The sequence below is a fragment of the Vigna unguiculata genome, chromosome 4, assembly GCF_004118075.2.
Source record: "Vigna unguiculata cultivar IT97K-499-35 chromosome 4, ASM411807v1, whole genome shotgun sequence".
NCBI classification, from domain to species: domain Eukaryota; kingdom Viridiplantae; phylum Streptophyta; class Magnoliopsida; order Fabales; family Fabaceae; genus Vigna; species Vigna unguiculata.
Window position 1 is genome coordinate 4,679,498 of NC_040282.1, and position 70,698 is coordinate 4,750,195.

A 70,698-nucleotide genomic window follows, 5' to 3' on the forward strand; every position below is an offset into this window, starting at 1 on the left:
AACTTTGTGATGTGATAGTTAGATTGCAGTAGCACTCCCATAAATGTTGCCACATAATATTTGTTACAAAAGATGATGATAACGAGATCTTTTTTCCAAATATTTACTGTATTTAATGAAAATAGTTTTTAAATTTAATTAAAATTATAAAATTATAAAATTATAAAATTAAAAATAAATAAATAATTACAAAAAATATAAAACATGCAACTCACAAATTATAAAAACAAATATTAAAAAATATAAATTACAAAAATTAACAAGTTACAAAATTATAAAAATATATAATTTCGTAGTTACAAAATTATAAAATATACAAATATAATTTTTATTTTATAATTTTATATTTTTATAATTTATAATTATAAAACTATATTTAAAAAAAATATATTTGTATATTTAATAATTTTGTAATTATATATTTTTATAATTTGTTAATTATTGTAATTTTATATTTTATATTTTAATTTTATAATTCTATAATTTTTTTTCATAATTTTACATTTATGGAGAGTAACAGTGTGAGTGTCACATCACAAAGTTAGTTAATAGCCACACGTACGATCTCATTTGAAAATTTAAAAATTTTTGAACACTCAATAAAACACGTAAATTTATATAATTAAGCCTACAACTACAATAAATATTGTTAAAATAAAATTTTATATCTCACAATAAATTCAATTGTTTTATCCAAACATGAAATTGAAAAATGTAAGGTATTTTAATTTCTTTATCCAAACAAGTTATTTAGAAAAAAAAAATTAATTGCAAGCAATTCAAATCTAATACTATATACAATTGAGAACTAACAAATAGAAAGTTTTTGAATAAACTAATATTTCTGAACAACATCCATTCAAAATTTTCTTTCTACAAGTAGTAAAAACACATATGTGTCATTCACTCAGAATTTTGCAGCTTCAAAAAATAAATCAAAAACAAAAAACTCTCTCACTCTTTTCTTCTCACCCTTCGTCTCCCACACACAACATCATCCTCTTTCAACAAAACCTCTTCAACTTTATCTCTCTCTTTCTCACTCACACATAACGCCATTCTTTGGCCAACACAACCTCTTCAGCTTCATCTCTCTCTTTCTCACTCACACATAACACCATTCTTTGGCCAACACAACCTCTTCAACTTCATCTCTCTTTGTCTCCTTCACACATTCATATCTCTTCTTATTTTTGCTTTTTTACGAGACTTCATCTCTCTCTTTCTCACTCAAACATTCAGATCACTTCTTATTTTTGCTTTTTGACGATTCTCCATCTCAATGTTTGTCACTAACACATTCAAATCTCTACTCATTTTTGGTTTCTTTCTGATTACAATTTTTGTTGAGATGAATGAAATGAGGAGAAGATGTGTCATACGTAAGACTCTGAAGCAAAAAACTTTGCACAAGATTTGATTTTTTTTTCGTTGCAGAATGACAATGGTATGTAAAGTTTTTATTTTTACCGAACTTTCAGTTATTTTCATATTTCTCAATGAAAAAAATCATCTTTTTATTCTTGCTTTTATCTAACTGATTTTTGCGTTGATCCAAACTTTGTTTTGGATCGAAATGCTTGAAATGAAAAGGCCGAAGAGAGGCAAAACTCTCAAACATCAGAAACTTTTAACAATATTTGATCTTTTTCGTTGCAAAATAAAAATGGTATGTAAAGTTTTTATTTTTACTCAGCTTTTAGTTATTTTCATCTTTCTCATTGGAAAAAAAAACATTTTCTTTTTTTTTTATTGCTTTTATCTATCTAATTTTTGCATTGATCCAAACTTTTTTTTGGTTGAAATGCTTGAAATGGAAAGGTCAAAGGGAGGCAAGACTCTCAAACAACAGAAACTTTGAACAATATTTGATCTTTTTCGTTGCAGAATGAAAATGGTATGTAAAGTTTTTATTTTTACTCAGCTTTCGGTTATTTTCATCTTTCTCAATGAAAAAAATAATTTTGCTTTCTATTTTTGCTTTTATCTAACTGATTTTTGCATTGATCCTAACTTTGTTTTGGTTGAAATGCTTGAAATGAAAAGATGGAAGAAAGGCAAAACTCTTAAACAACAAAAACTTTGAAGAAGATTTATTCTTTTTCAATCCAAAATGAAAATGGTATGCAAAGTTTCAATTTTTATTTAACTTGCTTTTGTTTTAATCTTTCTCGATCACCAAATTCATCTTCTTCTTTGTTTTGCTTTTATCTGCCTAAAGTTTACTTTGATCTTAAATTTGTTTTTGTTGAGATCAATGAAATGTTAGAGAAGATCAGTCAGAGGTAATGCTCTCAAGCACAAAACTATGAATAACATTTCGTCTTTTTCGGTCCAGACTCAAAAATCCAAGACAACTTCCTAAACAATATTGCCATTCATCATCCACTAACTATGTCAAAGTTAATTCATTTTCGAGTTAAACTATCGAGATATTACCTTCATCTGTTATTATTGCTGAAGAATGATTTGCTGTTGTTAAACCATTTCATTGTGTTGTTGTTTCATCATAAAGAATGAACATGTTTTGAAATGATTGTATGACTTCAAAAGTACAACATATAAACAACATATAAATCAATCTTTGATATAAGAAGAATTAACTTATAAACAGAAGACTTACTAAGCTCCAACTCAATTAATGGCTTCCTCTGTATAACATTTTGCAATAATTTATCAGATTGATTTCTTTTGTTTGTCACCACTAAACAAAACATATTTCATTATCCATGTTCATTGTGAAGTTCCAATCAAAATACAAAAAGTTTTAATAAACAGTAGTGAAAGAGAAAACATAAAGTTTCTCCTACAAATTATAGAAATGAAAGGAAAGAAGGTAAGAAACCTCACCAAAAAGCTTGATTTGCAATTATATTTAGAAAGCCTGAACTCAAAATGAATTAACTTGGACCTTGTTAGAGGAGCATTTGGTTGAATATGACTTAGAAATTTATGAATAGTTGAGTCTGAACATTATTTGTAAAACTAAATTTCCAAAGATCAATTTCCAGAATATCTTAAGAAACAAAGTTTGGGTGGTTGTAACTGATAAAAATTTCTTAAATCACACCAGCCTTCAGTAATCCTGGGATTATAAATATCCATGCTGAATGTAACATGGTGAAGATTACCCTTCTTATTAACAATAGTCCAACATGGACCCAATTCATTCCCTAATCTTATCACAAACAATCAGTTGATGAATCCAAAATCCTTGTCAAAGCACGAAGTTCATACAAAAAGAAACATCAGTTAAAGAAACACAATGAACAATAATGATAAATCATTTAATGTGTAAACTAATTGAAATATATCATACAAACATGGTCTTCAATAAAAATAGTAAAGAATCCACCCTTAAACTTTGCAGCAAGTATGGATTGTTCACCAAGTATGAATTGTGTAGTCGTCATCTGTTAAATTGGTAAGATAGAATTTTCTTTTTAAGAAAAAAGTGACGATCTCTCAATGAATGGTATTTAAAAGATGATAACCATTGAAAAAGAAATCGTGATTCATTGAGATCTCAAAATAATGGATATAACTTTTCAAACAGAGATTGAAGTAAATCGTAATGTAGTTGCAAAAATGGTGTTTAAAGGATTTAAACATGCATACCTTTCTACAAATGATAATTTCGAGAATGATTTACGAATGTAATGAAGAAGAACTCTGACTGTCGTTGGTGATGCAATGTAGAAGAACTATGAATGTTCGAACAAATGATGATCAAACAAAGAATAAAAGTTTTTAAATGAGAGACGTAAATGAAGTGTGAAATGTGAAGAGACGTAAATGTATTTTTGAATATTTTAATTTGAATCAGTTGAATCATGAAAGCATGTTGGAGATGAAACAATAAATGGAGTAATTGAAATATCTTGACCAGTGCAATGATGATTATCTTGATCAGTGCAAATAATAATGAAAAAGATTTAGACAAACGTGCAACATATTCAAATTTCGTATTGATTAATGGATTATTTTAAATATTTTAATCTGAATTAGTTGAATCATGAAAACGGGTTGGAGATGAAACAATAAATGGAGCAATTCAAATATCTAGATCAGTGGTGCAATGATGATTATCTAAAGCAATGCAAATAATAATAAAAATTTATACAAACGTTTATTCAGATTTCATATTGATTATTTTGACGTTGTGCAAATACATTAAAAAACCTTTTCATTTGAAGTTGTGTTCTAATGAATTGGAATACACAACGATTTTGTAATACGAAGAGGTTTCTAGTGTTTCTTGAGTAGTGATAAATTTTGATTTCCAATATACTGCGATCTTTCATATTTATTAAATATTTAATATTTAAACTTTACGTTAAATAATCTTGGAATGCGTTTATTTCCAAAACTTAATACTTAATGCTTACGTTATATAATTTTAATAAAAACTATATAATAGCTAATATTTATTGTATGAGAGTGACATTTTCATTTGTAATTTAGATGGAAACATGTTTCAAAGATTAAATCTAGTTTCTAAAATAAACATATTTTATAAAGTTCTTTAAACTTTTTTTTATAATTAATTACAATTATTTCAAAATGTTTAATATTTATTTATAGCTATTTAACTTTTGATTTTCAGTTATTTGATTCAAGAACTTAACAATTTAATTAATGACTTTGTGAAAAGTATATAACATGAAAAAAAAAGACATAACTTCATATGGAGATGAATAACTACAATATTATAAGAAGTTTAAATTAAAATTACATATAAAGTACTAATTTTTAAAAGCAATTTAATGGATAGAGAACTTTGACATGTATGCTTGTTTTTTCACTTTCAACTTCAAAAAAATCACGAAGTGACACGTGACAATCATTTTTCATCGTCCTTAATGATTTAAACGGTGTTAACCAAAAATGACCCAATTAAACAAAATTGACAAAAATTGAGACATATTTGAACACAAAACCCAAATTAGGACTTATTTGACAAAACTTGACAAAAATTGGGACAAAAAAGGTATTTTAACTTATATATAAAGGTATCATAAACTAACTCTAACTAACATTTAGACAGAAAATATTTTCCCCACACTTATTGAACATAGGCTAATGCATTTGAATCTATTGGACTTGGGTCATTGAATTTTTGCAAAAGTTAGTTGAAGTTAATATTAGTACACACGATAGTTAATTGAAATTGAAATTTGTATATATGAAAGTTAGCACATTATCTCATCCCAACCACTTTGATATTCCACTTGCATAATTATTGTCATCTATTGCATGATGTAATAACCACACTGATAACTCCTATTTTGTTTATTGCACTACACTCGTAGAAAAAATATTTAGATAAATTCCACAAAAAGTATATGAATGATACAATATAAATACCTGGAGGGAAATCCATGTGACCCTTTTAGTATTGGCAATCGATCTACCACTCAATATGCTATGTCCATTAAAAACACTAAAATTTAAACAATCAATGTTAAAAAACATGGCATTGCATATTTAATGTGAATGTAATAGAAGGTGTTTCTTAAAATATACTTAAGTATCTACTATGCTTTTCAAATAAGGAGGATGAGGTCTATGACAAGAGAAAAACCATAAGTGGTACGCTCTGGTACTAATAGAACTAGCAGTTGCTAATGATGACCGCATTGAAAATTAGTTGAAATATAATTAAAAAGCAAAAAGTATACGTTACGGATAGGGGTGTCAAAGTGAGCCAATTTGACTATCACAGGTTGAGCTAAAAATGGGTTAGCTCAACCTAACTCACCTTGGTGAGCCATAAATTTTGCAATCCGGTCCGACCCACAACAGGTTGGTGGGTTAGCTTACTTACGAATATGTATTTATTACAATTTATTTTATATATTTATTGCATTACAACAAAAATGAATTGACCTGATTTAATATTTTATAATAGTGGAATCAAAATTCTTGAAATATTATTATAAAGATAGTAGTTAAAAATTAAAGTATCAATGTATATAACTTGACAAACAAATAAATTAAACATTCAAACTATTCAAATATTATTGAACAACATTTTAGTATTTAAAAATATCAAATTGTGAACTTATATAATTAGAAGTAGAAACTAATTATGAAAAAAAATAAAATTGAAAAAAATTAATAGTATTGTTGGTGGTGGGTTAATCCACCTTCAACATAGCTCGAACCCATTTAACCAATGAATTAAGTGAGTTAGGTTTAGTTTAACCCACTTTTGAAAAAAATGAAAAATTTTCAACCCAACCCAGCTCGAACCCATGGTGGGTAGGTTGGCTCACGAGTTTGAACCTATTTTGATATCTCTAGTTATGAAATAAAAACAGAGATATACTTACTTATCTATTTATGAAGCAAGGTAAACTTGTTTCTTTCACTGCATTATGGAATTAGTGATTTACTTTTTTGTTTCTAGGTTCCTATTACCCATTGGAGTCATGAAATAAGGTGGTTTAAAAATCCACGTGTCATCCTTTCCTGCTTCCAAACACAAATCATGCATGTACCTAATTTTATAATGAAACATGGTGGAACCTTCGAAGCACTTCCTTTAGGCCACCAACTGGTGGAGAGATATGTAATCAACATATGTGTGCAACTCACATCAGCAACCAAAGCCAATGTGACCTCTTGTTTTAGTTGCAACTGAACAACTTCCTTTAGTGTTGAATTTGACACTGAGAGAAAGGTCAAGTTGTACTATAGTAGGGAGCTTTTGTGAGAGTAGTAAGCTCGCTGGCTTCTTGTCAAATGCTTCCATCATCATTTATCGCTCTAGTCTCATCTTCTAACGTTCTTATTTGATCTGCTCATGTTCTTCTCTCATCGCCTCCTGTAGCTGCTTTGTCAAGTCATCTTTCATTTTTTGCAAGGCTTCCTCCATAGGCACATTAAAGGAAGAATGAGATTGGTGTTGTGATGACCCTCCAAAGTAACCTCGAATCCCCACATTGTATCCAGCAATACGAACACGTTCAGAGTGTTCAGGTTGTCCAAGAGCAGTATTAAGAATATCTTTTCGACCATGAGGATTGAAACCACCCTATGTTTGTTGATCAACTAGAGAATTCTACAACATGGAAACATATATAATTAGAACACTTTATATGGAATAAAAAGTTTTTAATTAAAGTATTGAAACACATTTACTTATAATCCGCTCTGTAATCCATTGTGATTCTTCAAAAGTCCATGTTCTTGATTTTGTTAGATGAGCTTGCTTCCATTTCTCATGCCTAGATGATGGGAATGGAGGTTCAATTGAATCTGCACTACTATCATCATCACCAAAAACATAACATGTTTTAATCTTTTCTCTAACCATTTTCAGCTTTAGCTTTTGATAACCACTACAACAAAGTAAGTGATGAGACTCATTATGTGCTTCAATGTCTTGTGCTTTTTTTCGAACACACTGTAAACATTGAAGTAAAATTTATTTAGTATTTAACATTGTATGTAATAAAACAATAATAAAATAAATATAAGTGATGATATTAACCTCCCGTTTCTCGCTTTCTCGAGTTTGTACAAATCATTGTCAAGTTTCTTCAATAATGCAACTATACTTGGTGCAAGAACTTTCCCCTTTTGTAGCACCATATACATAAATTGTAGCTAACAATAGAGGCCATGAACTATTATTGGTACTTAAATTTTCATAAGGATTCATTCCATTTGTAGCTAGTCCAACCCTCAAATACCTTAGTTCCTTTTTGAATGTAGGAAATTCTTTATCAATGTTCTTCCATCACATTTTCGCTCATCAACATGTCATCTAAGGTTTTTAGCATCAGTTGGATTCACAAACATATGTTTGAACTTTTGGAATTATTGATAGATACCAATTTGCCTTTGAAGGAGGACCATGTTTGGAAACCTCATCAGTATTCTCCTGATCACCATACCTTGTAACATGACAAACCACATTTGGAACAACTTCTTAAGTCTACGAACTATTTTCTATATAAAATACAATCATTCTTACATGCATGAATCTTTTGATATTTCATACCCATCATACAAGGTATCTTCTTTGACTTATACATTCGGTCAAGGGTGTATTACTTTCATAAAGTCTTTCTGTCAACAACTGAAGCCATTTTGTGAAACTTTTACTAGTCCACCCATTCAATGCCATCAAATTCATCAACCTTAACATTGTTGATAATCGTGTGAAGTTAGTTGAACCATGATATAACGGGGTCTCTGCATGAATAGTCATATTTTCATACACAACTTTAGTAATGTTTGTACTCCAACATCACATATCATGTCCTTTTATCTATCATCCATTGTCCAATACACATGTTCATGTGTTCAGCCACACTTGGAGTGTCTACCAATATCAACGGGCCTTAATAGAGACTAAAGGGGGCCATGACCATTAGATAATCTATTTTGAACTTTTTTAGTGGTGTGATGTGATAATCTAAGAGTGATTAAAGTGATGGATTAAAAGTATGTAAAAAAAAGTTGGTCAAAATATCATTATCCTTAATTTAATTCAATTCCACTCATTCATTATATTTTAAAATTTCATAGCAAAATTTTCACACTTTTTTTAAATACTATTGTTAGAGCCAAATTTTAATTTGATAACATTTTTTCAATCCAAAACATCCATTCTTATACTCTTTTTGCACTAGTGACGTTACAATTGAAAATAAATGCAATGTCCACCTCCTAAACATTCATAAAATAAGGAATGTATTTGAATAAGACTCATTCAAGTAGAGATCCCTTTAATATACACATAACATCTCATACAACTTGTTGACCGGAGCGTCAGAGTGTCTTTATAGACACCGACACCTCACTTCGATGAAAGAAACATCTCGAGCAAGGAACCAAGGAAAGAACATCTCAAACAACAAGACAAAATATTTAAGGTCATGTGAGGACATCTTGGTCTCTAGGAACATCTCGATCTCACACAAAAACATTTGACAATCACATAACTACATTTTGGTGCTCAACATCAACTTTGAAACACAGTTATTCGATTATAATATTTTTTAATTCTTTGAAAATCCCTAAAAAAGGAAATCAAATACATTAATATCCTGTTTTTCATGTTTCTTTGTACTTTAAAATATAATTTATTTTATAATTTTATTGTTTATAACGTCGTCGTAATAATAATAATTTTTTTTTTGTGACTTAGTTTATAATGTTACTTGATTTTTCTATTAAATGATAAACGTTGTTTTTAATTATTATGATATGGCACTTTATTGATTTTTTTTAGTTCATGTAACCGTACTTTTTTTTCTTTCTATTTTTGTATTTTATTGTTTGGATGACTTTTTTATAATAATCATAATTGTGAAAATGAAGTTGACTTAAATAAATTAATATAAATTAAATGAGAGACTTTCTTTATTTCCTTCATTTACTCTCCGATTTAAATGAGTTTACTTTAAGCAAACTTTACATTTATATGTTTTGCAAAAAATAACTAAATTTAAAAGATAATAATATTATTTTAAAATGTATACAACTATTATAAATTAATAAGGGTCACAAATAAGTTGTGACTCACATATTAGTCTATCAATCGGTTAAAATGAGAATGTTATATTAGAATTTTTAATTTATTAGTTCGTTTTGGTCTGATTTGTTTGATGTGTCAAATTGACAAGTCATGGTTCTTGACTCGCCGACTCGTTTTATTTTTTTTATTATTTACATTTAAAATTAAATTAAAATAAAAGTAATTAAAACAACTTTTTATATTATATTTTCTGTTTTTTTCTTTCTATTTTTATTTGTTTACATTACAAATTAACATAAAAATAATTTAAAAAAATTATATTATATTTTTTGTAAAAACATAAATAAACAATATTATTATAATTTAAATTATTAACACTTACAAATTAAATTTTAATTATTAGTTATAATTTAATATGTAAATATAAGAATTATTTAATTTAATTTATCCAATTAAAATATTAATTAATTAATTAAAAACTTAAACAATATTTATATGATTAAATATGCTTTAAATATTTATTTATAGATACATATAAAATCAAATTTTAAGAAATAAAAAAAATGGTAAGTCAGCCTGCTTACCAATCCTGAGATATGTTATAATTTGTAACCATTTTTTGATAGTCGGTAACTCGACCTAATTTTGACAGATCAAGACAGATCAGACCAAAATAAGTTAGATCAATCCATTTTATCACCTCCTATAATTATAGTTTAAGACAACAATACTTTAATACTAGAAAATATTTTATATCAATCGGACATCACCTTAAATTATTTTTCATTCTCTTTGTTTTTATAAATATAAAAAAATATTTTTGTTAGATATTTTATCTTATAATGAGTTGTAATGGAGGTCAACAAATTTTGTTTCTATAATTTATATACCAAATTAAACCTTTTTTTTAGGTTTTTAAACGATAAACAAATTTCATAAAATTAAATTTAAAGATAAAGAAAGCTAAAAAAAAAATAAAGATTTATGAATGTTAACAAAATTGAAGGGCCAAGATTATTACAAACAGAAACAAGAATTAAAATTTCAGTGACAATAAAGATTTCATTAAGTGTCATACAATAATACAATGGTATTAATACAAAAGACCGGACAAGAACATAAAAACAAATATTTAACTAAAAACACTTAAAATTTTCAAAAGTGGTGAAAAAATTTATTATACTATATATGTGATTTGGTATTTGGGAAAGTCCTACCTTGTCAATCCCTCTTCTCAACTATGTAAGGTTACTTACTACTCACTCACTCCCATTCATTCTTTGCTTCCTTCAATCCCTTCTCTTCTCTCTCAAAAACCCTAATCCCCAATTTCCCCAATCGCTTCTTCCTTCGCGCCCCGTCGCAAGGTTTCGTCTTCTCTCCTCTCTTGATTTCTCCATTTCCCTCTTCTCCGTCTATTCTCTCTCTCTCTGAATTGAACTTTGCGCGTAGCGCTTTAGGGTTCCAATTCGCCGGGGAAGATGAGCACGCAGAAGAAGCGCGCGTTCCAGATAGAGGCGTTCAAGCACCGCGTGGTGGTCGATCCCAAGTATGCCGAGAAGACGTGGAAGGTTCTAGAACATGCTATCCACGAGATATACAACCACAACGCCAGTGGCCTTAGCTTTGAAGAGCTTTACAGGTTGATTCATTCGCTTAACTGTCAGTTAACACTTCTTCGATTTCAGTGCTCCAATTTTGGTGTGAATCGTGCGACATGCGATTTTGTTTTTTTTTTTTCAATACTGTTGTTTTGTTGTGTTTCATGTGGTTCTGTGTCGTGTTGTTTTGAGTAAATTACACTGGCTCCTTATGTTTTTGCACATGATGTCTCTTCTTTTTCAAGTGCTGCACTAATCCCCTTAATTGTTTGAAAAACATTATAGTATTCATCCGTAATTATTTGTAAAAAAATTGTATTATGACCTTATACAAAGGATGTTGTGGTTTCCTCAGGGCTTTCAACTTGCAAATATTGACAGAGGTTCTTATATGACACATTATATTGACCAGTTCCCTGTGATGCTGTTTGGCCATTGTAGATTATTATGCTTTTGTGTGATCAGTTCACCAGCTTGTACTTCTTATTCACATGGACGTTGCATGTAGTTTGCTCTCAGCCTACTTCATACCATTTATTTGGAAGAAAAAGCTCCGATCTATATGTAGTTATTTAATAATCAGATGCCACATACCTCCCTTAAATTTGTCGTTTTAAATAATTTCAATTGAACAAAATTAGTAGTTTTTTATAATTAGCGTTATGTTATTGCCTGTAGTTTATTTTTGTTTAAATTAATTAATCAGCTAAGCTTGCTTAATTAATTTGCCCATAGATACCCATCTTTGTGTATTTGTATGTGTTTGATTAATTTCTGATCATTGTGATCTACCCATTCAGGAATGCTTATAATATGGTGCTACACAAATTTGGGGAGAAACTTTACACAGGACTTGTGACGACCATGACTGCTCATTTAAAAGAAATTTCTCAATCAATTGAATCTGCTCAAGGAGAAATTTTCTTGGACGAGCTCAATAGGAAGTGGGTAGATCATAACAAGGCATTGCAAATGATCCGAGATATACTGATGTACATGGATCGAACATTTATACCTAGCAACCATAAAACTCCTGTTCATGAGCTTGGATTGAATCTTTGGAGAGATGTTGTGATCCATTCCAGCAAAACTCAGGCTAGGCTTCTAGATACACTTCTTGAGCTTGTGCTTAGGGAAAGGAACGGTGAGGTAATAAACAGAGGATTGATGAGAAATATAATAAAGATGCTTATGGATTTGGGTTTGCCTGTTTACCAGCATGACTTTGAGAAGCATTTTCTTGATGTATCTGCAAATTTTTACTGTTGTGAGTCCCAGAAATTCATTGAAACTTGTGATTGTGGTGATTATCTGAAAAAAGCTGAGAGACGTTTAAATGAAGAGTTGGAGAGAGTATCTCATTACTTGGATCCCAGAAGTGAGTCAAAGATAACTAATGTGGTGGAGAAGGAGATGATTGAAAGCCATATGCACACTCTAGTTCATATGGAGAACTCAGGTCTAGTTAGTATGCTTGTGGATGACAAATATGAAGACTTACAAAGAATGTATAATTTGTTTCGCAGGGTGACTGCTGGGCTCACAATTGTTAAAGAAGTCATGACTTCCTTTATACGGGATACAGGAAAGCAGCTAATTATGGATCCTGAAAGGTTGAGAGATCCTGTGGATTTTGTTCAACGCCTGTTAGATTTGAAGGATAAATATGACAAGGTTATTACAATGTCTTTTAATAATGACAAAACATTTCAGAATGCCTTGAATTCCTCTTTTGAATATTTCATCAATTTGAATGCTCGGTCTCCAGAGTTCATCTCTTTGTTTGTGGATGACAAACTTCGTCGAGGGTTGAAAGGGGTTGGTGAGGAGGATGTGGAGATTGTACTAGACAAAGTCATGATGCTCTTCCGGTACCTACAGGAGAAGGATGTGTTTGAGAAGTATTACAAGCAACACTTGGCAAAAAGGCTTCTTTCAGGGAAGACTATATCTGACGATGCAGAAAGGAGTTTGATTGTTAAGCTCAAAACAGAATGCGGATATCAATTCACTTCTAAGTTAGAGGGTATGTTTACTGACATGAAGACTTCTCATGACACAATGCAGGGTTTCTATGCCGGCCAAGGTACTGAGTTGGGGGATGGTCCTACACTATCTGTCCAGGTGCTTACGACAGGATCATGGCCTACTCAGCCTAGCCCACCGTGTAATCTTCCATCAGAAATATTGGGTGTATGTGACAGGTTTCGAACATATTATCTGGGCACACATAATGGTAGGAGATTGTCTTGGCAAACTAATATGGGGACTGCTGATCTGAAAGCAACATTTGGTAAAGGCCAAAAGCATGAATTGAATGTTTCCACATACCAAATGTGTGTACTAATGCTTTTCAACAACGTTGAGCAGTTGACTTGTAAGGAGATAGAGCAAGCCACAGCCATTCCCATGTCTGATTTGAGGAGGTGCCTTCAGTCTCTTGCCTGTGTCAAAGGAAAAAATGTTCTTCGAAAAGAGCCAATGAGCAAGGACATAGCAGAGGATGATGCATTCTTCTTTAATGATAAATTCACAAGCAAGTTCTTTAAGGTGAAGATAGGCACTGTCGTTGCACAGAGGGAGTCTGAACCAGAAAACCTAGAAACTCGGCAAAGAGTGGAGGAAGATAGAAAGCCACAGATCGAGGCAGCAATTGTGAGGATAATGAAATCAAGGCGAACTCTAGATCATAATAATATCGTTGCTGAGGTCACTAAGCAGCTGCAGTCACGGTTTTTGCCTAATCCTGTTGTTATTAAGAAAAGAATTGAATCCCTTATTGAGCGTGAGTTTTTGGAGAGGGATAAAGTGGACAGAAAACTGTATCGCTATCTTGCTTGAACTGTGTATTTGCTTCTGTTTTGGCATTCCAGCTTGTGATTCTGTCATGAGTTAGATGCTCATCATAAAATATTTCTGCCAAGTAGTTTAACTCTCCTTTGCATATCGACAAAACTTAGACTTGTTAGGTTCACTTCTTTCAGCCTGCAAAACTTACTAGATCATTTTTAGCTTTTTCTTTCCTCAATATCAATAAACTGAAACTTGTTTAGCTTATAGCCCTTGACTGTCGTATACTTTTCAATCATTTCGGATATGACATTATTTCCTTAACCACACTGCCTGAGAAGGAAGCTTCGTCATGAAATTCTTAACAGCAAAAAATTATGTTTTAACTGATACTCACTCCTTTGGACTAAAATAACCTTCGTAAAAGTTGTCCGCACAAACGTCTGGTAACATAATTTCGGGACATAAACAATACCCATTTGTAACACAAAATCTTACCAATTTTTTCATGTGTCATGCATGAATAGCGGGACACTCAATATGGAATAGATTTTATTCGTGTACTGTGTATTGGCAAGGTCATTTCAATCATGTTTATTAATGCATCACACATGTATTATGTAGGACCGAAATTATGTTGATCACCATTGCCCGAAACATCTCAACTACCACTAGGCATTGTGCTACATAGGATTGTGATGATCTTGATCAAGTTCGGTCAAGTTAATATCAACACTAGTGTAACCATGATAATTTTGGTCAAGGCAATATCAACACTAGGGGGACCAGGTTCATCCCAACTAAAATTGTAATAACTATATGAGAGTAAGGATTACGTCGATTTTAAGATTACTAATATCATGTCAACCTCGACAAAGTGGTAAAGAAGATATTTTCCGTTACGATAAAGTATTTTTTGACAATTATTAGAGGATTTAAACCTTCCTAAAATAGCTTAAGATAACCAAGTATATAAAGGTGATCTTATTATAGGTAAAATGTATCTAATTTCTCTATACATTTGTTCATTAGTTTAAATATATCGCTAACTTTAGTGTTAGAGTGCTTGCAAGTACTTGTCCCATTCGACCCCCTAGAAGCTACACAGAAGTACCTGGACGTCTCAATAAGTGTATATGAGATCTCTTAGGATAATTTGGTTCCATATGATAACATTTGATACCCACCATGAAATCTAGTGTACTTGGAGGAGATGGTGTCTACAAGGAACATGACTACTTAAGATCGTACACAAGTAATAGGAAAACCTAGTAATACAAATTGCAATGTGACATTTTTGTTAGATATGCAAAGACAACTAGATGAGATGAGATGAGAAAAGAAAATGAAGAGGATGTACATGCATTAAGAGAGGAAAATCAGAGGATGTAGAGACAACTGAAGGAAACATCTCAGAACTTTGATACTTTAGGATGACAAAGAACGAAAGGTGAACAAGATACTACCTAAAGGGGGGGGGTGACGAATCGTAACTAACTAAACTTCTGTTGGGATGGGAACGTCACAATGACATCCTTTCATAAATAGGATCATGGAGGCAGAACTTCTTCCAAGCTGGAAGGGCCTTACGATGGATCAATATAATGGTACTGCAAATTCAGATGAGCATGTCGACGTCTTTGTGACACAAGTAGGGTTTTGTACATCCGATGATGCCATCTTTTGTCGAGTGTTCCTGACATCTTTAAAAGGCCAATTCTAAGTTGGTTTACTCGTCTCCCTTCTAATTTTATTCCAATTTTATAGATTGTTTTGATACGTTGATTACTCATTTTGGTATACAATTTGTCACCACCATACCTCATCACCTTACCTCTTTAGCCTTAGTTAAAATCTGACAAGAGAAGGATAAATCGTTGCAGATGTTTACGAAACATTTTGGCAAGGTTGTGTTGAATATACTCAACCTTAATCCAAATGTAACATTGCATCATCTTATCACCACTTTGAGGCCAAGACCTTTTGTGGACAACTTATGCAATAAACTCATAACAACTCTTGTCGAATTAAGAACAAAAGTAACCAAGTTCATGCAGATGGAGGAGTTAAGGGAGTTTTGCAATACCGCCAAGGAAGAGACTTCATTTCCCGAGAAGAGACCTTTTGACAATGAGAGATCATCTCAATCGTACAACTAATTTAAAGAGTCAAAACACCCACATTTTAATCGTTACATACATTAAATGCGAATAGAGCTAATATTTTGGAATAAAATTTCAGTATATATTTAAGTATATATTGTCTTTAATTTAGTGGAAAATATGTTTGTAGTTCTTAACTTTTAATGTGAAATTGTAACTTGTCCTTATACTACACTTTAATACATTTTGGTCCCAAACTTAAAAAATGAATATAATAATTTAACTGTTCAAATATGAGTCTGAAATACCACATTTGATATGTTATAAAAATTTAACACAACTATTGTGACATCCCTTTTTAAATAGAATAAATTTACTGAAATTAAACATCACATAAAATAGAGCATCAGACAAAAATTATGGAGGATCCACCGATATAGTTATCCATAAGCATACTGAGAAGAAAGTTTAGGCAAACCACGATGCCATAAGAACAAAATTAAAATGGAACAGTTGTCCAAAAGGCTGCAGGGGGATTTACAAAATAAAGAAACACAATTGTTCCCAAAGAAAAGCATGAAAACATCAAGACCAAGCATAGACAAATGCATCTCCATCACCTAAACGACCACCGAGATATCCACATCTGCTCACACCAATTAATTGGTGATCATCGGAAAAAAGAAAAAACCAAACACAACACAGAACACAAATAGAAGGGTAAGCTAGAGTGAAATATTTTGACATGTTATTGAGCAAGCAAATAATGAAACATGTTATAAATAAGCAAGCAGTAGGCACCCAAATCATGCGAAAGCAAACAATTTCAAGACTCTTAGACTCAATATCCGGATCATACTCTTGATATAGAATTCTAAAGGAAGTATGTACCTGTGCTGGTTTCTAAACTCTGCAAAGTCTAGACGCAAGGGGTTATCACCCAACCACACACATGGTAAATCCTTTAATGCCTTGGGCCCAATACGTCCCAAGACTAGGACTTCTTGCTACTCTCACCACATATATTATTCTACTTTATATGAGCATGAATAATTATTAGAGTTCATGATACCTTCCTTTATCTAGACATCTCCTATATCAAGGTATGCACTAACCACCATCACCAAGAGTTTCCCTTGAAACTCTTTTACTAACAAAATCCACATGCCATATCAAGCATCCAATTCTCAGGCCAAACCACCACCAACCATACAATCATGTTTTCCAATTTATACACAAAATAAGAAGATCCCATTCAATCTCATACTTTATAAATGCATACCAATGTCCAACCCAACCAAATCATGGCTCATTACATAACAACACAATCATTTCAGTCCCATCCAGCATACATAACAAGCATGATCACCTATATCGAGCAAGGAACAGTAAAGAAAACAATCAGGGAACAATTAGCAGCCAACACAACACCTCCCGCCAAAGCCTTCGCCCAAGCTAAAGGTTCTCGCTCAAGCAAAAGGAGTCTGTTCGCTCAAGCGAGCCCTTCTCACCTAGGCGAGAGCTCGATAGTGAGTGTTGCAGGGTTCCAGTGAGTTCTCACTCAGGCGAAAGCATCTCGCCTAAGCGAGACCGCTTTTCGCTCCAAAACACACTTAGTCGCCTAAGCAACAACTTGTGTTGGAACCAGGGGTGAGTTCCTGCTACTCTCGCTTAGGCGAGGGTCACCCGCTTGGGCGAGATCAACAAGTTTCTCACCTGTTCGCACCTGCAACACCTCGCTCAACCATGCACTCACACACATCATACAATTTCATGCAACCACAAGCTCATTCAATCACCAAATCCATAAAAACAGACCAAACAAGTAGGGAACATATTTTGAAAATGTAAACCCTAGCTTCTCTTACCTGCTTAGATGCTAGCAAACGCAAATAGGTACAAAACCAAGGAGCACCACAACTCCAAGAATTAAACAGTGAGCTGAAAACAGGAATACCAGGACAAAACGAACGTAAAAGGTTAAACTCTAACCAGACCAATGTACCCACACGATAAAATGGAGGGAGAAAGGACCAAGGAGCTTCAAGATTCGACTTACTTGGAGGTAGAATGCTCTTAGCTAGCTCTCAGTTGGAAGGATCTTTGTATCCTAGCAGAGCTCTTTGCTGGAGAAAAGAGAGGGAAAAGAAAATTGTTTTCTGCAAAGTGAGACATAATGAAAGGGGTATTGGGGTCCCCAATAGACTGGCCTTGAATCCACGAAAAAGCCAAGTCCAAAATGCTTATAAAACTGAAAAAAATGAAACTTACAACTATCAAGAGAACTATATACATTTATCTTTAAAATTTAAGGACTAAATTCTATCTATGTTTAGAATATGGACAAATTCCAAAATTTATACATGAAAAAAATCATATTTAGTCTTTAATTTAAATATAAGTTAGAAAAAATCATGTCTTAACTTCTAGAAATTCATATTTTAAAAATTCAGATAAAATCTGAAGATCAATAAACAAAATGAAGTAGTTTTTAGAAATAATATACTAAATTAAATCATAAATAAAATAAAAGTAATAATAATTATAAAAAATAATTAAATATTCCAATTTTAGTTTGTATATGACAATGAGATAAAAAAAACATGTGAATAGATAAGATTAAATTTTAAGAATTATAAATTTATAAAAAAATTATAACTTTAAAACATGTATAATTTGATAATAAAACAGTTAGAATTATAATTTTAAAATAAGCATAATTTGAAGTGCTACAATGATTATTTTTTTTTATTTTTTTTACAAAATATAATTATAATTAATAATAAATAATTTAATTTTTTAAATTATAAAAATATCATATAAAATAAAAATAAAATTATATTGTTTTGATATCAATAAAATATAATAATGTAACAAGTTCTTAATTGGGCACATTAGTTGGGATAATGTGATCACTATAAAATAATGCCATTAGGTAACTACTAATTTACCACATTAGTTAATTTCATTCAAAATTTAATTTACCAATTCATGAAATATGGAAGACCAACAGTGTCACCTGGTGGTCATAGCAGAAAAGACTTCAAAATATAACTAATCCTAATTAAAAAAGAAAACCGTACCCTAGTGCGGCGCCTCCTCCTCCTCCCTCTCCTCCATACACCAAAACCCAGCGATCACTCTCCATTTGAGTGAGGCATTTCATCGAACATCATAGCGGCACCTCTTTCCTCTCTAAACACCCAAAACGGACACTCACACTCACACATTCACTGTCTGTGTGAGGCATTTCGTCGAACACCGACGCGTCGCCTCCTTCATTTCTCTTCGAAGACTATAAAGTAACACTGTGTGTGTCTTTGTGAGAGGCATTTATTTCATCGAACATGTCGTCGGCGAAGTGGCGCGCCTTGCAGCATCGCCACCGCTACACCTACACCGCCGTGGTTTTCCCTCCGTCGTTCCTCTCCTCCCTCTCCCTCCTCCTCTCCGACCCTCTTGTCTCCCCCTTCCACTCCTCCCTCCTCCACTTCACCACTCTTTCCTCCACCCTCTCCCAACTCTCCCACGCCAAAAACCTCGCCTCCACCTTCCTCCACCTCCTCCAATCCTATCCTCCCTCCGAACCTCAAACTTCTCTTAACCTTGCCTGCGAACTCTACCTCCACCTCCTCTTCCTCGAAAACTCCAACCCCCTTCACAAAACCTTCCTTTCTCCCCTCGCCAAAACCACGCCGTTTCGCTCCATCCTCGCCACCTCCTTCGGCACTCTCCTCCATAACAACCATGCCTTCCCGCGCTTCGCCGTCTCTCGCGCCGCGCTCTCCGTCCTCGGCATGCCCAAGCTAGACTACCTCGCCGCAGTAGTGGGAAATTGCGCGGTCCTTGTTGCCTCCGATGCCGTTAATGGCCTAACCGGCGTTGTTTCCGAGACGGAGAGGCCTTCGCCTGTTGTCATGGAACAGTGCCAGGAGGCTCTGTCTTGTTTGTATTACTTGCTGCAGAAGTTTCCTTCCGAGTTTCGCGAAAGCGAGGGTGGTGAGAGCTGTGTTGTCATGGAAGGGATTGTGAGTGCTGTGTTGAGTGTTTTGAGTTCAACTGCGTTTTCGAGGGACTGTCTCGTGGCGGCTGGTGTGGCTATGTGTGCTGCTTTTCAAGTTTGTGTGAGTAAACAAGAGCTTGGTTCGGTGTTGATTCGAGGGGTGTTTAATAATAGCTTGCAGGGTTTGGATTTGAGTGGTGGTGGTGGTGACATTGGTGAGGTCAGGGATGTGATTGGGAGGATTCCTTGTAAGGGGGATTTGTATTTAGGGATTTCTGGCCTTTCTGTATTGAGTAGGCTTTGTTTAATAAGAGGGGTTCTCACTGCGGTTTCTAGGGACTTGCTTAATGCTCATTTTAGTGGTGTGGGTGGTATAAAGACTGTGTTGTATGATGGGGTTTTGCCCGAGCTGTGTAGATTCTGTGAGAATCCTGTTGATAGTCACTTCAATTTCCATGCGCTGACGGTGATGCAGATTTGTTTGCAGCAGATCAAGGCGTCGTTGTTGGCGGGTTTAACTGATATTTCCGGGGAGTATGAGCCAATTCCGGAGGAAATGGGGGTGCGGGTGCTTAGGATTATTTGGAATAACTTGGAGGATCCTCTGAGTCAAACAGTGAAGCAGGTGCATCTCATTTTTGACCTGTTTCTCGACATTCAGTCTTCCCTTTGTGAGGGTGGGGAGAGAATAAAGGAGTTTTTGGTGAAGATTGGATCGGATCTTCTTTCTTTGGGGTCTCGTTGTAAGGGGAGATATATTCCATTGGCATTGCTGACGAAGAGATTGGGAGCGAGGAAAATGTTGGAAATGACTCCAGATCTGCTGTTTGAGACAGCACAGGCATATATTGATGATGATGTCTGCTGCGCTGCCACATCGTTTCTGAAGTGTTTCCTTGAGTGTTTACGTGACGAGTTCTGGGAGAGTGATGGTATTGAAGGAGGATACGCTCTCTATAGAGGGCATTGTCTTCCCCCAGTTCTGTATGGGCTAGGTTCTGGATCATCAAAACTTCGCACCAATATAAATACTTATGCCCTGCCAGTTTTACTGGAAGTGGATGTGGACAGTATATTTCCCATGCTTAGTTTCATCTCGGTTGGGCCGAATGGGGACGAAAACAGACTACAATATACAGAGCTTGTTTGCTTGGACATGGAGGTGAATCTCGAACAGAGAATTGCTATTCTAGTTTCATTGCTGAAGGTATCTCGGTCACTTGCTTTGGTTGAAGGAGACATTGATTGGGCAGAAGATCCTTCAGCGAATGAAAAGGAGCCTGGGCTGGGAATTGAAAGCCATGCTGTTGTTTGCATTAAGGGAATAAATGTTAGGATCCATGTTCAGTGGCTAGTAAATGCATTGACTCATGTGGACGAGTCACTGCGTGTTGATGCTGCTGAGTCTCTTTTCTTAAACCCCAAGACAGCTAGTTTGCCTTCTCATTTAGAGCTCACTCTAATGAAGGAAGCTGTGCCTCTGAACATGAGGTGTTGCTTCTCAGCTTTTCAGATGAAGTGGAGCAGCTTGTTTCGTAAGTTCTTCTCTAGGGTTCGAACAGCCCTGGAGAGACAATTCAAGCAAGGAAACTGGAGCCCTCTTGAGCATGCTAAAGGTAATGAAGTTTATCCTTCTAAAGGGAATGATAAGGAATCAACAATCAAAAGAGCCGATGATCTTTTTCACTTTATGAGGTGGTTGAGTGGCTTCTTATTTTTCTCGTGCTATCCTTCTGCTCCTTACAAGAGAAAAATAATGGCGATGGATCTCATCTTAGTTATGATAAATGTTTGGTCTATTAAGTCATCAATTTGTGATGAGTCTAATAGTTCATTGTCGGGAAGTCACCTTTATCCTTACAACAAGGGAATGACTTCATCTGATTCAACTCTATTGTTAGTTGGGTCAATTGTTGATAGTTGGGACAGGTTGAGAGAAAATTCATTTCACATATTACTCCATTTTCCTAGTCCACTACCTGGAATTTCTAATGAAGACACGCTGAAGAAGCTAATTGCTTCCTCAATGAAATTAGTTTGCAGTCCACGTGTAAGGGAAAGTGATGCTGGAGCTCTATCCTTACGACTTATATTTAAGAAGTACGTGCTGGAGCTAGGTTGGTTGATTGAAGATTCACTAAATGTTGTTCATTTAAGCTCAAAGTCTGAATTGGTAAATGAAGTTAGCCAGTCCAATAAATCCAGAAATCCTGTAATAACGTATTTGAAATCAATGATTGATTGGCTGGATGCTGCTGTAAGAGATGGGGAACAAGATCTTTCTAAAGCATGCAAAAACAGCTTTGTCCATGGTGTATTACTTGCTTTGCGCTATACTTTTGAGGAACTAGATTGGAATTCTGATGTCTTATCGTCTAGCATCTTGGAGCTGAGGTATTTGTTGGAAAGACTTCTAGATCTTGTAGTTAGGATAACTTCATTGGCACTATGGGTGGTTTCTGCAGATGCTTGGTATTTGCCTGAAGACATGGATGAGATGCTTGATGAGGATAATCTTGTGATGGAGGTACCATATGATGCGCATATGCATTCATCTGAATGTGAGAATAATAATTCAACACCTTCTCATGATGATGGCCGATCATCAGAACAGATAGTCATGGTTGGTTGCTGGCTTGCTATGAAAGAGGTACTTAACCTGAACAGTGTCTAAGAACTGTTAAAGCATTGAAATATAGTATGGTGTTTTCTCTTAAAAGGGGTAAAGATTTCAGTTTATCATTCATTATTCCTTCACTGTAAATTTGCACGCCTATAATTGTAGAAATTATACCAATAGAATATATTATGGCGTACTAGTTATTTCAATGTTGAATGGAGTCAGAGTGGTCCAGTATACGTAATGGTATTAGGTCTACATATTTCTTTCTTGTTCCTAATGTTTCACCATGTTTTCTTCCTCAGGTGAGCCTTCTTTTGGGGACTATTATACGAAAGGTGCCATTGCCGAGGAATACTTCTTCGGATTTATCTGATTTAGAGGGACATTCTGTTGACTTTTCATCTGATTCTGTGCTTGACTTGGAACAACTTAAAACAATAGGGAATCACTTTTTAGAAGTCCTCTTAAAGATGAAGCATAATGGTGCAATTGATAAGACGAGGGCTGGGTTCACAGCTCTTTGCAATCGATTACTCTGCTCTAATGACTCAAGGTATGGATTTTTGTTTTTCTGTTTTTTGTTTCTGTGAAATGAGTAATGGATAATGCATATTAACAAAGAATAGAGAAGGATAAAAGAGAAGAAATGACTAATCAATACGAAGGCTACAAATGTATCCTGTGTAAATTATGAGATACAATTTGTCAATTAAAAAATACAGAGAATTGACCCTATTTATACTGGAATTGCAGTCATCTATCCTTGATAGGATTATCAGTAGCTGATCCCATAAATGTTATCATAAGATAATAACAGATGGCAGATGACTGTTTTACTGAAGATTATAGATACAAGATAAATACTTTATTTACACATAATAAAGGCTTAAGAATAGCAAAAATACCCAAAATTAAGACATGTTCATATATCGGAAACTGTGAGATGTAAAGAACACACTACAGATGGCAATGAGATTCAGAACACGGGAATGGAATTATTTGTTGATGAAATCTGTTATTTATTTTACCTTTTGACAAAAAAATAACTTTTATTGGAGTGAAAATAGCAGAAGTCCAATTAGTGGGAGGATAGAATATCATTTGATAGACTTAGAAAGCATTTGACAAAGGACCATGATTAACTAAATAATGCATGACCGAAGTGAATCCATAAATATAATCCTTATCTCATGGAAGTTTACAGGCTATGGGATGCTCTTGATGAAAGTTTTTGTCTTTTTCTGTTAGAATAAATAGTCTTAAAGGAGATTCATTTTCCTAGGAGCATGCTTTAGTCCTAGTTCCTAGGAGCACGCTTTAGTTAGTTCTAGTTCCTAGGAGCACCTTCTAGAATTCTCCTCTTTCCTCTCATCCATTGTATCTCATGTACTATAAATATTGAAACCTAAGAGGAGAGAACATACACTCTCAAATTCACTCTAAAATCTTCTTCTCTTTAATTTTAAGTTTTCTTTTGTAATCTATTCCAAATAATGTAAAGTACTAAGCTTGAAATTGAATCTTGCAACTGGACTCGCAAGGCTACATATCATGTTTGGTATACCGGGCTTTCTAAAATTAAACTTTTAATTCTCATTGACAATAGTAAGCAACTGACAAATAATTAAATAAAGCATTCTTGAGTAACCTCTACATTTTCAAATATTTATTTTGGTATTCTTTTTAAAATTAGAATTATAATTCCGAATTAACAGTGACAATTGGAAGCAATTGAAAACTAATGAAATAAAGCATTCACTCTGCAATCAAGACCCATATAATTCTAACTCCAGACTTAATACGCATTATATATTTTCGAGGTATTGTGCAATCTGTGTTATATATCAATGTTTTGCTTATAAATGTTAAAAGCAATTTGGTATTTAAATTCCTATTTTCTTCACATATACTGGCATAAGATAACTATGACGTGTGATAAATGAGTTGTAAAATTTTAGTTACGATCTGGTCACATGCTCACATACAATGTACTTTATGAAACTAAGATTCTTGGCTATGTTATGTTCTCTCGTATACATAATACAAAGAGAAATATGTTTGTTCGATTTAAATAAGGAAGTTTTTGTCGTTATATCGGAAATCATATGTTTTTGCTATTTCTTAGTTGTGTATCTTCCTTTTCAGACTTCATAGAATGACAGAGTCTTGGATGGAACAACTTATGCAAAGAACTGTGGCCAAAGGACAAGTAGTGGATGACTTGCTGAGAAGAAGTGCTGGAATACCTGCTGCATTTATTGCTCTATTCCTTTCAGAGCCAGAAGGCACCCCAAAGAAGCTTCTGCCACGGGCCTTAAGGTGGCTTATAGATGTAGGTAATGGGTCCATGCTGAATCAGATTGAAAACAATAGCTTCAATGGTGACCCATGCAAGTCAGAGGATTCGGCAAATGGAAATAATTCTACACGGGCAGCTGAAAGAAATGTCAATCTGACATCGTCAAAGATCAGAGATGAAGGTGTCATTCCTACAGTACATGCATTTAATGTTCTAAGAGCTGCATTCAATGACTCCAACTTGTCTACTGATACATCTGGTTTCTCTGCCGAGGCATTGATTCTGTCCATTCGTTCTTTCTCTTCACCGTATTGGGAGATTAGAAACAGTGCTTGTCTGGCTTACACTGCCCTGGTTCGTCGCATGATCGGATTCCTCAATGTTCATAAACGGGAATCAGCACGACGGGCAATAACTGGGCTTGAATTTTTTCATAGGTATGAATGTTGGATCTACTTACTTTTAGCTATCATAACATGTCATTTGAGAAGAACACGTTCATATATCAATCCAAGAAATTTTTTGCTAAAATTTGATTTATTGCTTAATGCATGTATCCTGGAAGTTTTTATGGTCTTCTAATATTGGTGCTGCTTGCAATACCCATGAACATTGAGATGCCTTGCAATTATAGTTTTTAATCGTGTGCTGTATTGGTATGGCCTGTAGCCCCTATTCAGATTCTGGTGAAACATTTTTTATGTAGTGGCAGTCGTGATTGCTATCCCATAATTCACAGCCATCAGGGCCGCTCTGTTGACATAGGGAAAATCCCCGTTACTTGTTTTACGAGACACTGGTCCTTTTTTTTGGTATTTCAGTCTTCGACAGATAGGGTTTCTATTACGAGACCCACTCTGTGCCATGTGAAGTTAAGAATGAACATGAGATCAAACAGCTGTTCTAGTGAAGCACACCTCGGTTTCCAGCAAACATGTCCATTTCTGTCAAATGACTAAAGGCTGTTCTTTCTATTCTCCAACTCCAAGTTTTTTTTTTACCTTTACAACACACAAAGATGAGCTTGCATTGACCTCGACACCTAGTGCTGCTTAAAGTTTCATTTAAGTGATTATTATTATTCCTTATACATATTTCTGAGAACAGGCCAACTTTAAAGGAAACCCTTTTAAGCTTTAAGTTCTAGTAATTCAAGTGACTTCAATTTCAGGGTACTACTTGGTTAGATTATCCGTATGATAAGCTTTTTATCATACATAATAATTCATGTTAGGTCTGCAGTTATGCTACCATAGTTGAAATGACACTGATTTTTTCATATATATGTAAACTTATTTTTACTTTGTTAAGCGCGTAAGGAAGTTTGTTTATTCATATTATATACATGCATAGAAAAAGTATATTCAATTAAGAAGGTATTGAGATTGAAGCTTCGAAGGAAGAGTAAAAGGTAGACAAGTGGATGAAATGGAATCACTTTTTATACCTTCAAAGTCTTATGATCAAACATGTATTGTAAGTAAATTCTCCTTTTTACATCAGGATGGAATTAATGAATTTGCTAAAGAGCTGTAGGTTAAAATACTTCCCGGTCCTGATAATTTTGATGACAATTCAGGCATTGATCTGAATTGTGGAGGTAAGTGATCTGATCTGAGAATAAACTCCAAGGAAGTATAAGAACTTTCTATAGAAAGGCGGTGATTACTATTTAAGACTAGTAAGCTGGATCTTAATCTTTTTATGATAAATGCTAGATTATAAAACTATTCTCGGGCTTTCACTTTGTAGCCGAAGATTTTGATAGAGTTGATCTTTGGCTATAATCATCACATTGATAATAACATGCTTACTGATAAAGTGGGCACAGTCTTAATGAATTTCTAAGATTGGAACATCTCCCACGTTGGAGGTATATATGTATATATCTGCATAATCATAAATTTGTTATTATATTACCTTTTTCTGAATGTTGATACGTTCGCTGGTTTCTGGCATTGCTTTAATCTTTATATTGTATGTTGATAAGTATTGGTATGATCGGATGATTTTTGGAAATGGTTCACTTGGCATTTGTCCATTTTTGTACTGTAGATGGAATGTGATAGCAGTTTGTGGCTTTCCTTTCTGTGCTCATAATCACTTCACACTGTCCACTAATGATGTTTGCATAATTTCAAAGTTGTTAACTGGAGACATTTTCAATTTTTCATGTTATGATATGTTATATGCAGCCCATGGGCTCACTGTCCAAATCTTAACTTCATATGTATCATTACTAGTTCTGGATAGCACTGTCTGTTATGAGTGAGTATATTCAGAGGTGGTGTGAACAGTTACTGATGACTTTTAAACCATTTTTTGGACCTAGGTATCCGTCATTGCATTCATTTCTGTTTAATGAACTGGAAGTTGCGACAGAGTTTTTGGGTTGTGCATCTTCAGGAGATTTAGAGTCCATCCGTGGAAATAATTTGCATCCGAGCTTATATCCAATTCTGATTCTCTTATCTAGACTCAAGCCTTCATCAATTGCTGGTGAGACAGGAGACGAGCTAGACCCTTTCCTTTTCATGCCTTGGATTAGAAGGTGCTCAACCCAAAGCAATTTACGAGTTCGTGTTCTTGCATCCAGAGCTCTAACCAGTATAGTATCAAATGAGAAATTGCCTGCAGTCCTTCACAATATTATATCCGAGTTGCCCTGTGTAGATAAACTGATCAAATCAACTAGTTTTCCAGTTTCCTTCAACTTCATTCATGGAATTCTGTTGCAATTGAGCGCTTTACTAGATATAAATTTTAGGAATCTCGCTGATAACTCAAGGAAAGATCATATCATTGGTGAGTTGATCCAAGATCTTCTACTGCGGTCATGGATTGCAAGGCCCACTCATTGCCCATGCCCTATCCTTAATGAAACATTCTTAAGAGTTCTGGATCAAATGCTCAATATGGCAAGAACATGCCAGATCTCAAAACATTTCCGTTCCATTTCCAAGCTGCTATTGGAGCTGTCAACAGAATGCTTAGATTTAGAATCACATAGCCTGTCATATTATGATCCTACCATTGCCAAACTTCGTGAGCAAGCAGCCATTTCATATTTTGGATGTTTTTTTCATGCTCCTATGGATGAGGAAGAGACAATCAATATGAGACTAAGGCATTCTCTTCCCAGTTCAGAGTCCTTTCCTGAAGATGAAATGGAAAACACATCCTTTGGTCTTTTGGATAGGTTGATTTGCTGCTTGTCAGATTCATTATATGAAGTTCGACTTGCAACTCTGAAGTGGTTGCTGAAGTTCCTTAAAGCATCGGAGCCTTCTGGTAAGGTCCATGATCTATTCCGTAATGACATCATGGCTGTTCAACTCTGGGCAAAAACTAACCTTCATGGAACCTTGGTGAACATTTTGGCATCAGAGAAGCACCACAGATGTACAAATTACATTCTGAAGATCCTTGTAGCTTGGAATTTGCTGCAGTTTGGAAAGGCGGGTCAAGACAAGTGCACCAGTACAAGTTATGTTGGTGAAATGGACTTTGACTCCGTATTGCAATTTTGGAATGAATTAGTTTTCTTGTACAAGCAAGCAAGACATGCGAAGACCCAAGAGACCCTTGTTCGTTGTCTGGGGGTATGCATCAAGAGAATTACAATGTTGTTTGCAAGTTCTATTATACCAAATGACGGAATAGATTTTTCAGTATGTGGTGAAATTCATCAGGAGGAAATGATAGTTTGTTTGTTTGATTGCATTGTTTTTTTCTGTAACATGATTAAACAATGCAGTTCATCATCTGAGCCGGCGAGTATGCGCTATGCAGCAGCTGAATCTTTGATAGCATCTGGTTTGCTTGAGCAGGCTGGGTTCCTTGGCTCATTTGTTTCGAATAACCAGATTCCTTTGGACACTTCATCTTGTTTTGTGAAAAATGAAGCTATAAACTCGTATGCTCATCAGGTACTAGAGGTGTGGCTCACATGCATTAAGCTTTTGGAAGATGAAGATGACTCTGTTAGACTGAGGCTTTCCTCAGATGTTCAGAAGTGTTTTACTAAAGAAAAAGCTAGGAGCAACCATACTCCTGGATTGGGTCCAATCCAAGTAGATAGAGTGATAAGACTCTGTTTTGACCATCTCTTTTCCATTTTTGGCCACTGGATTGATTATTTCGATTATCTTTGTCAGTGGGTATTACGTGTTGAAAACTGTGTAGCACCCGAAGGAGATCTTGTGAGACGGGTTTTCGACAAGGAGATTGACAATCATTATGAAGAGAAACTGTTGATCAGTCAAATTTGTTGCTCCAATATGGAAAAGCTACCTATTTTGAAGTCCTGGGCTGACAGAGATGAATTCAGGAGCTATTTACGTGAATGGAAAGCTAGATTTTCCCATCAACTAGTGTCATATGCTCAAGACCATATTGTGAAACAGGAAGGGAATGATTGGATAGGAGGCGTGGGTAACCATAAAGATGCATTTTTACCCTTATATGCAAATTTACTCGGTTTCTATGCTCTTTCTAACTGCATTTTCCTTGTATGTAGCAATAATGATGCCAAACTACTACTATCTGATGTAGTTGTTCTTGGAAGAGCCATCAATCCATTTCTTAGAAACCCTTTGATTTCTAACCTATTTAAGTTAGTTGTAGAATCACATGAGAAAATGGCCGGTGATGTTGCTAATGGCTTGCTTCCTGAGATGCGAAATTGCTCTATCTGGGATAGTTTTAACCCTTATTTTCTTCTTTATTAGGATTTGTATACTAGGTGTAGTTTCACATAAAAGTCGTTTATGGGAGCTTTTAGCAAATTTTGAAACTTCAATAGAATTTCCTCAGCAATGATTGTGTATACAATTTTGTAATTGGAATGTAATCTGTTAACAGATTTTGCTTGACAGTCTCTTTTTCTCCCTGGCCGTTAACTATTTTCCATAGCTTACACTTTTGGCCAAAATATATAAATGAAAGATATTTGTTTTTCTATAATGTCCGTTACATCAATTATCTTTCTTTTAGTACAAAATGTTGTTAGTTAAAATAGAGAGATTGTAGTAGAAAATTATTAGAAATCAGAGAAGTCTTAATGACAGATATTTATGAAAAATTATATAACTTTAGAACAATATTAAGTCAATCAGTTACTTTAATTATAATAAGTTGAGTAATGAAATCTAAGATTTAGTAAATACTCGAGATCAATTATAACCACATTAAAACTAACACAACAGGATTTCTTCTCGGTCATTACACAAAAATGTCTTGAAGCATTTGCCTAATACTTGTATGCCACAAAAAGGATAAAATCATAACATGCAGCATAACGAAATTAGTCAAGAATTCATGTATTTGTTTTCAAAAACACCATTGAACGGGAATTATGATTGACCTATTTATCCATAGTATAGTAAAGATGCACAAATCAAAATTTCTCGACTACATTTTCACACACATCATTTGGTGAACTTGAAAATCCGTAAATCTTTGTATATATAATCTCTTCTATTACAACTCCATCTCAGCAGAATTAACTTTAATGTTCTCATACTCTGGTAAAATGGATTGTCACCGAAATGAAGTGTGACCATTTTAAAATTAAATGTTAAAATAAATGAGTTTAAAATTTTTAAAATGCGAAAATAAGTACAAGTGAGTAACTATTTTGCATTATAAAATTACAATTCTTATTTGGATCAAACGGCTAACTTTTCATATTCATTTCAGAAAATTCCTATATTATCCCGCAGAAAATAAACCTCGAAGATCCATCCCCAACAGAAGAGAGAATGTTAGAACTACCTTAGGGTCATGACAATTTAGCTAGCTACTTTCTTTGACTTATCAAGCTGTAAAGAATTTTCATGACGATTCCTGAAAAAAAAAAAACCTTGTAGTCAGGTAACACCGATCATGGGATAGATAAGTAGATGACAGAAAAAAGGGAACGATAGAGCATATAAAAAGCATTGGATTTTGAACGCATTCAATACATTCATAACTACTTTCTGATAAATCAGAAGCTTCAGACTTCAACAGTAAATTATTTCTCAATCCATGGATCCTTCTGATTTCCTATCATAGAAATAAAAGTTCAGCCAAAGGTAAAAAATTTAGAAAACATAGCACCAGAAAATAACTTTGAACTTACAAGTTTTTCATCCTCGAAATGAAGTTGTACTTTGCTTTTGGAATCTAAAAATTGTTGTATGACTTTTGATCCTTAAAATAATTTTTCTTTTGCTTTTCGTCCTTGCTATTTTGTTTTAATCCTTCTAATATATTTACTTTTCGTCCCAGTCCATATAATATAATATTTGTTCATTTGGAATTAGACCCTTTTTATCATTAACCGTAGCATGTTACCCCCTCTAATAATGTTTTCAACAACAACCATTATTTGTATGCCACAATGATGAGCCACCAAAATCACACAAGATAATCATCATAGCCAGCCTTTCACTTAGATAAAGAAACCATATGCTTAGATAGTAAAAACAGAAGAAGTTTTGCGGCAAAAGAGATCTTTGCATTCACATCTGGTGAAATTAAACAAACACTTGGATAAAGATGGTAGACAGATAGATCCAGGGATACTTACTTCTTGTACAATTTTATCAGTGATTGTTGCCTTGAATAGTCCATTCCCCGTTTTACAGTTTGTAATTGAACTGCACTCCCTGTTTCTAGTTGCTTTTCATTTTTTCCAGTTTTCTGTTTCTCTTTATTCCTTGATTCAGGTTTCCAGTTAGCTTTGACAAGAGATTCACCCAGTAAGTGAGCAACTTCTGAAGCCATTGCCTCTACTTTCTTCACATAAGGAAATGTCTCCTCATCAAATTGGTTGGACAACCACAAATACATAGATAATACTTGATGCCTAGTCTCAAGGTCTAGGAGTTCAGCATCATTTCGAGCAGAACTTCTTGGCATGCCCATAGCTACATTTACAGGGAGCTTCTGACCAAGAGATGTTGCATATCTAAGTAAATGGTGCATAGCTTTTGGTTCTCTAACATTGACAGGAGCAAAACAGAAATGAAAACGGTCTTCTAGAGATAATCCCTGGACCCTCTCTAACATATTAGCAATCTTCTTGACGTGACCATGTTGACACAAGAAGTATGACCCGTCCAAACGGCAACTTTCACCAAATTTTTCTAATATCTGGCTGAATGTCAAATCCGGAAGTTGCCCAGCAAACAATTCAATCTGTTCATAGTATGGAAACAGGCCTACCTTTTTCACATTATCAAAAGGTTGTTTCAAACACTCAACTAAGTAGTCCAAATCATCTAAATGCAAGGTTGTGGCAAGTCCATCAGGATATAGGCATCCTCTCCGGCCAGCTCTTCCTGCAATTTGCTTAACCTGCGATGCCGGAACAGGAACCATTTTGTCACCATTGTACTTTGTAAGGCTATTAAAAATCACCCTTCTGATGTTAAGGTTCAGGCCCATTCCCACTGCATCACTGGCCACCAGAACATCATATTCATTGCTTTGGTCGTTGAACAAACTAGCCTGCTGTCTACGAGTTTCAGGTGGAAGAGCACCATATATCACACAACAACGGTGTTTAGTCTGCTTCTCAATTGCCAACTTAGCCTCAAATATCTCTCTTCTAGAGAATGCAACTACACAATCCCCAGACCGAATATTTTCAAGATTTCCTAGCAGCGTCTTAGCTTCAACCACCAACGGTTTGAACCTCTCATAATTCTGTTCATACAACTCATCTCCAGTGTCTTGACAGATCTTCTTGACAATATCCATAACACTAGGATCACCACACAAATGTATCTCATCAGCCTTCAACCCAAGGAGAGCCCTTGTCCATGCATACCCCCTATTAGGATCTGCCATCATCTGAATCTCATCAATAACTGCCACATCATACAATTCCTGTGTCGATGCCATTTCCACAGTACATGCAACATGATTTGAAAACGGTACACGCTTATTTTCCTGCCCGGTCAACAAGCTGCAATAGATCCCCTTTGCATTAACCTTGTCAAAAACTTCCATAGCCAACAACCTAAGTGGACTACAATAAATCCCTTTTTTCGCCTCCATAAACCGCTGCAATGCATTATACGTCTTGCCGCTATTCGTCGGCCCACAATGATAAATAATCTTCCGTTTCATCGCTCTTGCAAATGGAAACCAAGTGTGTGGCTTGGTGAGGTCAGCCGACTCAACCATACCCCTGAACCTCTTTATCTCATCAGGAAATTTCTCCAAACAAAACTCCACAAATATTGGAAACAAAAAACTCACTGCCTCTTGGCTCGGCCCAAGATACTCCAAGTACTTGGCAACATCAACAGGGCATTTCTTCATGAGAAAGCTCTGGAACTTGTGTGCTGCTGTGGGAAAAAATGACAAACCAATATAAATAGCAAGGGCCTGATTGGATGCCCAACCTGATTTGGCAAACCAAACGCACACTTCTCGCAGCACCTCTACCTCTGACCTATCCAGACTTGCACCCCGTTTCCCACTGCACATTTCGCCGTACAACTCGACAGGGTCACGTGATGCCACGTGGTCAAATTCCTCACTCTTCTTCCCTAACTCATCGCCATTATCACTACCACTACTAATACTACTACATTCTTGCAAAGAATCAACAATTTCTAAATTGCATTCTTCACTACCATCGTTTGCAACAACCCCATGTTCACAAAAACCATTAATACTACTACTATCTTCATTTTCAAGCTCAAAATCAATGTTCTTACCACAATCTGCGTCGAACTCAGCTATCGGCGTCTCGCCGCCGCCGCCGCCGCCCTCATCTCCGGCGGCGGAAAAAGGTCTTGCGGGGAGGAATCTTTCGCCGGGAAGTCTCGAACTTTGGGAGAATCTCGGCCGAAGGAGCGGGTTTGAGAAACGGGTCGAAATTGGGGAAACCGGGTTCTGAAAAGTGTGGAATTGGGAGTGGTTGAAGAGAAGAGCTTGAAGCTTTGAGAGGGTTCTCTTGCGTGTGCACAAGTGGAAGAGGCCTCTAGCCATTGGAATAGGTTCAACAGAGAGAATGAAAGAGGACACAGAAGTGGGGCATTCAGATTAGGGTTTTTTTATTTTGTTCTGTTCAATGGCGGAAATTAGAGGGAAAGAGAAGGGGTTGGATAAATTTAATATTTGATAATTAGGGCGTGGAAGTGTGTTTTGAGAGAATGAATGAGAGGAATTTTAGGGAAGGGTCTGGTTAGGGATTTAGACGTCGAAGAAAATCTAGGGCTTCATCAATGTAATCTTTTGATGGCTTTTATTTATTTCTTGCACAATTTTAAGCAAAGTAAATATTTTCATAGCACATAATTTAGTTTCTCTAAGCGTACATGTAATACATTCTCAAATGTCTATTTACATAGAAAATTGATTCAATTGCTTATAAATTGTTTTCTGTAATAGAACTTTTGAATAATAAAAAAGTTTTCTCAATTAAACAATACTTTTAAAAATTTAATTTACAAGCATTAAAAAGTTTTATTAAATGATCCAATTGTACACTAGTTTGTATAATGAAATTGTAAGATTTATAATAATTGATTTAAAATTCAATACAAGTATTTTTCTTTTTATTAACTAGCAATATAAGATCTTTAATCCGAGAATAATGTGAATGACTAAAATTAATCTCTAAATTAATTTAATTTAATTCAATTCCACTCATTCATTGTATTTTTAAATTTCAGAGCAAAATTTTGACACTTTTTTTAAATACTATTGTTGGAGCAAAATTTTAATTTGATAATTCACTTCTTCCAGTCCATTTTTTCAATCCAAAAAATCCATGCTTATACTGTTTTTCAATAAAAAATAAAGGATAATTTTTTAGTATAAGTCTATAAATATCTTTTGTACCTTTTTTTTCCATAAAAAAAAAAAATTACTTCTATAATATACAAAAGAAGTATTTGTATTAACCGATCATATATTTTATGAGATAAAACTTCAATTTCATCGGAGAAAATCACAAACAGAACACAAGATTTTTTTCTTTGTTTTAAATATTGAACCATAGATTCTGCTGTCAGAAAACATGACATTAATATCTCAAATTCCATAATCATAGAGCCACCCTTGACCCCTTATCCCTCTTCCTTCCACTCCCGAAAATTCAGCTTCCAAATTTACCTTCTTTCACTCCAATTTTCACCTCAAATCAGAAATGCTAGTTCTGTCAGCATGCAATTTGTGGTCAGTGAGAGTGCCAACCCACAGAAGAAGAAGAAGCTGTGTCCTCAGCCGCCGTGAGATTTGCTTCGATGGAATGTCCTCTGTCTGCTCTCACTCCCGACACTCCCCAAACGACGCCGTTTCATCCAACAGGTTCGCCCCCATTACGCTATGTATCCCCATTGGTTTTGCAAATTGAGATTTCCGTAAAAGACTGCACTGGGTGTGGTCCTTTTGTGGTTGCATTTCAAAAGTTTGAGTCTTTGTGCATGCTAGAGTCCATTTTCATCTTCAAACTAAGGGGGTGTTTGGTTTGGAAAAGCATTTTCTGTTTTCTGTTTTCAAAAAGTTTGCATAAGAAGCAGTGGGAAAAAAGTGTTATTAAAAACTGACATGAGTGTTAAGGTAGTTACAACAAAAGTCGTTAAATTTATCATACATGATAATTTGTGATTGAATGACAATATAGGTTTACATTAGGAGTGCGTAATTTTTTTTCTCCTTCGTAATTGACTGTGAAAAAACATAAGTTTTTCATGACAAACTGCAATTGGGTGTGTGTCTTTTGTGTTTGCATTTGCAAAGTTTGAGTCTTTGTGCATCAAGAGTGCGTTTTCGTTGTTGGTGTTGCTTCTTTATTTTTTATTTTTTTTGTGGGGTTGAAACTTTGATTGACGTGTGCATGTTTGATTGAATACACATGTAGCGGCAGCACAATTCAAGTTCAAGATAAAACTTTGGATTTTGATGCAATGGTGAAGAAGCTTGTTCTATCTCCAACACGACGTGTGTTAGTGGCGAGTTTAACTGTGTTTTCCTGTTTATGTTCTTCAAGGTACATGTCAGGTCCGCACGGTTCTGCTTTTGTGTTCAGCTTGTTTGATTGACTATATCTTCGTAAGTTCATAACTATTGCTATGTATGTATGGCATGGTAAAATTGTTAGACTTTCATAATGATTACTTCGGAAAACATATCTAAAGCGATTTCTAAGAATAGTTCTAATACTTCCTATATTCTCTTCCTACTGATTCTCCTACTTACTAGATAATGAAATAATAGAATTTTTTTATATTTTCTGGACATTAAGCGCATTTTCTAATACTTTCTTTATAAAGTGTTATGAGGATTTGTAGGAAGATACAATATTACCCAATTCTAATTATTTGACCATGTAAAAATCTTTACGCCCATAGTGCATGACAATTAAACTATCATCAACAGGGTATTGCTAATTTGCTAAAATATTTATATTTATATCTTTGTAAATGCTAGTGAGATGGACCACCTTTGATTTGGTGTATTTCACTAGTAGTTTATAATATGGACATGGAACTGTGAGTTGCCAATGGTGGGAGGAAGATATTCTGTAGTCAGATAGAAAGAACTTTGAATCTTAACCTTTAATTATGTTTTTTTATCCTTCATAAAATTCATATAATATTAGAAGAAAAAAGAAAGCCATTAGATCGTGATTATACCCTGGACTGTCTGAAATGTGTGTGCAGTGATTCTAGGTCCTTGATGGTGTCATGAGTTCATAGTTGTTACATGTCACCAATTGTAATAAATACATAACAAGTGAAGTGCAGTCAGCGAATTGTAGCAGCGTGTTCTATTTTTCTATTTTCTTTCATTATAAACATGTTATTATATTCTCTTATGCAAGTCTCTTTTAGTATTTACCAGAAAAGTTTATCTTCATGTCATAACTTGTAAATGTACAGCCCTGGCATTGGGGGATCCATCAGTAACACTTGAAGAAGTAACCCCTCCTGTGTTTTCTTCTGGGCCACTCTTTCCCATAGAGGTCAGCTTTCAACTATAGCCCCTATTTTGTCTGTAGTGTCTGCATGACATATTTCTTATACTGTTGCAGCAATAGTTAATTCCAATTCATTGTGATTGGCAGGATCGAATTGTCCAACTATTTGAAAAAAACACATATTCTGTTGTTAACATTTTTGATGTGACATTACGTCCTCAGCTTAATATAACTGGTGTGGTTGAGGTAACTCAGTACTTAATCTATAATATCTCATGTTAAATCTATAATAACTCAGTACTCTATCTAATAAGCATGATAGGTTTTTTTATTGTCCTACACTAGAATATCAAACAGTTTAATTTGTTTTTTGTATCTATACTACCAGATTCCTGAAGGAAACGGTTCGGGAGTAGTGTGGGATGAGGAGGGCCACATTGTGACAAATTATCATGGTGAGAATCAGTGGGGGAACAGTTTCTATGCTATGTTTGGCTTCAATCTCTAAAATAACACAAACACATTTAGCTTTTGATCTCTTCAGTAAGATTTTGTTGACCTCTCCGTGTGAATGGATAAGGTTTCTCGTATGTGGATCTTTTGATTTATCTCCTTTTTGCTCTTTCTTTGAAATCTTTAGCTCCATTTTTCTGCTTGCCTAATGTATTTGCTGTGCTCTGATGGAAAGCTCTGTACTATGCGCTTGTTAATTTGTATGCATATTTTCCCAATCTCAGTGTATTCAGTAGGCTTGCAAGACCAGGTGCTGACATGTGATTGTTACATTCTTGTATTATTCAGTAGTTGGCAATGCCCTTTCAAAAAACCCGAAGGCTGGTGAGGTGGTTGCCAGAGTTAATATTCTAGCATCAGAAGGGTGAGGCTCATGTAGACTGTTTTTTCTTTGCATATAATGTCAAATTTCAGTTTCAACATATGTAATTCTGATTTCTACTCTTTCAATTATAAAGGTTACAAAAGAATTTCGAAGGTAGACTCATCGGAGCTGACCGTTTAAAGGATCTTGCTGTCTTGAAGGCATGATTTCTATTTTACTTTCTGAACTTATTTCTTCTGTAAATCAATTGTCTGATTTCCATAACATCTCTGTTGCACTCTATATCATTTTTTCTTCCAAGTTGGATATTCTTTTGTTGTTACTAAGGTTCCTATTAACATATGAGGTCTTCTGTTTTACTTTTATAATAATCTGTTCCATCAAATGATTGATTCATCATTGAAATTCTAAAGGTTTGTCTTTTTCTTTAGTTCATTACATGTTACTAAAAGTTGCTTTCTTGTTAATAAAATTGTGCATACACATGACAAGTATTAACAAATCCACAAATACAGGTAGATGCCCCTAAAGATATTTTAAGGCCTATCAAGGTGGGGCAATCATCGTCTCTAAAAGTTGGGCAACAATGTTTGGCAATTGGAAATCCATTTGGTTTTGATCACACCCTCACAGTTGGTGTTATAAGTGGACTTAACCGAGATATCTTTAGTCAAACTGGGGTAACAATTGGTGGTGGTGTTCAAACTGATGCAGCAATAAATCCTGGGAACAGGTTACAATGTTTTCTTGGTCAAAATGTTTTCTTTTTATTTTTTCATGATGCTATCGAGTGTTAACTGGTTGTTATATAAAATGCTGCATTTCTTACTTTTCCTGTGATGCTTACAGTGGAGGCCCTCTTCTCAATTCCAAAGGAAGCTTAATTGGGATTAATACTGCAATATTTACTCAGACAGGCAAGTTATTTTACCATCACAATCAGAAGGAATTGATGTATATATGAAAATTGTAGCTGAGAAAATCTTTTGGGTTCACTTGTAAACACAATTCTACCACTTTTTCCTTCATTACATTGTTGATTCATTCACTTTACTTTGCATGGAGAAATGACTGTTTAAGCTGCAAGTTCTAGTTTTGCATGCTTCATGTTTTTGTTTCTTTTCTTGCTATTGCAGGAACATCAGCTGGTGTAGGATTTGCAATCCCATCTTCAACTGTATTAAGAATTGTTCCTCAACTCATTCAGTTTGGAAAAGTAAGTGTTTCATGGAACCAAAATATGCAAAAAGAATGTAGCAAGTCTTCAACTTTCCTGTGGTATCCTTATTAACATTACAAGGTTTATAATTTGTGATTGAAGGTTGTTAGAGCTGGTTTAGATGTGGATATTGCACCGGACTTAATTGCAAACCAACTTAATGTTCGAAATGGAGCTCTTGTTCTTCTGGTAAATCCACAAGATTCTCTCTTGTTACACTTATAAATCATTGTTTAACTCTGTTGAACTTGTGTTCCTCAGGTTCCTGCAAATAGTGTTGCTGCCAAAGCTGGGTTAAATCCCACCACAAGGGGATTTGCTGGAAATATAGTCCTTGGAGATATCATTGTTGCAGTTGACAATAAGCCTGTGAGTTCTCTTCTGAAGAATTTTTTTTGTTAACTTTCCTTAGGTAATGCATATAATAAACTTGTGTTAATTAATTTGATTATAAGTTTGGTGCATCTTTGGCAGGTGAAGAGCAAAGCAGAGTTGTTGAAAGCATTGGATGAGTATAATGTAGGAGATAAAGTGGTGTTGATGGTTCAGAGGGGTAATGAAAAGTTGGAGCTGCCTGTGGTACTTGAGGAACAAAGTTCTTGAAATGGTTTTTGGTTTATGTGCATTGATGTGTTGTTATACACCCACAAATGTATTATATTTGCAGACAATATTTTGTTGTACAATTAGCAAAATAGAAAAGAAAGTAATTCATATGTGTAATCAGGATCTTATAATAGCAGTATGATGTGATTCAATTGAGTCTCTATTTTTGTAAAAAAAACTCGATTTGGTCTCTTCTGTTGAATGGACTTTAACATTATCTGAAAGTATTATGTATCAAAATTTAGGTCTGTCATATGTTAAAATTTAAATCATTTTCTATATTTCACGTCTTAAAATAAAAGGAATTTTAAGATAGACCGATCTTATACACGTCTTGGCATGGATTTTGTTGGCATATTGGTCTTTAATACCCTAATATACAATACCTAATGAAAAGTTGGAACGGTTTGTATAATTTCACAATACCTAAAAAGGTGAGTATAGGTTATTTTTTAAGTCAAAATATGATTCCTTGTGTGCAAAACATTGTTAATTATTTTAGCATTCATATAAAACATTGTTAATTTTTTTTTTTTCATTTCAATCTATTTCGACATAAAAAGTTCAAAATATTCGATACGTTATTTCTTAAGTCAAAATATGATTCCTTGCGTGCAAAACTTGGTTGGATTAGTAACAAATATAATACTCCAAATGAAAAGAGTGGTAAGATAAAAAACAAAGTCAAACGTTGCTAGTTTCATATATTTCTGCTCAAGAAATAATGGAAACAACATAAGAAAGTGATGTGTTTGGCTTTTTTTTCAACTAGTTCACATACTCAGAAACCAACATAAAAAATAAATTATGCTTTATTGATTGGTTTAACAATAATATATTAACATTGTAACAGATATTCCCTGTTGATTAAAGAAAATAACACTGCATTACACAGATTTTGAGAGCTACCAATCAATTTCGTGTGGAAGATGTTTAAAGTATTTGAAACCATGAATATTCCAAATTCTAATCCATGTTTTTCTGGCATGGAAAATTACATCAAGTAATTCTTTATTATCATTAACACATATTAAAAAATTGGTTTTAATTTTTATTAATTGGCAAACATCTATCTATTTCTTAATTTAGGATTAAATATGTTTAGTCCCTTAACTTTTAATGAATTTTGGAATTAGTCTCTTTTGAAACTTAAATCAATTTAGTCCTTCATCTTCCGAAATACGTGGATTTAGTCATTTTAATCAAATTTTGTTATATTTATTTGATGTTTCGTACACATTTCAGGGTTGTATTTGAGTTGTTTATAGTGTTTGACACATTTTCTCTTCAATGTTAAGTCAAATACTATTATGAAATGAATTTAAAATGTCAAATAAATTCAAGAAAATTTGATTAAAAGGACTAAATCCATGTATTTCGAAAGATGAACTAAATTGGTCTAAAGTTTCAAAATGGACTAATTCTAAAATTCACTTTTAAAATTAAGGGACTAAAAACATATTTAACCCTTTAATTTATATGAGACATTCCATCATTTACTAAGAATTAGGATTAAAATAAAAACATTACAAAAGCTAAATAAAACTATATGGTATATGAGAATTAAAAAGACATTTAAATAATTTTATAATTCACCATTGGAAATTTGGAAGTTGTTTCCATGCTGTTGCTTCCTAAATCCATTGAGAGGGAATATTTTTATTTATTTTTTATTTTACAGTTAAAAGACTAAGTAAATTATTTGAATAGAAGCAATATTCTAACTCCGATTTTACGCAGTAATTAACGTTGTTAAATTTGATTTAGAGCGATTCTTCTTTATAATGGATAAGGTTGAATTTGCGGCACTAACTTTTTCACTTTTTAATTGAACAAAAATAGAAATACACAAAGTGATATTTGAGAAAACAATGGAAGGAAGAGAACGGATTTGAATATATACTTTTTTTAAAGTAAAATTCATAATCTGTAATCATGATATTACTGTCATCATCCTATTTTTAATAAATAAAAAAGTTTAATGCGTATATTTGCGTACACGTTTATTAAATATTTCTTTTAGGCTTAAATACCTTGTTGGTCTTCATTTTCGTAGTGTTTGTTGCAAATGGTCCTCATTTTCACAGAATGTTTAAAATGGTCCTCATTTTTGCAATTCGTGTTTTATTTGGTCCTTTTCTGTAACGCCGTTTAAATCATTAATGGAACATTGTACATGTGGCACGATTTTGTATTAGGGTGTGTTACGTGTACTGTACATGTGGCTTAATTAGATATTTGGGGATAAATAAGTGAGCTAGGGTTTTGGTAGGGAATGTTTGGGCAGTTGATGAGTTTTGGCAATCTTGTTCCTCCATTCTCAATTGGTATTGGTATTGCTGCAATGTTCTTCTTTCTGCAATCCCATTATATAGGTATGTTACGGTCTCAATCTTCTTCCTTTACCTCTGGTTGTAATCGTTGGAGGCAACCGTGTTGTATCACTTCGTGCACTATTGGTGGTTCAACGAGAAACGAATTAACCCCGATTTGTAGTTGCAGAGAGATGGTTGCTTTGAGGATGGTAAGAACTCCAAAGAATATTGGTAGAAAATTTTGGGTACAATCTATTTTTACTTTTGTGTTAATAATAAAGTAGTTTTAATTTTTGGTTTATTGATTTACAGAGTGGTGGTTCCAATAATGTGGGCTGCAACTTTTTCAAATGATGGTGTTGATGAAAAGGATGTCATCATCATGACACAAATGAGGCAGATTAATGATTTGGAGAAGTCATTGAAGGTTGCTGAGAAGAGGCTGCAATTAGTAATAGGGAGTTCTTATTGTATTATTCGTACTGTTATTGTGTGTAATCTTTTAAAGTCCAATCTGTTTTGTACTATTGTTAAATGAAAAAATGAATTAGTTTGATTATGTTGATATTAGTCCCAACATGTTTAAAATGACATCTTAATCTGAGCATTGAAGTAAGTGAAATTGATTTAAGTTTGGGAAAAATTAAATTGATATAAGTCTGGAAGAAGTTAAATTCATAACATTAATTCATCCTCATCAAAATGCACTACATCAATGTTTGGCAAAAGTGAAACTGAATGAAGTTTAAGGAAAGTCAAAATGCAGTACATCAATAATGAATTCTACATCAGAAATTCTAAAAAATAACTAAGAGGTTTGTAGCTGCTATCATGGCCTCCTCCTAATCTGTAATTTCATCCTAAGCTGCTGAGATGGTTCTTCTAGTGTTGGTAGTGGTGTTGCTTGACTCTCCATTTCATTCCTTGGTGGTTGAGTTGTTTGAGTTTCAGCAGTTGGTGCATTCTCAGCAGGTTGGGCATCTGGTGCAGTCTCAGCAGGTGTTGCAGTCTGCTTATCCACATATGGGCAATTGTTCCTGTTATGTCCAATATGACGACATATGCTACATTTTTTTTTCTATGACCTCCTTTGCTGATTTGTGTGTTATCCTTTCTCAACTCCCACTCTTCCAACCTTCTTTTTTTCTTGGGTCTTCCTGGTAAGATTCTCTTATATGGTGGATCGACGTCAGGGTAGGGAGTTCTTTCCCATAAGACTTCACCACTAACTGGAAAGATGATGAATTGATATATTTCTTCATAGGTGGATCTCCTGAAACAGATTGGTATGAAATCCTCAGCATTGACATTGATGAAATTCATTGTTGCAATAGCATGGCAGCAAGAGATAGCAGTCAGAAGCCATTTCCTACAGCTGCAATGTTGAGCATCCACATTCACTGTGTACTTGTCTCCAACCATGGATATGTGCCTCACTTCAAATATCTTTTCTCCTGACCAGCTGCAAATATCATTACACATATCAGTACACGAATAAGTTGATTGTGTTAAAAAAAGACAAAAACCTAACCTTGGGATCCAATATTTGGTTAACTCCTTTTCCTTATGTAGAGTCTGTCAAGGACCTTTGGGCAAATGTTTCCTTCAAAAGTTGTAACCTTTTTTCTCTTGGTGACCCACCTTTCCATTAAATAAACTCTGATTTCCTCGAGCATGGTGATTATGGGTTTGCCTCTTGCATCTACTATGACACTATTAAAAGCTTCACTCATATTGTTGACAATTGTGTCGCATATGGCTCGACCACTAAATCTAGACTTGGACCAGAACCTGCATAAATAATAGCGTCAGTATTGATATCAGGTATTTGTACAGAAATCAGGTATTTGTATAGAAATCAGGTATTTGTACAGTAGATATGCCTTGGAGGTATAACAATAAGGTATCTGTAAGCATCAATATTTAACTCTTTAATTGTTAACATCACTCTTTCCCAAACTGCTGGGTGTGTGCTCCTAGCAGCCTTCCACATGAGTATCTTTAATTTTTGGCCAGAGAATCTTTTTCTGAAATTTGCATACAGATGCCTCATGCAAAACCTGTGCTCAGCAGTGGGTAATAGGTCCTGAATGGCAGGCACTAATCCTTGTGCAATGATAAGATTATTAGTACTTACAACATTAAACAAAAATTAATAAATTGAACATATATTAAACATACCTTTTGTTGGTCAGACATAAAGGTCATTGTCCTACACACGTCAATACCTCCAAGATCATCAATAAGCAATTCCAAGAACCATGTCCAAGTTTCTTTATTTTCAACTTCCACAACAGCATACGCTAAGGGCAGTAACTGATCATTAGCATCTCTACCCACAACACTCAACAACTCACCTCCATATTTTCCTTTTAAAAAACAACCATCCAAACCTATGATGGGTCTACAGAAGACAAAGAAATTTCTCTAATTGCAAAATTTCCCCTAAATTAAAAAATTAACGTTAATTAGCCACCTGTACAGTACACGTAACACACCCTAATACAAACCGTGCCACCTGCACAATGTTCCGTTAATGATTTAAACGACGTTACAGAAAAGGACCAAATAAAACACGAATTGCGAAAATGAGGACCATTCTAAACATTCGGTAAAAATGAGGATCATTTTAAACATTATGTGAAAATGAGGACCATTCGCAACAAACACTAAGAAAATGAGGATCAAAAAGGTATTTAAGCCTTTCTTTTATAAAAGTAAAAATTATATTATCAAGAATTTAATATTGGATATTTTTTAATTTCAAACAATAATAAAGACATGTTAATTATACAAATTTAAAAATAAAATGTTAAATAAGTTAAAAGTATTTTATTAATTAAAAAAGTTGTACTTATCCATCGTAATGATATCCGATTTAAAAGTTAAATATTATTTATAAGATTAAACGTATTTTTATCCTTTAACTTTTAATAAAAATTAGAATCAGTCTTTTTTAGAAATTTTGAATCAATTTAATCCCTTAATTTTGTAGATGTGTGAATTTAGTTTTTTAACTAAATTTTATTAAATTTATTTGATTATTTGACGTTTCAAATATATATCAGTGTAATATTTTAGTTTGTTTACATCGTCTAACTTTAACCCATGTTTGTTTCAATGTTAACTAAGAAACATGCTTGAAACGTCAACTAACCTTCAAAAATCTGATTTAAAGGACTAAATTTTAGTATTTCTAAAAATAAAAGACGATTCAAATTTTTTAAATTAAAAAAAAAACTAATTTCAATTTTCATGAAAAATTAATGATAAAAACATATTTAAATCTTATTTCTATTCATGCTTAACTTCATGAAGTTGACAAAGTGAATAAAAACTTATAAGTTGATCAAATTCACCTCATATTTTATCTGGACGGATAAAAAAATAAAAATAAAAATTAATAACGATAAAACAAAATCCGAACCATTCAAATTAAATCTACAATAAACTAAGTTGATTCGTATAATCCACTAAACTAAATAAAAAAAATAATCCAAATTTAAATAAAAAAATTCTTTAGTAAAAAGTTTTTCATTTATCATGACAATATTAAATTACTTATTTTAACCTAAAATTGATGATTTGATTCTGAAAAATCGGATACTTTTCTTTAGTTTACCATTACTATTTGCTAATTTTCTCAATACAGAAATTCATTATAGTAACATTTTAGAGAAATTTGGATTTTGATTTTTTATTGTCTTTTCTGTAGTGTCTTAAAATTATCATGACGATCACTATTTTAAAATTTTAAAACATATTAAAAATATATTTAAAGTGTCAAAATAGTATATTTTTAATACTCGTTATAATCTGATTCACTTGATAATGAACGTTTCAGAGCAGAGTTTCTAATATATATATATATATATATGTACTCTCTCAAAACAAAGTAATATATAAATGTGAGGCTATATTTTAATACATGATTTTTTATTAGGTGAAGTGAATTTTAAAATTAGTCCATTTCGAAATTTTGAATCAATTTAGTCATTTATTGTTCGAAATACGTGAATTTAGTTATTTTAATCAAATTTGATTAGGTTGATATGATGTTTCGTACGCATTTCAGGATTATAGTTGAGTTGTTTATACTGCGAGACACATTTTTTATTTTATCTTTAATGTTAAATCATATACTATTATGAAACATATTTAAAATGTCAAATAAATTTAACAAAATTTGATTAAAATGACTAAATTTATATATTTTAAAAAATAAAAGACTAAATTGGTTTAAAATTTCAAAATGAACTGATTCCAAAATTTATTAAGAGATCTAAAACATTTTCGACCTTTTTATTATGGGAACCTAAAAATTGGAAAAATGGTAAAGCATAGTTTAAAGTGTTAATTATGTTTGGGGTGGTGTCCACACAGAGACAGGGACTTAGGTTGCTGGATTTTGACCAGTTTTCCAACATGGGTTGTAAACCCTAAGACACACGAAAGAGACAACAATGGCATCAAACGAGGTCTAAGTTCTTGTAAATTCACTATCTTTGGATTTTTATCTTTACCAATTTAGTAGACTCCTATGTTGCTACATACCTGCCTACCCTTAAGGGGCATGGTTAGCAATTTTATGCAATGTCATTTCACCATCTCTTCAACTCTTCAAATTTTATATATCTTTTATCATCACCATCATCATTTCCCATTAATAAAAAATAGGTTAAATTTAATTTATTTGAAGAGAAATTCATTTGCGTGTGCTTTTTTCAGAATTTGTGACAGGTCACATGTTCATATCGGAATATAAGATGTGAAAAGTTTGGCATAGAAAAGGGAATGTTGCAATCCAAGAATGAGCACAAATGTGACAAAAATTGTCTCAGAAGAGTCTGAGAAGAATGATGCAGAGAATTTCTCACACAGAAAGCAACATTAACAGTATTATATTGAACAATGGGGTCCTTCCCACATACTTCACAAAGGAACAATTCAAAATAGAATTGTTTACATGTAGAAAACGAAAAACAACTACGTTGGAAGGTTGCCTTGTCATGTTGTGCTTGTCTTTGATTTGTTGAAGATAAAAGGAAATGTTTGTGAGCATCAGCAGTGAAAGTGAAACAATCACAGCACAGATTCACAATATAAAAACACCTCATAATGCTTCTAATTCTGCAGTCTCTTCTGATCCTTAATTTTTTGTCATTCATTCACACAAATAACACTGAAAGGGGTTTTACTTTTTCTTGACTTGGTTGGTGACATATTCCTTTGGAAAGAGCTTAAATAGCATACAAACACACCCTCTTCTCAACACCAAAGTCATCATCATTTTCATTGGAGCCATATCCTAAAAGGGAGGCAGAAGTTTTGGGAACAGAAACCTTATTGGGAGGCACATAACTTGAAATTTGCAAACACTGTGAGTTATCACAACTTGAAACTTCTTTTGTGTCATTATACATATTTCAGAACACCAAATAAATAATGGGTTTTGTTTTCCCAAACTTGCATTATCTTATATCATACATAGCCATGAGAAAAGTTATAATATAATAAATATCTTATATTTCACTGTCACTTACTGAGTTGAAGCTTCTTACAGATATTTGAAAAAGTAGTGACATCTTGAGAAGCCTCTCTCTATATATATTTGCATTTGGCTTTTGGAGAAGTGATCCAAAAGAACATGGAGGAGAGGAATGAGATGGAAAAGATTGATGATGTTATGCCAGGATTTCGTTTTCACCCCACTGATGAAGAGCTTGTTGATTTCTATCTCAAGAGAAAAATTCAGCAGAAGTCTCTCCCTATTGAACTGATTAAGCAAGTGGATATTTACAAACATGATCCATGGGACCTTCCAAGTAAGAACTCTCATGCCTCACACACCCTCATTTTTTTTTTCCATCTTTCTCTTCTTCTGCTGTTTGGCTTTATGCCAGATACACAAATGTTACATATACATTTATACTAATCTGCAACAAAGTTTTCCTAGTTTTGTTTGGCCTTTGTATTTCTAATGTAAATTTTAAAGTCAAACTGAAGTATAGGTTTTGTCATAAAAGAAATTAACAGTTTAGAATGTAGAGACTAAACTAAAACTAATTTTGACTAAATCTTGAGGCACCTAAAACACATTACACTCTTCTTAAGTTGTAGAGAAATCATCAAAGGTTTAACTGTTTAAAACTACACAACTTTTTTCTATATTTAACTTGCTCATTAATATCTTAGCTATGCTGATACTTCTATGTATTACTATGAACTTTGACATCTGAGCTATGCTGATACTTCAGAGTATATTTAACTTGGTTTCCTTTTGTTGTTTTTATGCACAAAAGAGCTTGCAGGCACAGGGGAGAAAGAGTGGTACTTCTATTGTCCAAGGGACAGAAAATACAGGAATAGTGCACGGCCAAATAGGGTGACAAGAGCTGGGTTTTGGAAGGCCACTGGAACTGACAGACCTATATATTCCTCTGAAGGAAAGTGCATTGGTCTGAAGAAGTCTCTTGTGTTCTACCGAGGAAGAGCTGCCAAAGGAATGAAAACTGATTGGATGATGCATGAGTTTAGGCTTCCTTGCATCTCTGACTCTTCCCCTTCCAAAAAACTCTCAGACAAAACCCTCCCTCCAACTGTATGTATTCAACCAATTCTTTATACATGAAATTTCAAGTCATAATATAGGTTAAAGAGACTAATCTTGTCATCTTCATACTCATAAACTATACAGAGGAGTGTTAATGCCATACATACACATTCTCTGACAACATTTATTTAGTATATTCTTCTTACACATTCTATATCTTGATACAGATTTGTTGAAAATATTGTGTGTGCTTTCAGGATTCATGGGCAATCTGTAGGATATTCAAGAAAACCAACTCCATTTCCATGGCACAGAAAGCTTTATCACACCCTTGGATCTCTCAGTTATCTGGAAGCATGGTATCAGACATGTTCACACAGGGTGCAGCAACAAACCATCATCTAGGATCACCAGCCATTCAATTTTGTGAAGATAAGCAAGAGTTAAACCAAGTCTCCAACAATGAAATCAACACCAACTTCACAGCTTCAGATATTCCCAGTTACAAACCCATCGACAGCATCACAGTTCCCAAGCCTTCACCACAAATTCCTGTTTCAGATGATTTCATATTCTACACAGAACATACCAAGTGCACACTTGATGCCAGTTCCATGCTTTCTCCCAACCCTGACTACATAACATTTGAAGAGCCAAACCAGCAACAGTATAGTGGCTTCTCGACCAATCTACCTCACTTCATCCAACAACAAAACATGAGCACAGAAACAGTAACAAAGGAACAACAAGATTGGGAAACAATTGGGAGAACCACTGGTTTTCCCTTTACTTTGCTTCCCCCATATGATTCATGGAAGTCTTCTTCTGTGGTTTGGGAGTCACCTTCTTGCCCCAGTGACATCTCCACTACCTATTCCACCAGTAAATGCTACACTTGATTCATCAACCAAATTGGGTGCATTCATGGTGTGTGTGATCAGGTTTACCACTTCTACAATTTTGGTATATTTACCACTAAAATCAATACCACTAGGTGCTGATTTTACTTGTAAATATACAAGGGTTACCATTGCTTCCTTGTTCGTAGTTAAATGTACCTGAAGGTAACCTCCACCAAGAAACACAGAAAAGAGTCCAAATTTTACAAGTCATGCATGTGCTGGGAAAATAGATCTTCCATGTTAGTTTTTCATATGACAGGATCATGTGAAGGGAAAAAAAATACACAAAAATTCTAGTTCTTATGTGTGTCTATGTTTCTAATTCATGTGATTCTCTCACATTTGCTAAACTCTCTAGGAATGATTCATTTTGGGTGCAGCAATCACTTGTTTCAAGGAGGTTTGCTTATATGCTTATATATTTCATGTGCTTGGTATTATATTTACCAAGATGTACATATAGTTCCATTTTCTGCATATAGCTTTAATTTTTTGTACTGGTTTATTATCCATTTCCCTTCTGTTATGTTTCTCTGTTTTCTATATTTCAATATTAGTGTCTAACAAAAATAAATAATAAATAGCTTTCACTGTTTTATACAAGAAATGAGTAATACTGACAAATTGATTCATATCATGAGAGGATAGTGCAGGAACGTGGCGTGCAAGAATGAATATGAGAAGTGAAATGAATAAATATATAGTAAAAAAGGTTATGTCTTAATTTAACATATAAAATAATATACAGGAATGGATAATTAGATATACACACTATAAAGATATAATACTTTCATTGTGCAGAGAAGCCAATTTTCTGGTCACCGCATACAGAGATAGCACAGAATTACAAGTTTCTTTATTTCAGGATTATCCATCAACTAGTTGCTTCTATGGATTAACTGATTTTGAGATCAAACATTTTTAATTCAATTTGTTAAAAGTCTTTATCTAAAATAATAACTTAGTAAAAATGCAAAAAGGTATTTTACACTGTAAATCTAATCATAATGAGTTATTGCTTCATCAAAAAGAAATTGTTTGTTCAAGTTATCAAACAAGGTGTAGGTTTCTTTAAATAAAGTGTTTGGGTTTGATTCTTGTGGATTGATGAAGAACATGATTATTAGAAAATATGGACATGGATGAAGATGAGGGTAAAGTTGTCATTTCTCAGATTATGGGATGCAAGAAGAAAAAAGAGAGGTACCGGAAGAAACAGCCTTGTAACTTTCTTTTCCAAACATTTGAATGGGTTCGTTAACGCAATTCTTTTTGTAAATTTTCATTTTGCACCTTCTTACTTTCTTATCCTACACTCATAATACAAGAAATGATTACATTTACATGTCATAATACCTCATAATTGAAACTATATTCTAAAATATTCTGAAATCCTAAAGAAATTCTAAATTATATATGAAACAATCTAAAATTATTCAATATATATTATAAATTATATAATGTGAAATCATACTTGATTATATAATTCTATTTCAGATTATACAATATAAAATTACTTTCCAAATTATTTGAATGTTCAATGTATATAATCTGAAATATACTATATATTATAACAACATTAATATTTTTTGTATTACAAGGTAAAAAAAGAAAGCATACCATAAAATAATAATCCTTTTTAATTTTGTTTTTTAATCATCTCAACCCGTTCTTTAATAATAAAATAAAATGAATCAATGAAAATACACAAGTTTCTTACAAAATATGCTAAAGTATAATAATAATTTTTTAGACTAGTTATTGAGTTTGAATCTTATAATGTAATTTTTATTTTCATTAATCACAACTTAATTTTCATTGCTATATATTATAAGTAATATATATATATATATATATATATATATATATATATATATATATATATATATATATATATATATATCTTTCAAGGTGAAGAAATTATCAAAACACTAGTCAATTTTAATGTATATAAAGCATTAGCTATAAACAAAAAGCTAAAAAGTCATAGTTGATGTCACATTTTTTCTTATAATCACTTTATTGGTGAAAGTGTCCATCTTCATTGGAAGATCTAACTTGTAATTCTTAGTGTGATACCTCTATTTCATTCTCTATTTACAAAACACCAACAATTTAGTTGTGGAAAGAATAAAAATTTCCTTGGCTACATCCAAATTATGTACAAAACTAGCAAATGCTAGGAAAAAGTGAGAAAGATGGTGGTTCTATATGTATCCTTCTGTTTACAATATTGATATTGTTTAGTTTATTATGACACCATACTAGTTGATCCTTTGTTATTTTTGACATGTTTAACACTCTCCAAACCAACTTTATCTCCACTTGAGGAAAAATGTAAAGAAAATTATCTCTACTATTTTCCTCATGCTTTTGGAACATCCTGAGTATGCTACTTCTGCTCTTCAAAAATTCACCAAGTCTTCTTTCCTTCTGCATAAATGAAAAGAAATAGTTAACAAAAGAAGAAACATCACAAATCCCATATTATATATGTTAGAAGTCTCACATCGACCAGAGATAAGGAGATTTCGTAGTATATAAATAGGTGCAAATCTCACTTTATAAACCAATTTTATAAGATTGAGTTAGGCTTAAAGTCCACTTCTTAACATGGTATGGTACGATCAAAGGAAACTTTGTTTCAGAAGTCTCAATTACCTTCTGAAGTTCTACTTGAATCTCCCTTAGAAATTCTGAATCTGCAGGATTTTGGAGTTTTACTTGAGTTTCTCTTGAACCTCTATGAGCTGAGCTAGATGCATCTTTATCAGCTTTAGTGAAATGCCAAAATATCCTTATTGATTCTTCCAAAATCTCAACCAGCATTTCACTTGTGATTTCATTTTTTTCTGCATATTTCTCTTCATCCTTCGTGTTATCCTCTGCACCCAGTTAATGTTTTCTACACATTAGATACTAGTTTTCTTGCTAATGGATTTTTATATTGTTCTGCATGTAGTTCATAACAAGGTTTAAAGATAGATGTGAAAAAATTCACAGTATATTGAAAGTTTTCTCACCTCTTATAACTGGAACATGAAGAAGGTTTTGCATGGCACAACGATTCCTGGCATAGTATTCAACTCTTGGACCTTGGAAACGTTCATTCTCCAAGAATCTTAATAGAAGCACTTGAAATTGTTGGAACTCTTCAGCCACTTCACTGTAACTTTGAAACCTGTGTTGATCAGATTCCCATAACTGCAAGGCCTTGTCATACTCCCAACTAAGAAATTCCCAAGAAAGACACAACTGTCCCACATAAACCATTTCCAAGTCACTGTAAATTTCTCTTCTGAACTTCTTCAATGGATCAGATTCAAACTTCTTACGTTTACAATGGTGAAAGAGATGTGAAATCGAGGATGTGATGGCTGGAGAAGAGTTCTCATGACTTGAAAATGATAGCATAAGGTCTGTGGTCTTAAGGGCACCTATAACACCATCACAGTTAGAAAAACAATATTATGATTGGATTCTTAACCACTAAACTAAGCACAGTGTAAAATCTAAATCATAAATTATGAATCATTGAGTGAAAACAGGTGAAAGGTTAGAACTACTGACCAATGGCAAACAGTTTCTGGTAATTTAAGATATCAAATTTTCTCATTCTTTCTGTGTAACTCTTGTAGAGTTTTGTGAGATCATTTCTGGTACTGCCATGCTTGAAATTTTCATCAATTTCCCATGGCTTCAAGTCTTTCATTATTGTTTGTGTCTCAAAGGTTGTAGGCAAACCAGTGGCTTTGACCTTGTTCAGCTCCATCTTGAGCTGTTCTATCAATTCTTGGTGTTCCCATTGTGCATCAAATCTGTAGGAATCCTCAAGATCTGAACCTGTCGAACCATGCAACTTCATGCCATGCCTATCTTCAAAACAATGGCCTTTCAAATTTTTGATCTCAATAATATCTGAATCTTTCTGCACTCTCATCTCTTCCTTCAAGTTTCTTATCTCAACCATTGTCTCTCTATGTTCAACATGAAAACCTTCTGATCTTGTTTCTCCCTCAAAGTCCACATTTTCCTTTGCTAGCACTCCATTTTCTTCATCATGGTTTTCCAAAGTGTCAAGCTTAACAGTGGTTCCAAAATCTGTGTCTAACAAAAACCCACCTCCTACAGAACTAGTCATAGAATCTAATTCAAAGCTCACACAAATGAAATCATCTTCAGAATAGACACTATCCACAACTGAAATTTCTTCAATAAACTCATTGGCATTCAGATTCTCCACTTGATGTTCATTCGGCTGTTCTACTGAAGGCTCAGTATGGGGCCTCACTGCTTGATCAACATAACTTTCTGGTTCAAGGCTCCCTTTAGATTCAACTGCAAAATCATTTTCCCAAGGAAAATATTTTGAATGAACACATGGTTCATCGAAGAAGGTGCTGAAATTGTTACCTGAGATGAACTCATGCTTGTTGGTGATTCCAGGAGCCTTATCCTTGTCAGTGTTCACAAAATCAGAAGTTTCACTAGAGTTCCAAGTTTGATATTGGAATTTGAAAACCAACATCATTTTCTCCTTTTCTTCAACGCCAAAGTTTCCAATATAGTTAGTAATAGTAACTGTTTCAGAACAATCCCCATTGGACTTCGCTTCTGGTTCAGAACCATTTGCATCATTACCTTCCTGAAATCTTTCACTTTTGAACTCTGCAACTTTGGAATGTTCAGAGCAATCTTCTTCAACCTCAGTTTTAATATCAGAGTTGTGAAGATCAGTGTGATAGTTTTCATGGAAAAGGCTTGAAGAACAATCTGAATTGATTGCTTCATGACTGAAGTATCTGCAATAAAAATAATAAAGTTAAGAAAATTACCACAAGTGGCTAGTAGCTTAATTTATGATGTGATGAAAACTTCAATTTCAGTACCTCATGAGGATTCTGGTGAAAACCCAGAACAGAGTGTCCACAAGCTGTACGAGGAAAATCCAAGCATACCACGAGAAAAGATCCATCCTTTGGTGCAAAATCTCTTTAAATATGATGTATTTTCTTTGGAAAATAAGTGGGTTTTTCATGGAAATCTCATTTATCCATTTCTTCCTACATAATTTCTCAATTTCCTAATAAACCAAAACAGATCAATTGAAACAGTGAAGGTCATGCAAACTTTCGATTTGTAATTTCTGATGACCTTGTAACTATAAAGACTAAGATATGTACGTAAAAATCAAGATTTAATCATTGAGAAAAACAAACTAGGTTTACACCATATTGGAAGCAAGGATTAAGGGAAGAAAAGAGCATGTGAGCAACTTGATTTTGACTTTATGAGCCTCTCTTGGGTTGCTTTAGAGCCATGAAATCCCCATGAATTGAGGGGATTTTGTTCTATACATCATCATTCTCTTTTATACGCTCCATTGATACCAGACACACAAAAGGGGGAATTGTGTTGAACCGAAAGTTTTGTCAATTTTTGAATTTGTTATTGACCCTAAATTTCTGCAGATACAAACAAATGTTGCAGGTTTCATGCATTTGTAAGGAACTGAAAATTCACACACTGTGACAGTGAAAACTTAACCATGCATAGATTGAGAAAGGACTAAACAAATGGTATCAACAACAATGTGTTGCTACCTTATCATTGCTTTAACAAAGTTCTAACCATTATTATTGTAAAAAATCTACATTTAAACCAATTTAAATTACTATCAAATCTCATGAAAATATGCAACAAGTCTCTTTTTTCGATTTTACGATCAAATCTCTCGAAAATACTTGTTAAAGAATCTATAAAGTTTTTATTGGAATTTACTTCAGAAAAGTTATAAAATTTTTAACCAACATGGGATACTAGTTAGTGTTTGTCCTTTTTCTTTTCTTTTATTCATGCATTAAAGTTAAACTACTTTAATATAAAAGTGAACACAGAACAATGTTTTTCTGAGTGGATTTTATTAGTTGTTGGAAACATTATTCCAGTTTTGTTTGCTGAGAAAAGGACAACATGGATTGACCTGGCCAAACAAAGATCACTCTTTTACTCTTTATTCTGTGGAATTTATGCATTTGGTTCTACTTTGGCCTGCATGCTACAACCATGAGAAGTTTCCTTCCAAACCCTAAAAGTAGAAAAAACCCTAATTAAAGTGAGAAGGGAATTATGGGATTTACTTTTATGTGGTGGTTTCATTTTTAAGCTATGAAAATAATACAAATTAATTGGGAAAGGGTATACTAATTTAGTTTTAGAGGTGTTCATAGTTTTTTATTCAATCCAACCAATTCTGAAAAAATTAAATGAGTTAATTTTTTCAATTGATTCAACTCGAACCAAATGAATCAAATTCGACAGTGATAGATTCAAGTCCTGGAGTTGTGATTTATAAAATCAAATGAACATGAACTAAGATCCATGATTTTTTTTTTCTCATTGTTAACTATTATCTACAAAAATTTATGATGTAATTATATGTTTTTTTTTATGTAAGTCAATTACAATAAAAAAATGTTGTTTATCTCTCTTTTCATCATATAACAGTGCTCTATTTTTTAATAAAATTGTGTGTTCTTCTTTTTTTATTATTATAATATAATATTATATATAATTAGATCGATTCATTTTGTAACATGTTTCGTGTCTTGGATTCAACATAAATAAATTTGAAATGAACACACAATAATAGTTTATCACAATAATAATTATAAAGCTATGAATTATAAAACATGTTTTCAAATGGAGCTCGAATTACACAATGCAAATAAATAGTTTTTAAAGAATCGGGGAACAACAATAAATCAAACCCCTTTGGTAACTAAAAAGGTTTTGCACTATTAAAAGTGGATTAATTGGTACTTTAAAAAGATGATTTTTCTATTAATATTTTTTTTTTGTGTGTGTGAAACAATAAAGTTTGAAAATTGAGTTTTTTTTTTCAACTACAACTATATTTAAGAAATATGTAAGAAACAAGAGAAATTATATGCAATAATTTTTGACCGGTTGGAATTAATTTAATTATACTTCCTACATAGATTTTCTCAATATTAGAGAGTTTGTTTTTAACATTTTGAAATATATAGACTACAATCCAATTTAATATGCAAAATATATGTAATCATACTAGATATTAACTAAATTATTTTAATAATGTTCAAGGAATAAATCTATGATATACTTATAGCGATGACTATCTAAATATTTATATCAAGAAAGGGTTAAATATATTTTTTATCCCTTAACTTTCAGTGAATTTTGAAATTAGTCCATTTTAAAATTTTGGACCAATTTAGTCTTTCATCTTTCAAAATGCGTGGATTTAGTCATTTTAATCAAATTTTGTTAAGTTTATTTGACATTTCAAGCGCATTTCATAATAGTATTTGACTTAACATTAAAGCAAAAATGTGTCAAACAACATAAACAACTCAAATACAATCCTGAAATGTGTACGAAACATCAAATAAACCTATCAAAATTTGATTAAAAAGACTAAATCCACGTATTTCAAAAAATGAAGGACTAAATTGGTCTAAAATTTCAAAATGGACTCATTCTAAAATTCACTTAAAGTTAAAAAATAAAAACATATTTAACCCTTAAATTAAATATGTCCCCTTACCTAAATACGTAAGGTTTCTTCCATCTTTCTACGGGAGATTATTTTTATAAAAGATTATGAAAGAACAAATATTAAAGTTATTTTACTGCAAAAAAAAACTATTAAATAATAACTAATTTTAGTGACAAAAAATTATTAATCATTATAATAATGTATAAAATAAAAAATTATTAGTTATTAAAATAATTATTATTATAAATAAAAAATTATAATTGATTACTAAATTAATCACTAATTAATTAGAAACTAATTTATAAACTAATTCTTTTGGTAGTTAATATTTAGTGACAAATTTATAAATTAATTTTTTTTTGGTAAGATCTTGATAATTAAATTCTAGAGACCAATATTATAATTTTTTATTTAGGACACCATTTGACACTACCCTTCACTACTATTTACTTTCTCTTTCTTTTAAAAATATAAAAGTGAACTTTTGTTAAGACTATTTAACCTTATACAAGTTGTCAAATGGTCGTTAAGTGGTGTCAAACAACTTTTTTCTTTTTATTTATAATAGTGATTATTTTAACAATAAATAATTTTTTATTTTATAAATTAATATCTACATTAATCATTATAGTGATTAACAACATTTTATCACTAAAATTTGTTGTTAATAGAAAATTTTCTTACAATTTTTGTATGGTTTGATATTATTTATGTGTGATGTCACAACGCACCCAATTAATATAATAAGTTAATTGGAGTAATTAATGTTTATTTTTTAACAAAAATCAAATTAGTCGTGTCAACTTTGTATTCTCTCATATTTAAATGTGATATATTGTATGACAGTTTCCATAATGTAGGTACCATCGATTTAATTAATTTATTTTGATGGGAAATTTAAAAAAAGAAAATAAATACCATTAGAGAGAAAAAAAGTTAAGTATATCAAAAGTATTGGTAATATTTCATCCTTTAAGACTTAACAAAGAGGATAAGTATTTTTTATATAATTATAATATATGCATGATGAGTTAGGATATTGTACATGATTACTTTGTTAGCTCTACAAAAACTTCAAACATGTTCATTATTAGCCTTTGTTTGTCCTTCTGGATAAAGTTCCCTCTCAAATTATATTAACATTTTTTTTTTTTGAACTTTCTATAAATTTGTTGAAGCATATTCGGATAAACATCATAGGAGAAAGATTCAGTTATGATTAATAAAATCATTCCAACCACTCATAATAACTTTAATGATGGTTTTGTTTTTTCTTTTTTTTTTTCTCTCCTTTTTCCCTTAAAACAACAATATTTTCCAAAGATATATTATATATTAGAGTGCATAAACTTGACAAATTGATTATTTTTGTAGCGAAAAGAGGGTCATTAAACAATTTAAAATTAGAGTAAAAGGAAGTCTTATTAACATATTTTCTGTAAAGTAATAATGATACATGCATACTTTTAGAAAGTGCAAATTAATTCTTAATTAACGTTATTTATTTTCTTTTTCTCTCATTATGTGATATTACCTAGCATAATTATTAGTTTTCACTATAATATAAGTCGATACATACACGGAAGTATATGAATTTAATTTTTTTAGAAAGGTATAATATTTAAGTTTTACGATATAAGAAAATCTTTGAATAATAATTAATTTTAATAATAAAAATAATAATTTTTATAATAATCAATTTAAATATCAATTTATAAATTAAAAATTATTAATAATTAAAATAATTTTAAAAAGTTATAATTTATCTTTAAATTGGTAACTAAAATAGTTCCTAAATTGATCACGAATATTAATTATTTAAGTTTTTATTATTAAATAATTTGGTCTCTAAATTGATTTCTAAGCATATTTTTAGTGTGTTAAGGATGAAATATATATTTATATACATAATTGAAATGAAAGATTAATTTCAAACTAACATTTATTAGTTATATATATCTTTAGGTAAATTTAGTGAGATAATTAGTAATATCATAATGGAAAATGATATGGTAATATCTATTTTTTGACAACTTATCACACACCCTGACATTTGTTTTTTAATTTTCTTTAATCTTCACGTTGGAAGAAAGCTGGAGGAGAAAAAAACAAAAAAGCGAGAGAGCAAATTGGAGGAGAAAAAGCAGAGCATAAATGCAAATTGTTCGTCGTCTTTAACCGGTGATCTTCATCTTCAACCATTGTTCTTCATCTTGAACCCTTATTTTTCTAAAAACTCCTATTCTTCTTCGTCGAACGTTGTGGGTTTTTTCATTAGAGAAAAGTTCCGACAATTCGGCGTCCGTATCCAAGTTGTCTTCTTCTTCCTCACCTCGCGCTTACTTCTCCACGTCGTTTACTTCCCCAACTTACGTCTTCTTCAACCTCTCGACAAAATGTTGAACCCCTCTTTACTTGAAAATCCATTTGGTTCTTCGTTTCCCCTTTGTCATTGTTGGTGGAGTTTTTTGTTCATTTACCCAGTGTACGAAAGGTGTGGTGGTTCGTTGTTGGTATCGATTTTGGCGAAAAGGACCCATTTTTACTGTGGTAGTTTGTAGTGGCGCAATTAACATGAAGTGAGTTTGCACTTATTACAACACTACTTTGTACATGTGTGTCTGACCTAACGCTATTGTTGTCACCACATTAAAATCGATACCAACGACAGACCTCCACACCTTTCGTACACTGGGTAAACAAACGAAAAACTTCACCAACAATGACAAAGGGGAAATGAAGAACCAAATGGGTTCTCAAAGAAAATGATTTCAACACTTTGTCGAGAGGTTGAAGAAGACAAGAGTTGAGGAAGTAAGCAACACAGAGAGGTAAGTGTGAGGTGAGGAAGAAGAAGACAACTTAGATGCAGACACTGAATCATTAGAACTTTTCTCCAATGGGAAAACCCACAATGTTGGGATGAAAAAGAAGATGGGATTTAAAAAAAATAGGGGTTCAAGATGAAGAACAACAGTTGAAGATGAAGATCACCGGTTGAAGACGACGAACAAGATACTCTTCAGTTCAACAATTTGCACTTGTGCCTTGCTCTCTCTCCTTCAATTTGCTCTCTCTCTCTCTCTCTCTCTTTCTCAATTTTTTGCTTTTTCGCCTCTCACTCTCTTCCAAAGAAAGTCAACGTGAAAATTGAAGGAAATTAAACAACAAATGTCACTTCATGTTGTGAGATAAGTTGTCAAAAATAGATGTTACTATATCTTTTTTTATCATAATTGGAGATGTTCTGAAAAGTAATATTTTTTTCTCAATTTCATGTTTTTTACTTTTTCAAACGATGCCTCCATGAATGATGAAGCTATGTGCCACAAAAATAATACCGATGGATAATGTCTTTATCTTAAATCAAGTCAAAATAAAAATAAATTACAAAAGGAGTAACATGATAATTTGGTAAGAATTGCATATATAATGACGAACAAAGATTAATTGGTTGGGTTGGGTTCTTGCAAAATGAAATCGACAGGATTATAATTACGTATTAAGACATAAATGGAAAAAAAACATGTTATTTTAAAACTTTAAAAAAATAAAATATTAAAAAGGAACACTTGAAAAAAATCAACAATTAAAAGGAAATGGAGAGAGCAATCGTTCTTTATTCCTTATAAATGTTTGCTATAAAAAAAATGCTCTAATTTAAAAGATATACAATGATGTTCTATTTTGAAAAAAAAAATTAATGATCAATAAAACATAGGTTAATAATATAGAATAATGTAATATGTTAAAAAGTAATTTTTAACAAAAAATATTAGTATAACATTTATACAAATAATAAATGTGGTCTCAAATTGAAGAGAGATAAGATTGCTATATTTTCAAAAAAAAAAAAAATTGGGACAAAATTGAATCAAAAGAGACATAAATAACAACTAACTTGGATCAAAGAGACATGTATAAGGACTAAATTTAAATTAAGACAAAAATACTTGGGAGTAACACGTGACATTGCCCCCTGCTACGTAGTACACAAGAGACTTGACAGGTGACAACATAATAGTTTTGCAAAAATAAAAAAATAAAAAAATCACAAATTGACACGTGACATGTCGTTAACGGCGTTAGTAATTTTTTCTTTCTGAAAGGCACCTAATTAGGATACTCTTTCAAAAGTTGGAACACAATTGAAACTTTTTTAAAAACAAAGACTAAATTGACACACCTTATCGAAGTGGGAACACTACAAAAATATTTAATTTTAGAAGGGGTTAATTAGTTGGGGTTATAATAACCTCAGTAAAATACGATATACCGGAGGTTTTAAAAACCCCAGTTAGGTACCAAGGGTTTTTAAAGAACTCCCGTAAAATTTAAATTTTAATTAATTTTTTCATTTTCTTTTTCTTTTGTAATTTTTAATGTTTTAGAAACACTAGTGTCTCGTGAAGTGATGCTTTCCTTTGTCGTGTGGTCGTGTCTCAGAGGAGAAGATCGTTTTCCACTCTCCACCGTCCTCCAGCACCGCTGCACATCCTTCTCCACCGTTCTTCCTCACTGTCTCATGGAAACTTCTACGTAATGAAGCTTGAGGTAACGAAGATTGCTCTCTCTTGCTTCCAATTTCGTTTTCATACTTCATCTCCCTATTTCGTCTTTCGATTTTTCTCTTTTGATCTCCCGATTTCGTCTTCCACAACATTTCAATCTCGGTTTCGTTTTCATTTCATTTGCTACTGCATTCAATTTTTCCCTAATTTCGTTTCTCTTTTTGATTTTGTCACTGCATGCGATTTTGCCACCGCAAAGTAACCATGCCATATCAATTGCAATCAGAGTGCGTTCGATTTTGCCACTTCCAAGTAATCATGCCATTTCTACTGTCTTTTCGTGCTCCACTTTTCATATCATGCTTTTTGCTCTTTCGGTACTTCCTGGAATGAATCATTGTATTTTAATGAGAATGATGGTGATGAATACCTAAATGTAAAATGCTTCAGTGAAGAAACTTTTGGAGATTAAGATTTAAAATTGAAGTAGTTAGGGTGGAGGGCCAAGAAGGATCAAAGGTAAGTTTTTTCAAAAGGAAATTAGCAATTCTTTTGAACAAGTTATGTAGCAAAATGATGTACAAAGCTAATAGTAGGTCTATTATCACTTCAGTTATTTACTTCAATTGAAACTTTTTTAAAAACAAAGACTAAATTGACACACCTTATCGAAGTGGGAACACTACAAAAATATTTAATTTTAGAAGGAATTAATTAGTTTGGGTTATAATAACCTCCAGTAAAATATGATGTACCGGAGGTTTTAAAAATCCCAGTTAAGTACCAATGGTTTTTTAAAGAACCCCCGTAAAATTTAAATTTTAATTAATTTTTTCATTTTCTTTTTCTTTTGTAATTTTTAATATTTTAGAAACACTACTGTCTCATGAAGTGATGCTTTCTTTGTCGTGTGGTCGTGTCTCATAGGAGAGGATCATTCTCCACTCTCCACCGTTCTCCACCACCGCTGCACATCCTTCTCCACCATTCTTCCTCACGGTCTCAGGGAAACTTCTACGTAATGAAGCTTGAGGTAACGAAGATTGCTCTCTCTTGCTTCCAATTTCGTTTTCATTTTTCATCTCCCTATTTTGTCTTTTGATTTTTCTCTTTCGATCTCCCGATTTCGTCTTCCACAACATTTCAATCTCGGTTTCATTTTCATTTCATTTGCTACTGCGTTCGGTTTTTGCTTTCGGTTTTTCCCTAATTTCGTTTCTCTTTTTGATTTTGTCACTGCGTGCGATTTTGCCACCGCCAAGTAACTGTGCCATAGCCATTGCAATCATAATGTGTTCTATTTTGCCACTGCTAAGTAATCGTGCCATTGCTACTTTCTTTTCGTGCTCCACTTTTCATATCAGGCTTTTTGCTCTTTCAGTACTTCCTGGAATGAATCATTTGATTTTGATGAGAATGATGGTGATGAATACCTAAATGTAAAATGCTTCAGTGAAGAAATTTTTTGAGATTAAGACTTAAAATTGAAGTAGTTAGGGTGGAGGACCAAGAAGGATCAAGGGTAAGTTTTTTCAAAAGGAAATTAGCAATTCTTTTGAACAAGTTATATAGCAAAATGATGTACAGAGCTAATAGTAGGTCTTTTCAAGCTATAGCATGTACTAATCCTTTGATATACACAAGGTTCAGCCAATGGTCGGATAGAACTTGTTGTGATTGAAGCAAGAGACCTTATTGCTGCTGATCTTCGAGGGACAAGTGATCCTTATGTGAGGGTGAACTATGGTAACTTGAAGTGGAGGACAAAGGTTAGAATTCTGATGATGGTTATGACTGTAGTTTCTTGTCATGTACTGATGATGGTTATGTCACAATTATGATTATAAATTGCTAATTTTGTCTTTTTTAATTTCATTAGGCTGCCATTATCACAATTATGACTATAATTTCATTGCTAATCTATGCATGTGTTTTTCTGTTAGCTTCTGCTTCGTATAAACAATGATAAGGTCATAAATATGTTTGCCCTCCACCTCTTTCTGCATTTTCATTTTCCCCTCCATTTCCATCTGCATCTCAAGCAACTATTCAACAAGGTCCTAAATATGCTTGCCTTCCACCTCCATCTGCACCTCAGCCAAATAATTTGTTTTATCATATTTCATGAATAAGTATTATGTATATAATATGTTTTACATTTGATTTTGTATATATCAATTTCATTTTATATTCAGTTTTAGGAATATCTAGCCAATTTATTTTCAAGAACCTTGAAAGTGAGGATATCTTCAATTAGTCAGCCTTCAATTGCGCCTCAATCTAATTTTAAGCCATTATATCAATCATTTCATGTATCTGAACCAACAATACCACACTAGTGCAGACATTAATTTTTACCTCGCCTTATATGCCTCGGTTGCCTAGGAACTGCAGCATATAATGGTGCGGTGGCATTTTTGCAATTTCAAACAACTTTTATGTCTCGGTTCAGCTTAACCCGAAGCAAAAGAGTGGTATATGCTTCGGTTTGCCAAAAATCGGTGCCAAAGGTGGCTCATATGCTTCGGTTGCCCAGACCGGAAGCTAAAAACCCACTAGTCGTTACCTCTTTGGCCTCGGGTGGCTCTAAACTGGTGCCAAATAGGGTTATATGCCTCAGTTCAATTAATAACCGAGGCCATATGGTTTAATTAGGGCACAAAATTTGTGAGCTCCATTTCTCTTCTTATTCCCCACACCCCTCTCTACAACTACCCCATTCTCTCTCCGCTGCACCCACTGCCACCACACCCACCGGCCACCTCCGACCACTGCAACCACGTACGTGAACGAGCCCCCTTTGTGCTGCACCTCCATTTCGCGTCTCTCTCTCGTATCTCTCTCGTCTCTCTCTCGTCGCTGCCACCAGCTTCTTCCGTCGCTGCCACCAGCTTCCTCCTTTGGCCATTGTCGCGGCGTCGCCTCCACTGGTGCACCTCCTTGTCGATTTTTTCGGCAATTGTCGTACCGCCATTCCTCAAATGTAAGTTTCTAACTCGTTTTTGTTTCGTTTTCCATTTTGTATATATTAATTTTCAATTTCGATTATTGCAAGTATTAATTTTCATTGGAATTGAAATTGTTTGGATTGTTTATATATACTATGAGTTAGCCTTAGTTTCCCGTTTAAGATTCAATACGAAAATTATGTATTGTCCCCAAGTTTTCATTTTGAAGAAACTACTTTTTTTTTAATTAGATATAAGGGGATACAATACTAATAATTTAAATGTATTGAATCTTGAATTGTTCGATTAGACAGTTTAAGAAGATTAATCACTTTCTAGTAGTTTATATATATATATATATATATATATATATATATATATATATATATATATATATATATTAAAATACATATCTTAAAATTCATGAATATTTGTCAATTGTGTTTTGTATTGATTTTCGGGAGCATATTTGATTGTGGTTTATAATCACTTTCATTTCGTGTATCCTGAAGGCCAATGCGAAATGCTGGCAAAATTTCGTGAAATTTAAGATATGTATTTTAAAAGTAATGTGTATTAATAAAATAAAGAAAGTGAATCTTCTTAAATGGGATACAGTCACACTTTGATTACGACGTGAGCATTGATTCAAAAATTATTGAAATTGTTCACGCAATTTCAGTGTGGATTGAGATTGGATTAATTTACCACATATCAACGCTGAGTATGAGAATGGAGTAGAAGAATTTATAAAATTTGTGCAACGTTATGAGAGGAGAAGTGATGATGAGGTGAAGTTCAGATGTCCTTGTATCAACTGTTTGAATGAGAGAAAATTGAATGCAACTCAGGTTAGGGAACATCTTATTTATGATGATTTCCTTAGAAGTTATACAATATGGATATGACACGACGAATTAATAAACATTCCAACTGTTTCTCGAACTGAACATGTTGTCCATTCTACCATGAAAGAGCGACTACAAGAGCGATGTGAAGAGCGAGTAGAAGAAGACAATATGGAGGACATGATACGAGATGTTGGTGTAGAAGCTTTTGCACAAGCGCATGTGTATGAGACGATGTCTGCTAATGTGGAAACTCCGTTGTATGTCGGTTCAACAAAGTTCACGCGATTATCAGCGGTTTCAAGACTTATGAATTTGAAAGCCACCCATGGTTGAACAGATAAAATCTTCACAGAATTGCTCGTGCTCTTGAGTGAAATGCTTCCCAAGGGAAATACTCTACCCACTTGAAACCATGACGCCAAGAAAATTCTTTGTTCGATGGGTATGGAGTATAAAAGGATACATGCATGTTCTAATGATTGCATATTATACAGAAAAGAATTTGAAGATTTGAAAAAATGTCCAAAGTGTGAGTGTGGTTAGCAAAGATCGTGAAGAATTGATGCAAGCACACCTATACATATTGAACAACACAGATGAGGTAATGCCTTACTTATTTGCACACAAAGTCATTATGAAAGAGAACAATCCAAGACAATCAGAGAAATAACATTTGATGGAGCATAATAGAACATTCATGCCTTGGTTTAAATCTGAGGTTTTGAAAGATTCACAATGTTCTGAGACTTTGATGTGGTTAGTGAATGGGTTGAAATTTGATGTCATCTACTGTACAGGTTATGAAATCAATAATTGCACATTCTATACGAAGTCTCTAGATGATAAAAGCACAGTACAAAATAGTGGAGTCAGTCTTGAAGCTGAGTCGCTACAATTTTCTACATCTAAAGATCAAAATCTCGTAGTAGGATTAATGACATACTATGGTATAATACAAGAGATATGGGAGGTTGATTAAACCATGTTTACTATTCCATTGTTCAAATGTAAGTGGGTTGACAATAAGAGTGGTGTCAAAATAGATGAATCAAGATTGACTCTAGTTGATTTTTGAAAGGTGGGTTATCGAGACGAGCCATTTATCATGGCACAACAAGTATCTCAGGTTTTCTATGTTAAAGATCATGCGTCTGAACATTGGTTTGTCGCTCTTCATGAAAAAAAAATCAGATTGATCCTAATGAAGAGAATCTGAGTGATCTTAATATTGTTGTCACCCACCCATTCAGAAGAACGATCAATGTTGATGAAATCCATCTAGTTGATGATGTACATGCAATTCGAGAAGATCACAATGAAGGAATATACATATGACCAATCAATAGCTTTATGTATGAATTTCATGTTCTTGTTAAAATTTAGGTGTTTTGTTAAGTAATATTTTATATGTTATTTTATATGTTGCTTATTAATGTTTTTTTATGTTTCATTTCATAGATACATGGCTGAACATCATACTTCATCAGAGGATGAAGCACCTACTAAGAGACTCACCAGAGGAGCCACTAGGTTGAGACAACTCTTAATTAGAAGAGTTAAAGGTCAGAAAACACATGTTGATATTAACATCGACACTGGAATGCCTAGTGGTCGTTATGCAGACGTCTTCAAAAGCTATTTAGGAATGTTGGCACGAGAGAGAATATCAATTCTTATGCCATCTTTTGATCATGTCACTGAAGTTGATCGGGAAATGATATGGCAGGATTTATTGGTAACTAATATTAATGTTATTAACGTTATACTTTGATTTTGTTGATGATATGATCAATATTATTGATGACATTTTCTATATTCCAGCTAACATTTGATATTCCAAATGTGTCGACGCTAAAACAAAAATGTTTGTCATCGGTGGCTGAGAAATTTCGTGGTTTTAAGACCAAGTTGACGTCTAGGTATGTCTTTGGACATAAAAAGAATGAAAATCCATTGTTGAAATACACTTGGATTGATGAAGACACATGGCGTCAGTTTCTTGAGCTTCAGACATATGAGGGATGGCAGGTATGTTTATTTGAAATCATCAATAGCACAATTGATAATTATGCAAAATTTTAACTAATTCATAAAGTGGGTTTTATATGTTACAGATAAAGAGAAAAAAGGCTCAAAGCATAAGTGCTCAAAATAAAAACCCGCACATATTATCTTGTGGTGGGTATAGAAAACTTGAAGAGAAGATAATGACAGAAAAGAAAAAATCTAGGCCCCCACCTTCTGAGGGTGAAGATACTGAGCCTCCTTCACCACCATAACGTCATCAAAAGTGGAAGTTAACCCGTTTACGCTCATCGGGCAACTACACTTCTGAATCTGCACGAGAAATCTATGAGAAAATTGTAAGATACAATTCTTATCTAAATAGCTCGTTCATGTTTTATATTGTATTTTTTCTTATATAAATTTTTTGTTACATTGTAGGATTCGTTGGATGAGCAGACCTCCCAAGGAGGATTCATTCCAGAAGGTCGTCATGACATACTTGCTGCTGTAATTGGACGACCTGAGCACCCTGGATGTGTGCGTGGTGCTGAATCAGGAGTCGGCATACGCCAATTTTTTGGTTCCTCCTCTCGTCAGTCTTTATGCAGTCATGGTGCTGATTATGAACAAAGAATGAAGGAAATGATCACGGCGCAGGTGAGAGAAGAACTTATGCGCCAATTTGAACATTATGGCATTTGTTCGCCAGTGGATCATCCGCCAGAACTAGACCCATTTGTGCCTCCCACGGGTAAATTTGTTTTCTATAAGTTATGAATTGAATAAATGATATTTAATAAAGTAATTGAATAACATTAATAAATCGTTAACTCTAACAAGTAGAAGCGGAAAGGGGAGTTGTTCAGCTCCACCTGGGGATGACATGGATGACACTCATCCATGTCAACTATATATTTGGGATGGTACAGAGAAGACACTAGTGGCTCATGGAAAAGTATTTGAGGCAGCCACAGTTCTTCATGGCATGGAGTTATCAGAGGATGAGGTTAAGGTCACGGTAGAGGAGGTTCTCATGCCGTTTGCTTTAGTTCTTGTGCCAACAGATGAGGTGTATACTGTGGCACATGTATTCCAGTGTTTCCTCGCCTGGCCTAGAGATTTGGTTGTTACTGACCCCCCGGTACAGACTCTTAAACCCACAAATAGACTACATTTTTAAGTTTACATGTTTCTTATATTCAAACTTAAATTATATTCCATTTTAACTGAAATTGCACCAATATAGGAAAAACCTCAATCAAAGAAGATTCTTCTCTCTTTGGACGATCCTCTTGGTGCATTGCTCCAACTTGCAGAAATCATAGCTGATAAGCCGATGCAGGTTCCTTGGGATGCTAACATTTTTGGAAGAGATCTTGACATCCCACTTTACTTGCATTCCCAAGATGTCTTGGAGCTTGCACGGGGACAAGAGGAACTCAATATTACCATTATTTAGTTATGGATGATGTAAGTCTTTTAGTCATTATATATAGTTATTTGATATATTTATCTATTTACTTATATCAAATCAATTTTTGGTTTAGGTATCTTTCTGGTGTCACTGAAACTATGGGGCTGAATGATCTATATAGGTTTATAGACCCCCAACTCACTCATGAAGACAACAAGTTTGATGACATCCAAGCATATGTGACCAAATACTTTCAATGCGGAAAAGAAATTTATTTTGTCCCTTATGTTGTTGGGTAAGTCATTTTTGTTAACTTATGAATATAATCACATTTTAATGCATAACAATGAATTTATTTTCTTATCAGGCGTCATTGGCAGTTACTTGTGGTTTCCCTAAGGGAGAACCTTGCTATGTGGTTTTGCTCTTTGCATCGCCCTCCCCTCAACCATCTTAGACAAGTGATAGATTGGTAAGAACCTCAATATCAATCTTATGAATATGACATGTTATATAAAAATATCCTAACTTATTCTCTATATCATAGTTCAATTGCTGCACATAACATGTTGCTAGGGAGATCAACGACTAAGGCAAAATGTCTTGTATGGTGTTCTCTCCAGGTTTGATATTTCTATCCATATTTTTATATTTATTTGCTTGATTTTCTTCCTTAATTAATTGTAACGTTGTTGATATAATGTAGTGTAATAGACAAACTAGCTCATATGAGTGCGGTTACTATATAATGCAATGGATGACAACCATTGTGTGTGCTCGTATTACAACAAATTGGGAAACGGTAATATATATTTGAATTAAAACGAATACTTTGCAATATTTCCTTTTTATATACTAAGTTAACTTAATCTGTAGACATTCAAGAGTTCTGCCGCAATCCCCGCAAAGTCCATAAAGTTTGGTAGGATAGCATGTGCCAAATATATAATTGAAATGTACAATACTATTGATTAGGACATGTATCTTGATTGTAAATGATTTGTAATTGTCTTTTAAATGAATTTGAATTGTGGATGTGTTATAAAATATTATGTTCTGGTCTATTTTGGTCTGTGCTGGGTGCTGAACAAAATTTACAGGTTTAAATGTGGGAATAACACCAAAACAGAAACTGCATTAAAAAAACACCATATTAGGTCTCTGTTCATACCAGAACCGAAGCAAAAAGCACACATATGGCCTCGAGTGAACCAAAACCGAGGCTAAAAGGGGATCAAATTTAAAAAAAAAAATTGAAAATAAATAGCACATATGGCCTCGGGTGAACCAAAACCGAAGCAAAAAGTCGGGCTCTATGGCCTCGGGTGCCTTTGAACCAAGGCAGAAGAGGGCTCTATGGCTTCGGTTCTCAACCGAGTTGGCTTCGCCCCAATATGCTTCGGTTCGGGAACCAATGAAGAATATTAAAAACAACCGCTGCCAAAGCCCCTTTCTGCACTGGTGATGATGCATTACTTTTATCAAATTTGACGTTTGAATATGTTTAAAGTAATATGTTATGTAAACCAAGATTATCAAAAAAGCTTCATTGTTTTTCTTCAAAAGTAGAAAATAAGAGTTATTTTCTCTATTTTGATTATTTGATTAATTTTTGTGTTTTAAAATAGGTTTCTACATTGACATCTCAACTCAATGAAATGAAGGCAATGGTTAATTTTTTGGTACAAAATTATCAAGGAGAGTTGTCTCGTGATTTTACTATGCATCATGCATCAAAGGTAATATTTAAATTTTGATTAAATTAATATATGCTTGATATTATTATTTGGAAAGTTATTAATTATCATTATTTTTTATATGTTAGGTATCTGATCAAGGAAGTGTTCCTAACGAAGAAACAAATGATCAACATCCAACACCGCATTAGATGATATTTTTCGTTGACTTTGGAATTTGTCAACAAATATGCTTCTAGGAAACTTTTGGTTAATTATGCTAATGGGGAACAACTCTAATATCCTTTTACATTTTGGTTTATTGTAGGTAGATAGTGCACTGCTTATTATGTCACTATCATTCAAATGCTACCTCTCCAACATTTATTATATTAAGAGCATTATGAATGCTAGTCCATTATTGGTACCATTTGAATGAATATTTGTATTGATACCATTTGAATGAATATTTGTATTGATT

At 33.3% G+C, this 70,698-nt stretch overlaps 7 protein-coding genes across 12 annotated transcripts; 4 read left to right on the forward strand and 3 right to left on the reverse strand.

Moving 5' to 3' along the window:
• Positions 1–10,699: 10,699 nt before the first annotated feature.
• On the forward strand, positions 10,700–14,146 carry LOC114181618 (cullin-3A-like). 3 transcript variants are annotated; one of them, XM_028068120.1, is made up of 3 exons: positions 10,700–10,860; positions 10,954–11,135; positions 11,895–14,146. In XM_028068120.1, the coding sequence occupies exons 2-3, from the start codon at positions 10,975–10,977 to the stop codon at positions 13,933–13,935; spliced, it is 2,202 nt and encodes a 733-aa protein (XP_027923921.1). In that variant the 5' UTR covers positions 10,700–10,860; positions 10,954–10,974; the 3' UTR covers positions 13,936–14,146. The 3 variants fall into 3 exon arrangements, with proteins under 3 accessions (XP_027923921.1, XP_027923922.1, XP_027923920.1); XM_028068121.1 differs by having other exon boundaries at positions 10,703–10,860; positions 10,946–11,135; XM_028068119.1 differs by having other exon boundaries at positions 10,703–11,135.
• Positions 14,147–19,045: 4,899 nt separating this feature from the next.
• Positions 19,046–29,790, forward strand: LOC114181806 (thyroid adenoma-associated protein homolog). Its single transcript, XM_028068369.1, has 4 exons — positions 19,046–22,639; positions 22,915–23,165; positions 24,758–25,348; positions 27,244–29,790. The coding sequence occupies exons 1-4, from the start codon at positions 19,334–19,336 to the stop codon at positions 29,639–29,641; spliced, it is 6,546 nt and encodes a 2,181-aa protein (XP_027924170.1). The 5' UTR covers positions 19,046–19,333; the 3' UTR covers positions 29,642–29,790.
• A 709-nt stretch (positions 29,791–30,499) lies between these two features.
• Positions 30,500–34,139, reverse strand: LOC114182125 (DExH-box ATP-dependent RNA helicase DExH18, mitochondrial). The gene is made up of 2 exons (XM_028068902.1): positions 31,486–34,139; positions 30,500–30,758 (listed from the first exon to the last, which is right to left on the reverse strand). Exons 1-2 carry the CDS (start codon positions 33,900–33,902, stop codon positions 30,704–30,706), a joined length of 2,472 nt encoding a protein of 823 aa, XP_027924703.1. The 5' UTR covers positions 33,903–34,139; the 3' UTR covers positions 30,500–30,703.
• Positions 34,140–34,877: 738 nt separating this feature from the next.
• LOC114181442 (protease Do-like 8, chloroplastic) lies at positions 34,878–39,724 on the forward strand. 2 transcript variants are annotated; one of them, XM_028067903.1, is made up of 13 exons: positions 34,878–35,225; positions 35,785–35,918; positions 36,800–36,882; positions 36,985–37,083; positions 37,226–37,292; positions 37,639–37,714; positions 37,809–37,875; positions 38,191–38,408; positions 38,525–38,592; positions 38,812–38,891; positions 38,997–39,083; positions 39,156–39,263; positions 39,369–39,724. In XM_028067903.1, the coding sequence occupies exons 1-13, from the start codon at positions 35,065–35,067 to the stop codon at positions 39,495–39,497; spliced, it is 1,377 nt and encodes a 458-aa protein (XP_027923704.1). In that variant the 5' UTR covers positions 34,878–35,064; the 3' UTR covers positions 39,498–39,724. The 2 variants fall into 2 exon arrangements, with proteins under 2 accessions (XP_027923704.1, XP_027923703.1); XM_028067902.1 differs by having other exon boundaries at positions 34,880–35,225; positions 35,779–35,918.
• Positions 39,725–42,527: 2,803 nt separating this feature from the next.
• On the reverse strand, positions 42,528–47,238 carry LOC114182056. The gene is made up of 6 exons (XM_028068804.1): positions 47,077–47,238; positions 43,997–44,131; positions 43,699–43,901; positions 43,457–43,606; positions 42,951–43,277; positions 42,528–42,549 (listed from the first exon to the last, which is right to left on the reverse strand). The coding sequence occupies exons 1-6, from the start codon at positions 47,236–47,238 to the stop codon at positions 42,528–42,530; spliced, it is 999 nt and encodes a 332-aa protein (XP_027924605.1).
• LOC114181692 (protein FEZ) lies at positions 46,206–49,762 on the forward strand. Its single transcript, XM_028068216.1, has 5 exons — positions 46,206–46,293; positions 46,544–47,195; positions 47,379–47,640; positions 48,118–48,416; positions 48,626–49,762. Exons 3-5 carry the CDS (start codon positions 47,463–47,465, stop codon positions 49,265–49,267), a joined length of 1,119 nt encoding a protein of 372 aa, XP_027924017.1. The 5' UTR covers positions 46,206–46,293; positions 46,544–47,195; positions 47,379–47,462; the 3' UTR covers positions 49,268–49,762.
• A 1,622-nt stretch (positions 49,763–51,384) lies between these two features.
• LOC114181194 lies at positions 51,385–54,928 on the reverse strand. Of its 3 annotated transcripts, XM_028067567.1 has the most exons (6): positions 54,160–54,899; positions 53,684–54,072; positions 52,841–53,608; positions 52,294–52,707; positions 51,932–52,155; positions 51,385–51,703 (listed from the first exon to the last, which is right to left on the reverse strand). In XM_028067567.1, the coding sequence occupies exons 1-6, from the start codon at positions 54,306–54,308 to the stop codon at positions 51,440–51,442; spliced, it is 2,208 nt and encodes a 735-aa protein (XP_027923368.1). In that variant the 5' UTR covers positions 54,309–54,899; the 3' UTR covers positions 51,385–51,439. The 3 variants fall into 3 exon arrangements, with proteins under 3 accessions (XP_027923368.1, XP_027923367.1, XP_027923369.1); XM_028067566.1 differs by having other exon boundaries at positions 52,841–54,072; XM_028067568.1 differs by lacking the exons at positions 51,385–51,703; positions 51,932–52,155 and adding an exon at positions 52,161–52,222 and having other exon boundaries at positions 52,841–54,072; positions 54,160–54,928.
• Positions 54,929–70,698: the final 15,770 nt, after the last annotated feature.

What these genes read in the sequence shown, in the direction of transcription:
- LOC114182125 (XM_028068902.1), bottom strand. Translation starts at nt 33,902, where the DNA reads ATGGCTAGAGGCCTCTTCCACTTGTGCACACGCAAGAGAACCCTCTCA. An exon ending in CTGATAAAATTGTACAAGAA is followed by an intron (nt 30,759 to 31,485) that starts GTAAGTATCCCT and finishes TTTTTTTTTCAG; the next exon opens with GAATCGTCATGAAAATTCTT.
- LOC114181806 (XM_028068369.1), top strand. Translation starts at nt 19,334, where the DNA reads ATGTCGTCGGCGAAGTGGCGCGCCTTGCAGCATCGCCACCGCTACACC. An exon ending in CTCTGCTCTAATGACTCAAG is followed by an intron (nt 23,166 to 24,757) that starts GTATGGATTTTT and finishes CTTCCTTTTCAG; the next exon opens with ACTTCATAGAATGACAGAGT. An exon ending in GGGCTTGAATTTTTTCATAG is followed by an intron (nt 25,349 to 27,243) that starts GTATGAATGTTG and finishes TTTTGGACCTAG; the next exon opens with GTATCCGTCATTGCATTCAT.
- LOC114181618 (XM_028068120.1), top strand. Translation starts at nt 10,975, where the DNA reads ATGAGCACGCAGAAGAAGCGCGCGTTCCAGATAGAGGCGTTCAAGCAC. An exon ending in AGCTTTGAAGAGCTTTACAG is followed by an intron (nt 11,136 to 11,894) that starts GTTGATTCATTC and finishes CTACCCATTCAG; the next exon opens with GAATGCTTATAATATGGTGC.
- LOC114182056 (XM_028068804.1), bottom strand. Translation starts at nt 47,238, where the DNA reads ATGTATAATGACACAAAAGAAGTTTCAAGTTGTGATAACTCACAGTGT. An exon ending in TTATGTCTGACCAACAAAAG is followed by an intron (nt 43,902 to 43,996) that starts GTATGTTTAATA and finishes CCTGCCATTCAG; the next exon opens with GACCTATTACCCACTGCTGA. An exon ending in AGACCCAAGAAAAAAAGAAG is followed by an intron (nt 42,550 to 42,950) that starts GTTGGAAGAGTG and finishes AACTTCATTCAG; the next exon opens with TTTCACTTTTGCCAAACATT.
- LOC114181692 (XM_028068216.1), top strand. Translation starts at nt 47,463, where the DNA reads ATGGAGGAGAGGAATGAGATGGAAAAGATTGATGATGTTATGCCAGGA. An exon ending in TGATCCATGGGACCTTCCAA is followed by an intron (nt 47,641 to 48,117) that starts GTAAGAACTCTC and finishes TATGCACAAAAG; the next exon opens with AGCTTGCAGGCACAGGGGAG. An exon ending in ACAAAACCCTCCCTCCAACT is followed by an intron (nt 48,417 to 48,625) that starts GTATGTATTCAA and finishes GTGTGCTTTCAG; the next exon opens with GATTCATGGGCAATCTGTAG.
- LOC114181442 (XM_028067902.1), top strand. Translation starts at nt 35,065, where the DNA reads ATGCTAGTTCTGTCAGCATGCAATTTGTGGTCAGTGAGAGTGCCAACC. An exon ending in ATATAACTGGTGTGGTTGAG is followed by an intron (nt 37,084 to 37,225) that starts GTAACTCAGTAC and finishes CTATACTACCAG; the next exon opens with ATTCCTGAAGGAAACGGTTC. An exon ending in ATGGAGCTCTTGTTCTTCTG is followed by an intron (nt 39,084 to 39,155) that starts GTAAATCCACAA and finishes TGTGTTCCTCAG; the next exon opens with GTTCCTGCAAATAGTGTTGC.
- LOC114181194 (XM_028067566.1), bottom strand. Translation starts at nt 54,308, where the DNA reads ATGAAAAACCCACTTATTTTCCAAAGAAAATACATCATATTTAAAGAG. An exon ending in CCAGAAACTGTTTGCCATTG is followed by an intron (nt 52,708 to 52,840) that starts GTCAGTAGTTCT and finishes ATGGTGTTATAG; the next exon opens with GTGCCCTTAAGACCACAGAC. An exon ending in TCATGTTCCAGTTATAAGAG is followed by an intron (nt 52,156 to 52,293) that starts GTGAGAAAACTT and finishes AACTGGGTGCAG; the next exon opens with AGGATAACACGAAGGATGAA.